The sequence below is a fragment of the Arvicanthis niloticus genome, chromosome X (genome assembly GCF_011762505.2).
Source record: "Arvicanthis niloticus isolate mArvNil1 chromosome X, mArvNil1.pat.X, whole genome shotgun sequence".
NCBI lineage: Eukaryota > Metazoa > Chordata > Mammalia > Rodentia > Muridae > Arvicanthis > Arvicanthis niloticus.
In genome coordinates, this window is record NC_047679.1 from 48,625,122 (window position 1) to 48,690,914 (window position 65,793).

At 42.1% G+C, this 65,793-nt stretch overlaps 1 protein-coding gene, 1 long non-coding RNA gene and 1 pseudogene across 2 annotated transcripts in view; 2 read left to right on the plus strand and 1 right to left on the minus strand.

The window, feature by feature from the left end:
• The first annotated feature begins 1,100 nt into the window (after positions 1-1,100).
• Positions 1,101-12,837, plus strand: LOC117694319 (uncharacterized). The gene is made up of 3 exons (XR_004604538.2): positions 1,101-1,324; positions 9,470-9,615; positions 12,246-12,837. It is a non-coding gene; the product is annotated as an uncharacterized LOC117694319 (long non-coding RNA).
• Positions 12,838-52,376: 39,539 nt separating this feature from the next.
• On the plus strand, positions 52,377-58,748 carry LOC117694948 (CDKN2AIP N-terminal-like protein pseudogene; annotated as a pseudogene).
• A 3,087-nt stretch (positions 58,749-61,835) lies between these two features.
• Positions 61,836-65,793, minus strand: part of Eif2s3 (eukaryotic translation initiation factor 2 subunit gamma) — a 28,539-nt gene continuing 24,581 nt past the window's right edge. The window contains exon 12 of the mRNA XM_034485091.2: positions 61,836-64,234. Coding sequence (XP_034340982.1) covers positions 64,171-64,234 — 64 coding nt within the window. The 3' untranslated portion in view covers positions 61,836-64,170. The remainder of the gene's footprint in view (positions 64,235-65,793) is intronic.

Below are 65,793 nucleotides of genomic sequence, written 5' to 3' on the forward strand. Positions count from 1 at the left end.
ATAGAGAGGAAAGGGAAGAGATCCCTAAATTAAATCAGGAGTCAGAAAGGAGTGACATCATCATTAGACTACTTCCTGCTGATAGGGGCATCGAGTTCCTTGAGGTAAGTTTGATCACCATCAGAATATCAAATCTTTTGTTGTTGTTGTTGCTTCTTTGAGCATACTACCTTAACAAATTGTGACCAACAGTAAGGAACAACAACCAGTAACCACCCACCTCTCAGGACCCCTAGCATTTATATACCCTCTGAAAAAATCCCCAGAATTCCAAATATCACACAACTGCAGAAACTATCTGCAGCTGGCAAAAATCACACCTCTGCTAGAGCACAAGGTAAATTACAACTGCTGTGCACGATCTGAAGCAGCCCCATATCCCACACCTGGGATTAAAACAAAAACATATACGTGAGTTTTTTTTTTTTTTTTTTTTTTTTTTTTTTTTTTTTTTGTTAGAAACCAAAATTACAAAATTGCCGCTACACTGGGAGCGATGCAGATTATGATGGCCCAGCTCAAGAGATTTCAGAGGAGAAGAGTATTAGTGAATGGCCTAGAGACCATTCTTGTGATATTCTGGCAGAAAATACGGCTGCTTTTTGCCCTTGTCCTAAAAGTCTGTCTGAGGCTAAATTGAAGAGTTTTGGACTAATATTGCTGGCAGGGATTTCAAGACAGGCTAATATTGACTGTGTCATGTGGTTATTAGTGATTGCTTTTATGCAGATCTATAATGAAAAGAAGTGAGCTGAACAAGGAAAAAAATATACAAAATGGACAGTTTGGAGGAGAAAAAGGAAATGTAATGGAGCTATGTCCAGTACTCAAGAGATGAAAAATTTAAGGAAAAGCTGGATGTTAAATAGAATGAAGGGAGTAGTGACACCAGGCCAAGAGCCCACCCAGCTAAGGAAATTCTTTATATTCCCTTTAATTCCTTGTTAGAAAGAACTTGAGGGAAGCTTAAACACTGAAGGAAAGCATCAACAGCAGAAAGCTGTGCAGATGGAATTGAAGGAAGGGGCCAAGTTCCACCCCAGCAAGCAGAACTTGGAAGGTTTGGCCTTGTGGTTTTGGCTTTAGAATCAAGGATTCGAGCAAGGAGTTATGAAATCTCCCTCCATGACTAAGGAAGGTCCCTGAGGCCAGGTATGCGTCGGGAGTATCCTTTCATAAAGTTTAGAGAGCCATCTGCATGAAGTTGTAAAAGTGAAGCCTGGATTTTGCCTTGGAGACCCCAAGATGTTGGAGATGCCAGAGTTGTGGGCTATCTGCTGAGAAAAGCTGCTAACAAGGAGTGGAACCAGCCCCTGAGAGAGAGGTATGTCGCAGTCAGCAAAGCTGAAAGGCTTTGAAGATCTGAAGAGAGCTTTGACATCACACAAGGAGTTTGCCCTGCTGGTTTTTGGTCTTGCTTTGGTTCAGTATTTTTGCACTATGTTCCCTTTGTCTTTCCTCCCTTTCAAAATGGTAATGTGTATTCTGTGCCAGGGTGTGTTTAAAGTATGTGACGTCCCATTGATTTTTACATACTGTATAGAGAATATCTTGAGTCTCAGAAGAGACTCTGAACTTCTAAACAATGTTGAGACTGTGATAGACTGAGTACTTATGAACTTGAATTGAATGCACTTCTATGTTATGTCATGGCTACAAGCCTATGGGAGGGAGGGAGAAGAATGTGGTGGTTTGAGTAAGAATGATCCACATAGGCTCATATATTTGAATTCTTAGTTTCTACATAGCAAAACAACAGTGACTAAGACACCTAGTCTCAAAGATAGGTGGATGGATGAATAGATAGATAGATAGATAGATAGACTCCAATCTAAACTGTGTTTGATATATCATGCCTGTAATCTCAGGAGGCTGAGGTAGAAGTATAGCAAGTTCTTGGTCAGTCTTGTCTTAAAAAGCAAAAGCCCAATAATCTACTATACACTATTTGTATAAAATAGAATAAACTTTTGGGAAAGTTATCATGTAGGTACTTTTTAAGATATTTGTTTCATTTTTGTGTGTATGAGTGTTTTTGCCTGAATGTGTGTATGTATGCCATATATGTGACTGGTATGGAGATTAGAAGAAGGTGGCAGATCCTCTAGAACAGGAGGTATAGATGGTTGTGAGCCACCCAGTGGTTGCCAGGAACTGAACCTGGGTTCCCTGCAAGAGCAATAAGTGTTCTTAACTGCTGAGCCATCTCCCCAGCCTCAAGATGAATTATTTTTGACCAGAGTGCAAATACTTTCTTATTTATTTTTCATTTGTTTAAATTCTTGAGAAATAATATTTTATAAAGTATTTTATAATGATCTATTTGTTTTTATTTTATGTGTATTTGTGTTTTGCCTGCATATATGTCTGTGTGAGGGAGTCAGATTCACTGGAACTAGAGTTACAGACAGTTGTGAGCTACCATGTGGTTGTTGGGAATCTGGAAGAGCAGCCAGTGCTCTTAGCCCCTGAACCATCTCTCCAGCCCCAAAATGTAATATTTTCAAATGACATTTTTTAAAAATTAAGTTGGCTTGATTCTAGGGATTCCATTTGTTATGTTATATGAGGTTCTCCCAAAGAATTCACCACCCAGGAGTTTAAGTGCTTTTCTGGAGGGGAGAAGTGCTAAGCACCCTTGATATGTATAACTGAAAAGACAGACAGTAAACCAGTAACTTCAATTTGGGGGGGGGGGTCAAATAGTTTACTATTAGAGGGCAGTATAAAATATTTATCAAATTCTATAGAACAGTATTGGGGAGGCCAAGTAGCCCCTGAACATAATATCACTCCAGAGGATTCTGAGTTTGAGTTCAGTGGGGATGCTTTATCTCTTAAAAAAAAAATAGGTTTTTAAAGACATTCCCTTCCCTCGCTTTCTGTTTTTATCTTGTCACATGCTAGTAACAAGGAATCCACTGACTGGGACCGCTGCAGAAACTACTCAGGTAATAGTATTTTTCTGCACAGCGTACAGAACAGCATAATGTTTAACTAACTTACATAACAGCCCTTCGGTTAACAACCTTGGCCCAATCAGGTCTTGAAAATTGAACTGGGCTTTAAACAAAGACTCCTCCATCCCTGCATCAGATATATTCAATAAATATGTTAAAATAAAGTCCAGCATGTAAAGCACTGCTGGATGACACATACCTTTCATCCCAGAAACAGAGACAGGCAGATGAACCTCTGTGAATTTGAGGTTAGCCTGGTCTACATACAGATCATATTCCAAGACAGCTAGGGTTACATACACCCGGGTATTTTTTAAAGGCTAAAATAAGTGATAATTTAACATTACACTTTAAGACCAAAAAAAGTTAGTAATTACAAGACATAGGAATTCTTAGACACTATCATATGGAACAAATTTGGATGGTGTCCTGGTCTTGAATGAACCACAAATGTTTTCTGCTTATTTATTTCTTTTAGCATACAGACATCAAGCAAAAGAAATAAACACCCCAAAATTGAGAACAAAACAGGAAGAAGCAGCTGGCAGGACTGTGGAAAGTTTTGTAATTCTAGCAAAGGTGAGGCAAGCCAAGGACACAGCAGGAGTCTGACAGAGCAAAATTAAAATTTCAATGAAGTCTGAACCACATACAAGAGTCCTAGGTGCCTGGCAACCGAGCGTTTTGATAGTACCACTATGTTGGGGCACATGGGGGGGGGGCAGTTCACATGAAAATCAAGAGAGACAGAGCAGTCTATGATTTGGTCTGTGGAGGCACTTGGAAGTTTTACTGTGGGATAACTGTCTGGGAGAAAAGCAAGGATTCGGAACAGAACGTCAAGCGGAGCCTGGGCTCTGGAGCAGAGCTTCACACACTTATATGCTCACACAGTGGTGGGCTGCTATAAACATGCTTCCTTCAACGCAGAGAGGGTCCAGATCTGGGCCTAAGGGTGGGTCTGCCCTTGTAGCCAGCTCCCACAGAGAGGCCCCAGCTTGCGGCAGCTGCTTCGAGCAGCACCTGGTTCTGGGATCCACAGTTGGCTTCTCTCCCACCCCACCCAAGCATGGAGTCCTGTCACTGGTGAGTCACACATTGCACTTACCTGCCGGCAGCTGCTGCTACAGAGAGCCAGAAAATTGGCCAGAACCCCTTCCCTCAGGTAGCTCAGGGCAGCTTATCTTCCTCCCCTAAGCCACAGAGACTCCGGAATGTTGGAGCCAGCACACTGAGTCCACCAATCCAGTGACGATTACTCACTTTCGCCCAAGGCCAGGCAGGCCCTGAGGACCCGCAGCCTTCCCAGGCAGAAGAGAGAGAATTATGAAAGAGATGAGCGATGCTGAGAACACAGAGCCGGCGCCAGCATAGATAGGGGCACTTGCTGTTCCAGTTCAGAGCAGGAAAGATGGCAGTTACAAAGAAGGGAGCCCTGAGCTTCAAAAAATGGTATCTGCAGAATGAAAGGCTTGACACTCCAGGAAGATCTAATTACCTGCACATAGTTACATTTGCTGACTTTTTTTTTTTATTATTATTACAAGGGGAGAATACTCTGTAAGACAGGAACAAAGCGGGGGGGGGGGGGGAGGGTGCCTTGCCAATGTGCTTCTGTCCTGGAAATTTAATGCCCAAATACATGATCTGGAAGTAAATCACCATTACCTAAAGTCATTAGGGGTAGGCCTTCTGTAAGAGTTAGAATACCTTGAGCTGATACCTATGTCTATCTTGTCATGTGAGGCTCTCTGCCACCTGATTTGACAGCAAGAAGGTTCCCAAAAGATGGTCTTGAACCCTCTACCTTCCATAAGTAGGAGCCACATAACCTTTTGCCCTTTGTAACTTATCTCCTTTTTAGTTTTTCATTATAAGAAAAGAAAACAGAGGAAGGCAACCCTCAAAGGCTATTTTCTAATGCTTGTGTTATTTTCCTGTCTAAGGGTCCCATTGTGTGTGCCTGTGGATGTGCATGTGTGTATGCATGCGTGCTTGTGCTTTGTTGTTTTGCATATTTTGTTCTTTGTTGTAGACAACTGAATGTTTTAGAGACACTGGAGCAAATCTGGATACTGACTCTCCCTTCCCTCCCAGGGCCAGTTGTTTAGTCATTTGACTTAGTTCAATGAATCTCAAATTCCTGCCCAGTGCAGAGCCTTTGATGTCTTTCTAAGAGGCACACATCCCAGTCTTCAGAAGCACCAGCTAGCTAGCTGCTCTACCAGAAACGTATCACACCCAGCTGGCACACTACTAACTCGAGGCTGATTACTGTGGTTTTAATAGCTCGTGAAGCATATAAATTATGCCACAATCTGATCCGTTCCCCTTTTAGGGATAACATAGTGCCCTCCCTTGAAGCTTGCTCCTACCTCAGAGCGTTCTTAGCTGTCTCTCCTTCATTATCTATTTTAACCTTCTGGCAGGTATATCATTTCACTAGGCACTACAAATTCCATGGTCTTCTTTTAACTGCTCACCACCAAGATTGCCATTTTCCTGTGTTGTCCCAGGCAAAAACTGTCCAAGCTCTGTTTCAAAATATCACCCTCATTGAAAGAGTGGTAAAGTTTTGTGCTCCCTTGGGCTATCTCTCACCTCCTGGGAAAGATCTCTGTGTCACCATACTTGAACTGAGTGAGGGGCAGAGGAATAGTACCCTGCTTCTCCTTGGGAGTGATTAGTAGGCCCTGTTCTTCCTGGCATGGCTTGTCCTTCCTGGTATGGAACCTCCACCTTGTTAGCAGACTTGAATGGGAATGTTCAGGGCTGAGCGCCATTGCCTGCCATGCACATAGTAGGACTTCTATTCAAAAGTAGAGAAGGAAGGAAAGGACCTCCCATCCTCTGCCTTGTAGTTGCCTAGAACTCAACTTCTACAATGTAGAGCTGAGAAGGATGAAAGATGCTGAGGGCCTTCCCTTCCTCAGAATAAGACCAGAGCCTGGCCTGGTGATATTATAAATTTGAACATTCAAACTTACCTGATTATTTCAAACCACTTCCGGTTTTTAAAATTAATGTTAACGTTATCTCAAGTTTTTAAGGAAGAACTAGTGCCCCTAGGTTTTGGACTTGTATTCCCAGAATAAAACTTCTATCGCAAAGAGCAGGTGGAGCAGAGTGTGGGAAGGAGTTTGTGGCCCAAATGTCACAGGTTACTATTGTTCAAACTAAAGTTTAATAGATTTTCTTTGGTATGTCTCCACTTTCTCATCATATTTAAAAACAAACCAAAGACATAAAATGACTGGGGGCTTTTTTTCTCCTCATCTATTTTATTTTATTTTATGACAGGGTCTTGTTACATAACCCAAAGTTGTCTGAAATTTATGATCCTCCTGCCTCAGTCTCCTGAGTAAACATACCACCTACCAAGCTTCTTTGTCTTTTTTGAGTCATGGTGGCCTCGAACTCACCACCCTCAAATTTAATAATCTCTTGCCTCAGCCTCTCAAAGTGCAAGGATTATAGGCATGTGATAGCACACTCAGCAATAGTGAGGGGTGTGTGTGTGTGTGTGTGTGTGTGTGTGTGTGTGTGTGCACGCGCGCGTGCGTGTGTGTGCGCAGAAAAAGAAGGTCTCGCTATGTAGCTCAGGCTTGCCTCTAACTCACTGTCATACTCCAAAACAATTTTCCCCAGTTAAGTGGCTGGTTCCTTGAGACATTTATTTAGCAATTTATTTATCTCACTAATTTCTAAGTTTTCTACATCAATCGTATTTTCTTTAGAGGTGAAAAACTGAAGTTTGTTTGGTGATAATATAAAGTCATGTTCTCACCCTTACTTGATTGTTTCAATCCACTGCATTATTTTTTTAAGATTTGAAAGCTTAAAAATCTACTCTTCCTTTTATCCTTCCCTGGGCTCTCCCTCCTTTCCTTCCTTTCTGTTATCTTTCTTTTTTGACTAGATGACAAGGTCTCCTGTAGCCCAAGCTGGCATCAAACTTGCTATGTAGGTGAGGATGCCCTTAAATAGCTAATCCCCTTGGTTCCACTTCTCCAGTACTAGAATTACAGGTGTGTACCTCCACGCCAGCTTTACTTTAAGCTGGGGATAGATTCTAAGGCCTTCTTGCAAGAAGCTGAGCTAGATCCCCAGCCATCTCTCCAATAATAATAACACTTATTTATTGGGTTCACCACATTGTACACCACATCTGCTGAACTTATTCCTCGTACAATAGTTTTCCTGTTCCTTTGTTGGTCTCTGCATCCCATCCTGGGATCATCGATAACCAGGTTGGGTCTTTCATTGTTGTTTTGTTTTTGAAATTTCAGGCAGTAATATTTACTTTTCCTAGCTTTCTGGTGTACCCTTCTCGGAGTTTTGACAGTTGTATTGTCTCAGCCACCACTCTTGTGAAGCCCACACCTCTTCCTCATTTCCCAAGCCCTGCCTGGTAACCATTGGTCTGTTTCATTCCTGTTTTCAGCTGAATGATGGCCCACAGAAATATCCACATTCTACTATTATAAACCTGGGAGTGTTGCTTTATATGGCAAAAGAACTTTACAGGATGTGATTAGATCTTGAGAAGAAACCATCGGGTGTTATCAATCCATGCAGGTTCATGAAGGCCCTAAAAGTAATGACAAGAATCCTTAAAAACAAGACTGAGAAGGAGAAGGAGGAAGTAAGATGTGGGGCTGAATACCAGAGCGTGTTGTAATGTGAGGAAGGACTGAGCTAAGGAATGCAGATGACCTCAGAGCTAGAAAAGACAAGCCCCTGCCAATACCTTGCCTTAAGCCTAATAAAACAGATTCTGGACTTCTATCCTCCAGAAGTACAATAAAATCTTTAAAAAAAAAAAAAAACAGTTGTTAAAAGCTGCTCAGTTTGTGGTGGTACTTGGTTACGGAGCAATAGGAAATGAACATACATTCCTATAGTATAGTCTCTTCTTTTTCAAAATGTCATGTATAAGGAAACTTGCAATTATTTTAACTCTTTCATTTCTGACTTCCTACCCTGACACAGTGCATTTAAAATGTACACAGGTTGCCTGACACGGTGGCTCAAGCCTTTAATCTCAGCACTCAAAAGGCAGAGGCAGAAGGCCAGCCTGTAAGTTGGAGGCTAGCCTGGTCTACACAGAGTTTCAAGCCAACTAGGGCTACATAGTAAGACTAAATTCCTCTATAGTTATATTCCATGTATTTTACCACTACAAAAAGAGAGCTTCATCCTAATCCATAAATGATTCAATAGGCCTCCCCTTGAAAGTGTGGACTAGAATTCCACTGGATATGGTGTCATAGATTGTTTATCAATTCACCAATTGAAGGACATCTTAGTTGTTCTTAATTTTGTTGTTGTTATTTTTTAAACAGATGGTTTTAAAGCCAAGGTATGTAGCTCAGGATAGCTTCAAACTCATTATGTAGATCAGGTTAGCTGTGACCATTTAGCCCTGGCCTCCCTAAAACTGAGATTACAGGCATTTGCCACCACAATTGGCTTTGATTCTAATTTTTATGAATAAAGTTGCTTTAAATACTTGCATTTAGGTTTCTGTGTCATGTCAATTTTCAATTCACTTTGCTATTTGAGAAAACTCATAACTATTCATAGTTTTTAGGAGGTGGAAACAATTTAAATACCATTACCAGAGAAACAGATTATTAAATGATACAAACCAAAGGGAATTACAGGCTTTTTAAAGCCAAAGTTATATTTATAAAACAAGTCACAAGTTCTGAGTTCCAGACCTATTTTCTGGAAATCAGTTCAAAGATATTTAAGACACACACAAAAAATCATCTTTTATCTGATGCTCTGTGTGTGTGTGTGTATGCATGAGTGTGTGTGTATATGTATGTATGTATGTATGCATGCATGCATGCCTGCGCATGAACACATGCTTGCGTGCTATGGAAAGTGCTTATTTTCATAGCAGACAAAGAACACTGGCTCTAAGAAACTCACATCTTTTAGCAACCCTGCTCTTTGACCCCGAATGAGATCAGGCAGCCCCTTGCAATGCAATTCAGGTATAGCCACCTTCCTCCTGGCTTTGCGTTCTTAGCATACCCCCAAAACAAAAACAGGGCCAGCCCAGCTTACACACAATTACATCTCCCAGCAATATACCCTGAGAGAAATTAGGCTGTCTCCCCTTCTACATGAAGCAGACAAGATGTACTCTGCCTAATGTCTTGCCCCTAGGACTATCTTCCTCCTCCTCTGTCCTGTAGGGGCTAGAATGCAGCTGCTGTGATCTTTTAATGGTGGTAAGTCTGTACCTTTTCTCTGTTGGCTGGTCATGGGGAACTTCCAGAAAACCATAAATGTGGGTAAAAGAGAAAATACCTTAGTGCAATGGGCGTCTGAACCACCTACCTACCTTCATGTCCCACAGTTGACTTGTGCTTCTTAACTACCTAGGACCCAAACCAAGGCAACATGATCACGTTGAGGTGGAAAAGTGCTGGGCATGTTTAGCCCAACTCATGCTCATGCCAAGAGCCCTAACTTGTCCTCCTTCCATCTTCCAGATCTCCTACCTGTCCACTCCTCCCCGAAGTTGGAGGGCAAGGAACCTGTCAGTCACAGCCCCTTCCTGGGACACAGAAGGGTAGAAGAGTCTGGAAGGGACAGCAAAAAGATTCAACACAGCCCATAAATGGCACTGATGTCATTGGTATGGTTTTTTTTAAATTGTTAAGCCATTATTGGGAAAGTTCCAAACAAAACACCACTATACACTCCTTTCAATTTACATAGTAGTTCCATTCCTGGAAAATTCCGTGTACATTCAAGCCATACAAAAACTACTTTTGAGTTAGGCAGCAATATGCTAAAACTGGAATTGTACAGAGAAGAAACCTATGGTATAGCCTCTAGGCTAGAATGACATGTGAACATACCCCCTAGTTTTCTTTAAAGCAATTTTAGAAATAGAAAACAAGGACTTCAGGGAGATAATTACAGGTAGGTCTTTCAAACACATGAATGTCAGGAATATTTGAAAAATAAGATGTGGGAAAAATCTTTCAAGAATGTCACATGCAGAGACATGTGACATTCTTGGCTCCTGCCCACTACTCCTTAGGAGACCCTTGTCAGTAGATTCCTGTTAATCATTATAATAACCAAAATATTCCCCAAGTTTGTAAAGCACACCTTTGGAGGATGCTACCTGTTCTCCTAAGGTAAAACATTCAACATGGCAGAATTTCTATTTGGAACTTTAAATACTTAGTGTTTGGGGCCACACTAAATGAAAGACATGACTTCTCAGTTTATAGGTTCCCATTCAATATAGCATACAGGTGAAGTTTCTGACCCCAAAACTTTCCTGTCTTTTGTGTTTATTTAATATATAACTCTGCATCAGAATTTTCTGATTTAATACAAAGAAAAAGTAAGAAATCACTAACTAAATGGGACAATTATACTTTACACTGAGCTAAAAATGTTAATAATTACCCATACTTCATGAAAATATATTAAGCTATGACATAGCTTAATATATTTTTCCCTTTGATTTAAGATGTAACTACATACCCCTGGCTGGCCTGGAACTAACTATGTAGATCAAGTTGGGTTTGAATTCACAAAGATCTGTCTGCCTCTGCCTCCCACATGCTCAGATTAAATATGCCACCATACCTGGCAAATTTCCTTCTTTCTGACTGAGTAAAGAAACTCCATTGTTTGTATATGCCACCTTTTCTTTATTTGTCTGCTGCTAGGCATCTAGGCTGATTCCTACCCTGGAACTCACTGGTTTGTTTGTTTATTTGTTTGTTTTTTTTTTTCCTGGCCTCAAATTCAGAGAGATCTGCCTCTGCCTCCGAATACTGGGATTAAAGGCATGCGCCACCGTGTCTAGCTTGAACATTAAATGTTACTGATTTCTAACATTGTAAAAAACATCCCTGGCTCTTTGTGTACTTTCCCAGAGCCTTATCTGGAATAAGCTACTCCTGCGAATGACCCAACTCCCTGTTAATGGGGAATGAGTTAAAAGACAACAAGTAAGCACTGGTGGCACTCATTATGAAGCTGAAGTCGTCCTGGCAGTCTACAGCAGCCGCATAATCCCTGTCTCTCAGTTTCTGTACAAGCTGATCCTCTTGAAATTAGAAGGAGCTTTTGCTTTCATATAATCAGCACTGTATGGCAAAGGTAACAGGCTGTACAAGATTTATATATGTATTTATTTATTAATTGAAAATTTGAGACAGGAGCTCATTGTAGCCTGGTTTAGCTGAATATGGCCCTGAATTCTTAAACTTCCTGCTTCAACATCCAGAGAGCTGGGATTCCAGGGAAGTACCAATACACTCAGTTTATGAGGTGGTGGAGACTGAACCCAGGCCCCTGTGGATGCTGGACAGCCAGCCCTCTATCAACTGCTGTATTCCCCAGTCCTGGTTTGGGTTTTTTATCTCTCAAGTGCTAGGATTAGGCTTGTACCACTGAGGCCAGCGTGTGTTGTTTTGAGGTTTGTTTGTTTAACTTGTTTGTGTGAGTATGTGGTTTTGTGGGTGAGCATGCCATGGTGGATAGACGTGAAGGTCGCAGGACAACTCCTGGGAATTGGATCCCAGAACTGAACACAGGTCACTAGGTTTAGAGAAAAGTGCCTTTACTCACTGAGCCATCTTGCCAGACCCTCTCTCTCTTCTCTCTCTTTCTCTCTCTCTTTCCTTTTAAGACATTATCTCATACTGTAGCCTAGGCTGGCCTCAAATTCTTGGCCACTTTCCTGCCTCAGGTAGACATGATTTTATTATGTGCAAAATGATTACATGGTGTTATATCCCTCTTGTAGGGAGCCATCCCCGCTTCCTAGCTTTACAGAAGCAGACTGGCTATCAAGACGGCCGTGTGGCAAGGAACTGGGGACGGGCTCTGGCTGACTGCCCACAGAAAACTGAGGCTAAATGTGCCAGTTTGTGTTGGGAAGCAAACCACATCCCAAACCAACTGACTTTTTATTTCACCTTTAGTGAAGAAGAAGAAGAGACTGGACATTGAACTGAGGGCTTCAGGCACGTGCTCTCTCTCTGTGTGTTAAGATTTGTGAGGCTCTGAAACAGACCACACAGATACTACTTAACTCAGCATCTTAGCTTAGCCATGCCCAGACTCCTGACTCCTAGGAAGTATGAAAAGGTAATAATGTACCTTAAGCCTCTCACGTTGTGGTAAGACTATTGAACAGGAATAGATAACTGATATTTATTTTTAAACGATTTAAACTATTAAAAAATTTTAGGTTTGTTTCATTTTTTTAAATGTGCATGAATGTTTTGCCTGCAGATATGCCTGTGTCAGAACACTTAAGTGTTTGGCGTGTGGAAGTCAGAAGAAGGTATCAGACCCTCTGAAACTGGACTACTACAGAACCTGGGTACTCAGCAAGAGCATCAAGTCCTCTTAACTGTTGAGCCAACTCTCTAGCCCTGTTATTCTCAGTCGTGTGCTTACAGAAACGTTTTCAATTCATTCTCACCAAATAGCGTTTCCTTTAATTTCTTGGAGGAGCATACCTCACTTTAAATTGTGAACAACGATGAAAATAAAGGATTGTATTTTTCCCTTTCTCCTTCATTAAGGGAAACAATTGTTCATTATTTTTAATTCTTACTCTTGCTTATTTCAGTAACCTGTATCTGTGAAAGCACTCAGCAAGAATGTAGACCTAAGATTCTTTAAATTGTTCACACAAAAAATATAATCACCCTGATTAATGTAGCATTTTACAGCTTAAAATATTTGTTTGAGACTGGGTTTCTCTGTGTATTGCTGGCTCTCTTGGAACTCCTTCTGTAGACCAGGCTGGGCTCAGCCACCCAGTTCAAATATTTTTTTATTCATAAATTTCTCTAATAAATTTTGGAGTAACACTCAACTCAGAAATTTGACTGAAGCAAAATGATCATACAAATCATCTGCTTGCCAATAAGTACTTATTCTCCCAAACAAGGCACCTCAATGCTTTTGAAATGATTAAAAAAAAAAAGTTAAGGTCCAGTGAGATAGTTCAGTGGGTAAAAGCGCTCGCTGCCAAGCCTATCATCTGAGTTTGATCCCTGGAATCCATGTGTTGGAAGGAGAGAACTGATTCATGCAAGTTGTCCTCATGCTGTGGCACGCACATGTCCACAACCCTCCCCAAAGAATGAGTAAATGAAAAAAGAGAGGAAAACCACGCAATTTATATTTTAATATTTATGCTTTAAAATCAGATATTTCAGGGGTAGGCATGGTGGCACCACATACCTTTCATCCTAACACTCAACAGGCAAAGGCAGGTGGATCTCTGTGAATTCAAGGCCAGCATGGTCTACGGAGTAAGTTCCAGGACAGCCTGGGTTACGGCAAGGCTACATAGAGAGACCTTGTCTCAAACAAATATAAATTAGATCTTTTTAAATGTTCACTTGAAATGTTGTTATCCTGACCGAAAAAAAATTACTCAGATTCATTTTAATACGCTTCTGCTAGTTCAAGCATACCATGTAACACAAGCCATTATAAAATAGCCCAGCCTGGCCGGCCACGTGGCACGATAGTAGTAGCACTTCTGGCTCCAGAATAGCTCGGCCTGACAAAAAGCATTCATAACGTGAGGATCTGAGTTTGAATCCCAGCTCTTTTAACCAGAATACTGTAGAGGATGAAGACAGGAGGGTTTCAGGAGCTCGGTGGCCGGCCAGTCTGGCTGAGTCAGTATTCCAGGTCCTGTGAGAGACCTTCTCAAAAGATAAAATGGAAGCCCAGCTTGTTGCGGCTCAAGTCTTAAACTCAGCACTCACAGGGCAGAGAAAGGTGGATTGGAATCTATGAATTCCAGGCCCTCGTGGTCTACACAGTGAGTTCCAAGAAACCAAGGCTACATGGTGAGACCTTGTCTCACCAGACTAATAGTAATAATGTGGAGATCAACAGAGGAAGGCCCTCAGCGCCTCCACATGATCACGCACACAGGAGACATGCATGTGTCACACGTGTACACACACACACACACACACAATTAATTATTAAAAATAATTAAATATCTGAAAAGGAATAAAGAAATTCAAAGTAATGAAACAGCCATCCAGAATCTTTGTGAAGGCTACAGATTTTTCCAAGAATCAATAAAAAAGGGGGGAGGGGTTAGTGTGCACATCCTATATTTTAAAACTTCAAAATGTACATTTTGTCTATAAAAAACAGATTCGTCAGGCTTTTGAGCTTATGAAAAACTGGAGATCTACAGTCTGAATTTTATAAACCACAGTCTCTGGCCGAAAGCATCCTCAGGGTAAAGGGACAGTAATTAAAGTCATCATGGCGTCACACGTCTGCTATCTTAGCACTCCAGAGGTGGGGGTGGGAAGGTCTGGAGTTCCAGGCCAGGCCAGCCTAAAGCACAAAGCAGGACCCTGTCTGGAAAGAGAGAGAAAGGGGTGGGGGGAACAGACAGAGACAGAGATACAGAGGGATTTTTCTCCAAAGGATATATAAATACACGAGGATGATAGTGCCCTCTGAGGACCATTTCAAACTTTATGTTTGTTTGCTTAATACAATAAAATAAAGCTGCAAAGCATAAATGCTAAGAGAATCTTTAAAACCACTAGAAGCCAAGCATGGAGGGCCATAGCTTTAACACTGGCACGTGGGACGCAGAAGCCCTGGCTGATTTGGAACTTGCTGTGTAGACCAGGCAGGCCTTGAACTCACAGAGATCCACTTGCCTCTGCCTCAAAAAACAACAAAATAGCAATCCCACAGGAGAGAAAAGGCCTTTCTAGTAAGAAATGAAAATTAGATCATCAGCGGCCAACCACTGGGAAGAGCGTGGAAATTTTTAAAGTGAAAAGGAGAAGTTATTCATCATCTCCGATTGTACACCTAGGTAAATACACTTTCCGGAAGCCAAGGCAAAATTTACAAGCATGCAAAGACACAATATACTGCCAAACTCACCAAAAGAAACGTAATAATTTCTAGTGTCAACCAAGATGGAGTAAATCCACAAAAATCGCTCTCCCCTACTTCTATCAACTATATATGTACGTAGAAAACAAAAAGAATTACCTGAGGTGTCTGGAACGGAAGCAAGAAGAAGCTGGTCCGGAGAACAGAACAAATGTCCTTCTGGCTCCATCAGCGCCTCTGCGTCTGGTGAGCCGGGAGCTGTGCGTAGATAAAGGCTGTCGCCCCGCCCCTCTGGACACCAGGGTTTGGTCCCCGGAACTCTGGGATGAAGTAAACTGACTCCACGAAGTTGGCCTCTGACCTTCACAGAAGCGCTGAGACGTGCAAAAACGCACAAACAACTTTAATTTAAAAAAAAAAAAAAAACTTGAAGAGCTAAGCGAGATGGTGCATGCCTTCAATTCCAACACGCAGGCAGAGGCAGGCCGATCTTTTAAGAGTTTGAAGGCAGCCTGGTTTACGAAAGGCGTTCCAGGCCAGCCAGAATATAATGCTCAAGGCCCCTAAATTCAATCTCCACAAACAAACCAAAAACCTTGAAAAATTGCCTTACTTGTAATTCCAGAACTTGGGAGACTGAATCAGGAGGACCTGGAGTTCAAGACAAAAGCTCAGCCGCAAAGCAAATTCGAGGTCAGCCTGGGTTACAGGAGACTCTCCTGTCTCAAAACAACAGAATGTATAAGAAAAAATTATATATATATATGAATTGTTTTCAACCAAAAAGAAGAATAATTTATGTCATTTTAGGGAAAATAGATGCAATTCGAGATAATCACATTAAGCAAATTTAGCCACTCTCAAAAAAATATGAATATTATTATTTTTCCCTCATTTGTGGTTCCTACATAAAATGATGTGTATCGATTAAATGAGGGCTGGGGAGATGGCTCAGCGGCTAAGAGTACTGACTGCTCTTCCAGATGTCCTGAGTTCAGTTCCCAGCAACCACATGGTGGCTCACAACCATCTGTAATGGGATCCGATGAAAGTAGAAATGAAATTGTCTACAGGGGCTGGAGAGAGGGCTCAGAGATTGAGAGAACTTGCTGCTCTTGCATTTGGTAACCACATGGTTTACAAACATTCATAACTCTCCTTCCTCCTTTCTTTCCTTCCTTCTTTATTTTCTTTTTGAGACAGGATCTCTCTATATATCCCCGGATTTTCTAGAATTTATTGTATAGAGGAGGCTGGCCTAGAACTCACAAAGATCTGCCTGCCTCTGCCTCCTGGGTGCTGGAATTAAAGGCATGCGCCACTACACCTGGCAAGCACCCACAACTCCAGTTTCTGACGATCTGATGCTCTTTTCTGGCCTCCATGGGCCACATATGCAGCGCACACACATGCAGTGCATTAATATACATGCGGGCCAAATACTCATATACATAAAATAAAAATAAATAGTGTTTTTTTAAGGAAGAAATTTTCTAGAGAAAAAAGGGGATAACGGGGGTGGTAAGTGGGGAGAAAAGAGGGATCAGAGAGTATATTGAGGGAAGATATTCTCAAATACAATATATACCTGTAAAATATTTTAAATTCCACTTTATTTACTGGGGAGCTTATAGCACATTGCACAAGTAGAGATCAGAGGACAGAGTTCTGGCCCTCCTCCATATGGGTCCTTAAGGACAGAACTTTGGTTGTCATGCTTGGCAGCAAGCACATCTCTCCAGACCAGACCATACAAAAGTTTTTTTTTTTTCTTTCAACTTTTAAAGGAAGTTATTCTAAAGGAGTGAATCACCTACAACTGCCCACCCTACTTTCTCTTCCAACATTGACCTGAGGCACTGAAAGCAGTGTAGAAGAAGAGCAATCCCTTCCTTAGAGACCTCCAGAAAGGGCATAGCAGGCCTCTGAAAAGTGCACAGTGGGAAATCGCAAAGAGAACTTGAGGAGGCAACTTTTTGTCTTGCGTAAACACAGTGTGAATTCCGGCTTACCTTTAAACTGGACAAACATTTGTCAGCCTCAAAGCAATATCACAGGGACCTTGAGGACTGAACTATGATATCACACAGCACCCAGACTAAACCTTGAGTAAACTATAGATTAAATAAGCCCAAAGGCGTTGGAAACTGAGCTGAGAGTGGAGCAACGGCACATGGAACATGAAATATAATTTAAATCTGGGCCTAACCAGACAAATACCCTGACTTCAAGAAGAAAGTACCTTGAGACTCACAGTGCAAATATTCAAAATGTCCACTATGAGAAAAATTATACGACACGACTGGGATATGACTCAGGAGTAGAGCACCTGACTAGTGTTTCACTGGCTTCAATCCCTAGTACCACAGCAAACAAAAACAGCAACAAAACTTGGTGCTTAGGGAACCAAGAAAGCCTCTCTCTGCGCGCGTGTGCGCACGTGTGCTCTCTGTGTCTGTGTCTGTGTCTGGTGTCTGGTGTCTGGTGTCTGTGTCTGTCTCTCTCTCTCTCGCTCTCTCTCTCTCTCTCTCTCTCTCTCTCTCTCTCCGCGCATGCTCTCTCTGTGTGTCTGTGTCTGTCTCTCTGTCTGTCTCTCTGTCTCTCTCTCTCTCTCTCTCTCTCTCTCTCTCTCTCTCTGCGCGCATGCTCTCTGTGTGTCTGTCTGTGTCTGTCTCTCTTTGTCTGTTTCTCTCTGTCTCTGTCTCTCTCTCTCTCTCTGTCTCTCTCTCTGTCTCTCTGTCTCTCTCTCTCTGTCTCTCTCTCTCTCTGTCTCTCTCTCTCTCTCTCTCTCTGTCTCTCTCTCTCTCTGTCTCTTCTCCTCTTCTCTCCCTAACCTCTTTCTCCCTCTTTCCCCTTCCCCCTCCCCCCTCCACGTGTTCCCGGCCAGTCTCTCTCTTCTCTCTTCCTCTCCACCTGCCGTCTCCTCTCTCCCTTGTCTTTCTCTGCCTCTACTCCCTTCTCAATTCCCCGTCCCATGCCCCCAAATATTTAAAAAAAAAAGGAACCAAGAAAGCATCACTAATTCCTGAGAAAAAAAGACATCCAATAAATATCCAAATCAAGGTGACTCAGATGTTGAAATTAGTAATGCCTTTATTTTTTAAGTTTTGTTTATTTTGTGTCCATGATTCTTTTGCCTGCACCACGTGCTTGCCTGATGCCCTCCAAAGTCAGAAGACGAACCTCTAAAACTGGAGTTGCCATTAGTTGTGAGTTGCCACAAGGGTGCTGGGAATTGAACCTGGCTCCTCTGCAAGAGTAACAAGTACTATAAATCACTGAGCCATTTCTCCAACACCCCCCCCCCAGCACACACCCCTTAACAATGACTTTAAAGCCGTTATAATACTGCTCTGTGAAGTAAAGGTTAAAAAAAAACTTTTTAAAATTTTTACTTGGGATTATTGTAATTAACTAAATTTTACCAGTCCTTGGAATTGAACTTTGCAGTTGCTAAGCCTGGATAACCATGTTTTAAGTAAATGAAGATATTTAAGCCTTGGTGGATTTTAACAAAATTATAGCCAGGCATAGTGGCACACATCTTTAATCCCAGTACTTGGGAGGCAGAAGAAGGTTCGAGACTAGCCTGATCTGCATAGCAAGTTCTAGGGTAGTTAGGAGTACTTAGTGAGGCTCTGTCTCATAAATAAATAAACAAACAAAAATAAATCCATAATTCGGGTAGCTGAGACAGGAAGTTCAAAAAGTTTGAGGACAACTTGGGCTTTCTTCAGAGTTCCAGGCCAGCCTGGGCTATATGAGACCATGTCAAAAAAAAAAAAAAAAAAAAAAAAAAAAAAAAAAAAAAAAAAAGGAAGGGAAAGGGAAGAAAGAAGGAAGGAAGGAATTGATAATCAGTATTAATAATTCAGTAATTCAATATATGAAATTTTTTAAATTCACTAAGTGGTCTCATAAACACACACACACACACACACACACACATCAAGGTTCTGCAGAGAAGCAGAACCAATAGAATACAGACATATATGGGCAAGCCCCTAGTCTGTAGGGTATGGCAACAGGCTGGAGACCCAGGAAAAAGTTAATGCTGCAGGCTTGAGTCCAAAGGTAGTCAGTCTGGAGGCAGAATTCTTCCTCAGGGGAGGTCATTCTTTACCCCCCCCACCCCAAGAACCTTGGTGGGATAGGTGAGGCCTTCTGGCATTACAGAGGCTACTCTGCTTTACTCAAAGTCTACAAGCTTAAACATTAATCCAATCTAAAAACTAGACTCAAAGCAACAACTACACTAGTGTTTGAACAAACAAGAGGTACCATGACCTAGCTAAATTAGACTAAAGGGAAGGCCCCAATGGGTAAAAGCACTTGCTGTCAAACCTAAAACCCGAGTTCAATTTGTCATGATTACTAGACTAAAATATTCAACATGAATGAACCTTGAAAAAAATCATATGAAATGAAAGAAGGTCATATGTCATATGATTCCATGTATGTAAATATCTAAAACAGGCAAATTCATAAAGAACAGAAATGGGTTCATCCTTACCAGGTCCTGGGTAGTAATGGGTTGGGAATGGTTGCCCAATGCAGAGAAACTCTGTCTCAGAAAAAAAATTATGAGTTTGATGCCAAATTGGCACTAGCTTATAGGTGGACTTAGTAACATATCTACTCACCTACCTCTGTTTTCTAAAATATATTGTAGTTCCACATTTTTGGAATTAGGTAGGAGCTGGGCTAGGGTTCAGTAGGCAGAGTGCTTGCAAGTTCAGTTCCCCAGTGCCACATAAAACTAGACATGGTGGCACACATCTGTAATCCCAGCATGACTCAGGAACCAACTGTGTAGCCCTGGCTATCCTGGAACTTGCTTGAGCAAAATCAGGAGTCCAAGGCTATTCTCTGATCTTTGAGACACTCAAACTGCAAGGGGTCGTGTATAGCAGGGATGATTGCACAACTTTGTAAATATATTTTAAAAACCATTGAGTTCTGTGGTCTATGAATTCTATAAAAATAAAAGAGAAAACAAAAAACAACCCAAGGGTTTGGGGTCAGAGCTATAGCTCACTGGTAGATCACCTGTCGTCTATTGTGGAAGGCTATGTACTGGTTTTGATCTCCAGCACAAGTGAAAGGGGTTGCAGCAGGGTTGGGGGCCAGGAAGAACAGAAGAGCAGAAATCTAATGACAGAAAACAAAGTTTTAAAGTCAAGAGTGGTGGTACATACTTACAATCACAGGACTTAGGAGGCTGAGGCAGAAGATGTACCATAATTGCAAGGCCAGACTGGGCTACATAGTGAATTTCAAGCCAGCATAGTCTGCAATGTGAAACTCTGTCTCAAAAAATGAAATAACAGAAGCCAGGGGTAGTGGTACATGCCTTTAATTCCAGCAAAAGGCAAGGGCAGGAAGTTTCTGTGAATTCAAGAGCAGCCTGGTCTACATAGCAGAGGTCCAGGACAACCAGAGCTACTCTGTCAAAAGAAATAATAAAATGTCTCTAAATATAAGAATTAGCAAGGCCGTTCAGTATTACTCAAAAGTCTTACTATACTTTCAAAGAGAAAATCTCTTTATATTCTACATTCTGTATGTTTAGAAAACAGAACTAGGTAAATTACTTAGTCCATTCTGTAAGCTAGTGCTAATTTGTCATCAAACCCATAGATTTTTGTTGGTGGTGAGGTTTTTGTTTGTTTGTTTGTTTGTTTTTTGAGACAGGGTTTCTTTCTCTGTGTAGCCCTGGCTGTCCTGGAACTTGCTCTATGGACAAGGCTGGCCTCGAACTCACAAAGATCCTCCTGTCTTTGCCTCCGAGTGCAAGGATTAAAGGTGTGTGCCACCACCGCCTGGCCCACAAGCTCCACTTCTTTTTTTTTTTTTTTTTTTTTTTAGATTTATTGATTTCATTTATATGAGTACACTGTTGCTATCTTCAGACACACCAGAAGAGGGCATCGGATCCCATTACAGATGGTTGTGAGCCACAATGTGGTTGCTGGGAATTGAACTCAGGACCTCTGGAAGAGCAAGCAGCCAGTGTTCTTAACCTCTGAGCCATCTCTCCAGCCCACAAGCTCCACTTCTAAAAGGTCTGCCCTTACACTCTCAACATCACTGAGGACCAAGCTTACAACACTGGAAACTTTGCAGGACAACTTCAAACCATGTGCAGAGAGACAGGTTAGAGGGAGAGACTACATTCAAACTATACGACTTCCCTAGAGCCAGTAGTAAAGAAAATGCAGCCTTGCCAGTATCTTCACCATCACCCAGTGAAAGCTGTTTCAGACTTTTGGCCTCCATGACTACACAACAGTAAATTCCTGTTATTGTAAACAACTACATTTGTGGCAATTTATTACACCAACAATAAAAACTAACATAACTATCAACAAAGCTCTGACATTTTTAGATCATTCTATCCAACCACTTCAGAAGACACATTCTTCTTAAGCACACAAGGAAGTTTCTCTAGGATAAACTATGCCATAGGCAGTAAAACAAGCCTCTTTAAATTGAAAGGAACAGAAACAATATCGCACATTCTAGGACTACGATTCAATAAAGGTAGAAATCAAAATGTCTCAATCCATGTGAACAAACACGCTTCTAAATACTGAATAGGTCAAAGAGGAAGTCTCAAGGAAACTACAATCCAGCATATTTAAAAACATAAATACTATATGGATACTTATATGAGAAACCTAAATCATTCAAATTCATAAAAACAGAAATCAGAATGGTGATTAGCAAGAGATCAGAGGAAGTTATAAAGAGTACTATTTAGCTGGGCAGAGTAGCATATGCCAACTACAACTCAGGAGACAAAGGCAGGGAATTTGAGCCTAGCCTACTCTACACAGCAAGTGTCAGGCCAACCAGAGCTACATGGTAAGACCTGCCTCCAAAAAAATGAAATAAAAAATAAAAATTAAAAAAAGCTATTCCATGAGTGCTGTATTCCACCACCACCCTTTTATTTTAATATATACTCAATCTGGCCAAGAATTCACTATATAGCTCAGGCTGACCTTGAACTCATAATTCTCCTGCTTCAGACTCCATAGTGCTGGAATTAGAGGCATATGCTACCGTACACCTGTTTTAAAATTTTTATTTATTTATCTATTTATTTATTTTACAGTGCTGATGATCCAACTTACAGATTTACACATGTCAAGCAAACTAGTGTTCTCCCCTGGGCTACATCAATTTTTGATTGTTTAGACAGGGTCTTACTATGTAGACCAGGCTAACCTCCAACAGGAGACCCTTCCTCCTTCCACCTTAGCCTACATACTGCTGTGATTACAGGTGAATGTTACCACATACAGCTCTGGGAGTATGTGTGTATGGTATGTGTGTGTGTGTGTGCACAGTATGTGTGTGTGTGCGTGCGCATGTGTGCATGTGTGTGTGGTGTGTGTGTGCATGTGTGTAGTGTGTGTGTTTGCATGCATGTGTGTGCGCATGTGGTGTGTGTGCACGTGTGTGGTGTGTGTGCCTGTGTGTGAAATGTGTGTGTGCGCGTGTGTGTGTACATGTGTATGGTGTGTGTATCTGTGTGCACGCATGTGTGTGGTGTGTGTGTGGTGTGTGTGTGTGGTGTGTGTGTGTCATTGTGTGTCGTGTGTGATATGTATGTGGTGTGTGTATGTCATGTATGTGGGGGGGTGTCTGTGTGTGCGTGTGTGTGGTATGTGTGCGGTGTGTGTGCGCGCGTGTGTGCGCGCATGTGGTGTGTGTGCATGTGTGTGGTATATGTGCCTGTGTGTGAAATGTGTGTGTGCGTGTGGGTGTACATGTGTGTGGTGTATCTGTGTGTGCGCATGTGTGTGATGTGTGTGTGTCATTGTGTGTGTGTCATGTGTGTGGTATGTGAGCGGTGTGTGCATGTCATGTATGTGGGGGGTGTGTCTGTGTGTGTGGTGTGTGTGCGTTGTGTGTGTGTATGTGTGTGCATGTGTGTGGTGTGTGTGTTTGTGTGCATGTGTGTGTGCATGTGGTGTGTGTGCGTTGTGTGTGTGTATGTGTGTGCATGTGTGTGGTGTGTGTGTTTGTGTGCATGTGTGTGTGCATGTGGTGTGTGTGCACGTGTGTGGTGTGTGTCATTGTGTGTGTGTCGTGTGTGTGTGTCGTGTGTGTGTGTCTGTGTGTGCGTGTGTGTGTGGTATATGTGCCGTGTGTGCGTGTCATGTATGTGGGGGGGGGGTGTCTGTGTGTGTGGTGTGTATGTGGTGTGTGTGCTGTGGCTCACAGTCTGAGTACACGGTTTTAAGCTAGCAAGTTTCATACCTGGGAATCTGGTTCATTAAAATAAGAAAATATTTATTAATACTGAACTGTACACTTCAAATGGTTAAGATGGGGCTGGAAACTGGCTTAGTGGGTAAAGGTGCTGCTGGCAAGCCTGATAACCTGAATTTGACCCCTAGACCCCATACTGTGGAGGGAGAGAACAGACTTCTGCAAGTTGTCTTCCGGCCTCCATGCACAAGCAGTGCTATCTTTACTATCCACCCCCAACACACACCATAAATAAATAGATGAGAAATCGTTTTTAAGAGGGTAAGACAGGTGGCTGGAGAGATGGCTCAGTGGTTAAGAGCACTGGCTGCTCTTCCAGAGGATCCTGGTTCAATTCCTAGTAACCATGTGGCAGCTCACACCAATCTCTAACTCCAGTTCCTGGGGATCTGGCACCCTCACACACATATATATGTGGAGCAAAACACCAATGCACATAAAGTAAAATAGAAGTAGTTTTAAAAAGACATTAAGATAGTAAAATGTGTTATGTGTTTTTTAAAATCCTAATTTAAAATGTAAAAATATTACATATTTGGGAGAAATTCTAAAGGAAAATAAATTACCTATTACCAAAGACAGTGGACGGAAGGAAAACAGATGTTTAAACATTTGCCAGACACAGCTAAGGTAGTGCTGAAAGGACAAAGGCTCCAGGCATTTATCTAAGCTTCCATCAGAAAAGTCTGGAAAACGAAACATCAAACAAACTCAAAAGAAGCAGAAAAAGAGAACACCTGGAACTGGAGAGACAGCTCAGTGAGTGACGCGCATGATCTCTGGCCCCTGTGTAAAAGCCACGTGAAGGCCTATGTCTGTAACACTAATGCTTGAGGTCTTAGACTTCCTGGCCTTCCAGCCTAGCCAACAAAGAAAATTCCACAGAGAGTGATTAATGAAGACCCCAATGTGCACATGCACAGAGGAACATCTCTACCATCACACAAACATTACACACACAGATACCATCAGAAATTAATGCGAAGACAGGACAATAACTAAAAATTAAAGGAGTAGAAAACAATCATAAAATAAACAGATGTCACTATAGATTCTGAGGATGCCAATGGATAGTAACAGTTCAACACACAAGAACTTGACAAGATGAAACGTGCCGCCAATTCCTTTTAAGTACCACAATGAACCCAATAGAGTTTTAGTGGTCCTATACTTTTTTTTTTTTTTTTTTTTTTTTTACTTTTTCAAAATAAATTTAAGGAAAGAAACATTGAAATTTAATTTTGTTGTTTGGTGTTAGGAGATGGGATCTCTCTAAATTGTCCAGGTGTCCCTTGAACATGCTTTGTAGCCTGTGCTACAAACTTTCAATCCTCCTGCCTCAGCCTCCCAAGTAGCTAGGATTAAGAAAGTGAGACCTCCAGTGCTTGGTTAGTCCTGAGTTTAAGGAACCTGCATTCCTTTTCTTTTTAGTGGTTCAGAGTATGCCTAGGGCCTCACGAATCTTAGGCAGCCACTCTAACACAGGACCACATCCCCCACCCACAGACACTGAATTCTTAAACTTAAAAATTCCATGTGAAATGGTCCAGCCACTTTGGAAAAATAGTTTGGCGGTTCCTCAAAATGTTATAATATATAATTACCTTGGCCCAGAAATTCCACTTCTAGGTATGTACCTAAAAGAATTGAAAGCAGGTGTTCAAACAAAGACCCGAACATGAATGTTCCAACCCAGATGTCCATCAACAGATGAACAGATAAACAAAATATGGTATGTTATGCACTTACAGAAAGAATAAAGTACTGTCACAGGATGCAGCATGGAGGAACTCTGAAAACATTGTGCTACTTGAAAGAAACCAGACACAGAGGAACACAAAATATGTGGCTTCATTTATGTGAGCCACATTTATGTGAGAACTGGCAGATCCATACAAACAGGAGACACGTTAGTGGTTGTCAGCAGCAAGGGGGATTGGGAAGGGGAAGTATGTGCTTCAGGGGTATAGGGTTTCCTTCTGGGGTGTTGACAATGCTCTGGATTTAGCAGGAGTGGTTGCACAACATTGTGAGCGTACTTGATGTCAGTTGTGCATTTTTAAAATGGCTAAAGTGAGACATATTATATTTTGTGTCCTTTGTACTAGAGTTTAAAAAAATTAAATCAGTAACACAAGCAAGTTAGGTTCATTTCATGGGCGCAAATCTGGTTCAATATTCAACATTAATGTATTCACTAGCTAAAAAAGAAAGATCATAAAAATATTATCAGTTTTTAAATTTTACTTTTATGTATATATAAAACTTCTGGAAGTTAGTTTTGTTTCTTTAAAAAAAAACACAGAAATATTATATGGATATGTTTTCATTTTAGTCCCAGGTATGGGATATGGGGCTGCTTCAGATTGTCCACAGCAGCTGACTATGATTTGCCTCATGCTCTAGCAGAGGCTTGATTTTACCAGCTACAGATAGTTTCTGCAGTTGTGTGACATTTGGAATCCTGGCGACTTTTCACAGGGTATTTGAATGCCAGGGTCCTGAGAGACCAGAGTTGTTGGTTGGTTGTTGGATGTTGGTTGTTGTTGGTTGCTGTTTGTTAAGTAGTCTTGCCCAAAGAAGAAACAAGAAGAAGAATAAATTAGATATCCTGACCTGCCGGTGAAGATCAAACCTGCCCCAAGGGACTCCACGCCCCTAACCAGCAGGAAGTAGTCTAATTATACGGCTCCTCCCTTTCACACCCCGGACTTTATTGAGGGATTGCTCTCCTTTCCTCTTTATCCTTTTTCCTCTCTTATCTAGTGTTAGGAGGTTGAAAGGGTGGAAGAATGGGGTAGAGAAGAATGGAAAATAGAACCCACAGAGTAGCCAAAGGCAAGCTACGTGAGTATGAGTGTCTTGCCTGCATGTGTGTCTTACGTGTCACCTCCAGGCCTGGTGCCGGTAAAGGCCACAAGAGGGACTGGAAATCTAGAGGTTTTTGAGCTTCCATGTGGGTACTGAGAATTGAACCCAGGTCCCCGGGAAGAGCAGCAGGTGCCCTTAATTGTTGAGGCATCTCTCACTTTTCTGTTTGTTTTCGAGGGGGTTATATATAGCCCAGGGTGGCCTTGAACTCAGGATGTACCCAAAGTTTTCCTTGAAGTCCTGACCCGCCTCCGCCTCCGCCTCCTCCGCCTCCTCCGCCTCCTCTGCCTCCTCTGCCTCCTCCACCTCCTCCGCCTCCTCCACCTCTGCCTCTGCCTCTCCAGTGCTGGGATTACAGGTATATGCCACCATGCCTGGAGTAAATCATATCAACTGATAAAGGGAAAACATCCATAATTTCAGCCATGATTCCTGTTAAAAATTACTCTGCAACAAGCTTGAGAGATGGCTCAGGGGTTAAGAGCACTGACTGGCTTCTCTTGCAGAGCACCTAGATTTGATTCCCAGCACTCACATGATGGCTTACAACCTTGTGTAGCTCTAGTTACAGGAACTACCTGGACACCCTCTTCTGGCCTTGACAAGCATACATGTATGCAAAACACTCACACATAAAAATAAAACTTGGAAAAAAAATTCTTAGAAGCTAGAAACTGAGTATTTATTTCTTCATATTGATAAAGAAAAGAACCAAAAAATTTTTATAGCTAACATTATATACACTGGGGAAAGGAAGGATGTCCCCTTTTGTCACCTTATTCAATATAATACTGGAAATTCTAGCGAGTGCAACTAAGTAGGGAGAATTTTTTAATTGACCAGAAATTGACTAGACAGCTATGTGCTTTAAATGATATTATTTTCTTTATACAAAATCTATAAAAGGAGGCTGGAGGGATATCGCATCCATTAAGAGTATTTCCATTTCTTGCTGTTCCAAAAGACCTGAGTTCAGTTTATTTAAAAAGTAAAGTGAAAAAGAAATTTAATGGAGAAAGAACAACTTTCAAAAAAAGGTGCTGAAATGGAAACTGAAGGGTTCTTTGTAAAGTTGGCTGGATGGTTTTTGCTGGGACAAACACATGAAGGAACGTTTCGTTTTGTTAAAGTAGACACGGGTGTGAAAGGCTAAGGCGGACTCGTGAAGGAACGTTTCTCTGAAGCAGACACAGGAGAGAGGATGTTCTACTAAAGCAAGCATGTGAAAGGACACATGATGAAGGATTCTTTGCTAACGACATGCATGTATTGGTCTGCCTTCCATGGCATAGTTGAGTTGCATTTGTCGGAACTCCATAGAGAGAAATGCACCAAAAAACTTCTGGTGGTGTGCTGCAGTTTCTTGCTGCGTTCACGGACTTGGGCTGGTTGGATGCATGAGGCAAGGCACATGGAGGACACGTGGTGTTTGGGGAGTATAAATAGGACTCCACCGAGGGACAGAGCTGGCTGTGCAATGCTTGTGGGTCTCCAGTCTTTGCTGATCTTTGCTTCCCTGAGAGGGGTACAGCAGAGAACTTCTGGTGTCCCTCTGGGTCCCTCCTGCTGGAACCAAGGCTGAGGCCTGGCTGTCTCTGCTAGGTCATGTCACCCGCTGTTGCTAACTCGACTCTACTGAACTGAACTGCTGGTATATCTGTGAGGCGTTTGTGAGTGGATCGACTGCCAGTGCCTGCTGACCTGTGAACTGAACTGCTGATTTCCAGACAACACAGATGGAAACTGCTCCGAAGAACCATTTCTAAACAGGTCCACTTCCCCCTTACCCTTTCTTTTCCACTACCTCTGGTGAGTGGTGGGCTAAAAGGGAGGTTTAAAGCATTTAAGAACCATCATTTAAAATAAGGTTTGAAAAAGTTAAAGTTACAAGGTGCTGTAGCAATTATGCATCATGGGCAAAAACTATAACTCAGCCTAACCACATATAACTCATAAAAAAATATAGGTCAAAACACACTGTAGTCTTACATGGAAGAAAAATGGAGAAAATCCTTAGGATCTGGGGCCCAAGTATTCTGAGAGTTGACATCCAAAGTATCATACCATGAAAGGACCCATTTGGAGGATAAAACAGCATGCTACAGATCTGGGGATATATTTTTGAACCACACATTAAACAAAGAATGGGTGTCTCAAAACTTAACAAAAGCAAATAATGCACTACAAAATGAGAAAAATACACAAACCTTTTGCCAAAAGAGATCTACAGAAGGCAAATAAGCCTGTGGAAAGGCATCTGATACCATTGGCTGCTAGAAGACTTGCTACATGCCCCTCAGAATAGTTCAAATGAAATGTAGCCAGAGCAGTTCCTGGTGAGGATTCAGGAAAACTGAACACATTGCTGAAGAAAATGTGAACTGGTATATCCACTCTGTCTGGGAAACAGGTTGATAGATTTTTTTTAAACCTAAGCATGTTAAATGTTCCTATTGGGAAACACCTGGAAAGGGTACAGATTCTAGATGTAAGCCTTATATTCACTGAGATTTATGCCAAGAGCACAGGTTGATGTAAAACCCCAAAATTAATGAACAGGGTTAGGGATGTTACTTGATGGTAGAGTGCTTGCTCAGCATGTGGGGTTCTTAGTTCTATTTTCAGAAAGAAAGAAAAAATAAGACCAGGAACAAAATAAATACACTGTTGCTGCTTAGATTGGACACTGGGTGATAAGTGCTTACCAGCTTGGACAAGGCTGGGGTTTGACCTTCACCACCATTAAAATGTATTTGTGTATTCTGGAGGTTCTGGCTAGTGAACTAAATCAGTAGGAAAACATTAAAAGCATCCAGATTGGAAGGGAATGAAATTGTCTTTACTTGCAGAAGACATGGTCCTCTATGACAAAAATCTCATCCCAGGACAACCAAGGCTACATAGAGAAACCCTGTCTCCAAAAACAAAAAACAAACAAGCAAAAAAAAAAAAAAAAACCAACAACAACAACAACAACAAAAAAAAAAAAAAAAACAAAAAGAAAAGAAAATCCAGGGAATGCATGCAAGTGACACAAACAAGGAAAAGTATCTCGACTTGAAGGTCACATGAAAAATCAACTGTACTTTTTGTTGCTTTGTTTGAGACAGGGTTTCTCTGTTTATCTCTGGTTGTCCTGGAACTCAACTGTACTTTTGTTGTTTTGTTTGAGACAAGGTTTCTCTGTTTATCTCTGGTTGTCCTGGAACTCACTCTGTAGACCAGGCTGGCCTTGAACTCAGAAATCCGCCTGCCTCTGCCCCCTCACCCCAATGCTGGGATTAAAAGTAGTACCACCACCACCCAGCTTCAACTGTACTTTTATATACAATTCAAAAGTGAAAATTAAAGAAAAAAAAAAACATCAAAAATGTCTAGTTAGAATTAATTTAATGAAAGAAGTTGAAGACATGTACACTGAAAATGAACAAACTATTAAAGAGAAGTGAAAGAATGTGAGTTATGGAGAGATATTCCACACTTAGGACTTGGAATTATCAATATTGTCAAGACGGTAGTTCCCTCCAAACTGGGTCTAGAAATGCATCACAATCCTCATAAAAAGTCTAGCAGACTGTTTTAGAGAAATTACCAGGTTGGGCCTGAAAATATATGAAAAATCAAGGCAAAACAGTTTTAAATATAAAAGAGTCAGAGATGTTGCTTAGTTGGAGGGCTTCTTGCCTACCATGTGGGAGGTCCTGGGTTTCATCCTCCACACTGCTAAACAAAACAAAACCTATAAAGCTTCTAGAAGAAAACACAGAAACTATCTGTGACATTGAAGGAGGCAACGAAATCTTAGCTATGATACTAAAAACATTCCACAAAGGGAAAACATTCTGTACTTCATGAAAATGAAGTTTATGAACTTCAAAGGATACCTTTTAAAAAATGAATGATAAGGCTGGGAGTGTAGCTCGTTGGTAGATGGTGCTTGGTGTGGGCTAGGCCCTGGGTTCTATTTCTAGCACCAAAAGCAAAAAAGCAAAAGGTCTGAGAATGTAGACTGATGGTGCTGTGCTTGGTTAGCACATGTAATACTATTGGTCTGATAGCCATCACACAAAGATAAGCAAGAGAGAGACAGAGACAGAGAGACACACACAGAGAGAAACAGAGAGAGACAGAGACAGACACAGATCTACAAAATGAAAGATAAACTTAATATTTTTCCAAACAAACAAAAAACTGGGAATATAGCTCAGTGGTTCACTGTTTGCCTAGCATGCCCAGGGAAGCCGTGGTCCTGGTTTAGCTCAACCCCATGTACCACAGATGGCTAAGAGTTGAACACAAACGTTTAATCCCAGCACTCAGAAGGGAGAAAACAAGTGGGTCTCTATGAGTTCAAGGCCAGCCTGGTTTACATACAGCATTCCAGTCAAACCAGATTATATAAAGAGAACTTGTCTCAAAAGAAAACAAAAAGAAAAACCAAAAACAGGTATGGTAGTACAGGCCTGTAACCCCAGCACTCTGGAAATGAAGGCAGAATGATCAGAATTTTAAGGTCATTATAGGATATATATTGACTTTGAGGCCATCTTGGGCTATATCAGGAGCTGTCTTTTAAAAATAAGACAAGGATTGGGCAGTGGTGGTGCATGCCTTTAATCGCAGCACTGGGAAGGTAGAGGCAGGCAGATTGTCCGTCAGGTTCCAGAACAGCCTGGTCTACATGGTGAGCTCCAGGACAGCCAGAGCTACACAGAGAAAGCCAGTCTTAAACGAACAGACAGACAACTGGAAGTAAAGACAAGTTGGAGGACTGGAGGTGTAGCTCAGTGGTAGAGCATTTGCTTACCAAGTTCAATTCTCAGACACACACACACACACGAGAGGGGGGCATGTAAAAAGGTTTTACCAAATATGAATCACTATTAAGCACATAAAAGATGTTCCTTATCATTAGGTAAGAAGATATTAGCTGAAATGACAAGCACTGCACACCCACTAAAACAAACATGGAACAAATAGTACAAAGCATTAGAGAAGATTCAGGGAACCTGAGACCCTTCTGAATTGGTGATGGGAATATAGAATAAAGTAGCTAATTTCAAAGCCACTGGGCTGGTGAGATGGCTCAGTGGTTAAGAGCACTGACTGCTCTTCCAGAGGTCATGAGTTCAAATCCCAGCAACCACATGGTGGCTCACAACCATCCATAATGAGATCTGATGCACTCATATGGGTGTCTGAAGACAGCTACAGTGTACTTACATAAAATAAATAAATTATTAAAAAAAAACAAAAAAAAAACAAGAAATCAAAACCACTATAATAGCTTCTTTAAAAAGGTGAACACAGACTCATCACACAAGCCAACATTACACTCCTAGGAATCTGCTGTAAAGAAATCAAAACTTATCCCTACACAAAGACTTACCATTAACTGACCCACAAGTAAACAGTATATGCAGTATCTTTTAAAAATTGTTTTTCAAAAAAAATTGGTTTTTCTTGTTTTTTTTTTCACTTTGCATCTAGGCCTCAGCCCCCTCCCTCCTCTCCACCTAGTCCCACCCTCACAAATCCCTCCCTTCATTATCCACTCCCTTTCTGCCCAGAGAAGGGCAAGCTATCCTTGGGTATCGCCTGCCCTGGGACATCAAGTCCCAGCAGGACTAAGCACATCCTCTCCCACTGAGGCCTGACCAAGCAGTCCAGCTAAGGGAAGGGGATCCAATGGCAGACAACTGAGTCAGAGACAGGGATGTGGCATAACTTTATAGTAGAATATTATTCTGCAATGAAAAGGTTAAAATTGACACTCACTACAACATAGATGGATCTAAAAAAAAAAAAAAACTGAAATGAAAAAAATGCAGATGGTTCAGCAAGATAGCTCAATAAGAAAAAAAAGCATGTGTTGTCAAGCCTGATTACCTGAATTTGATTCCCTGGACACACACAGTAGAAGGGGAGAACCAACTCCTGCAAGTTTTCCTGTGACTTCCACACACACGCTGTAACACATGGCACCCTCTTGAATAAATAAATAAATACAAAATACAAAACAACTCAGATCAATAAAAAGGTAAAAAAAAAAAAAAAAAGAAAGAAAGAAAGAAAAGAAAAAACAACTCAGATGCCAAAACATTACATATGGTGGGATGATGCCACTATTTTTGGAGTGTGAGAATATTCTGGATCTGGTTTGGCCTGACAGATACATGGATATATAAACGAGTCAAACTTGTCAAAATAAATTCTTGAATTTGTACATTTTCCCGACTATAAGATATCCAAATAAGTAAACAAAACCTTATTTGATTTAGTCATGCAAATCTCTAGTGAGAAGCAACTCACTTTTGAATGTTTATATTAGAAGAAAGTAAGATGGAAGTTGAATACCTATACACACACACACACACAAATGGAGTACAATAGAAAAAAATTAACAACGTCAAAGGCTGTTTTTTTTTTTTTTTTAAAGAGTAGTAAAGCTGGACTGTGGCGCACGCCTTTAAACATAGTACTTGGGAGGCAGAGGAAGATGGATCTCTAAGTTCGAGGCCAGCCTGGTCTACAGAGTCAGTTGCAGAACAGCCAAGATGACACAGAGAAATCCTGTCTTGAAAAAAACAAACCAGTCATGTGGCTAAGAAACTTGGGACAAACAAGATTATTGGATTAGTGCTTTTGACGCTGCTACAAGGCTATTAGGTTTTGTTGGTTTTCACAATCCTTTGGAGAAGGTTGATGATTACAAATTATGAGGCCTCTAGTACGTAAAGAGAATCCACAAGGGAGCAGAGTTCTTGTTTAAGTTTGAAGTACACACATTATCTATCTTACTGACCCTAAAATGCATTCCTGGTTAGTTGAAGTTTTACTGTGACATTTTACACACACACACACACACACACACACACACACTGCTTATCACTTTTGGAACATAGCACTTAAAATTATTATCTTCTACTGTCTGTTTCCATATTCATTACAGAGAATATGTGATTAACTGTAATTGGAAATTATACATTTTTTTAAAAAACCCACTTATTTATTTAACTTTATGTGTAGGTGTGTGCCTGGATGTATGTATGTGTGCCACATGCATGAGGACCTCAGAGGTCCAAAGAGAAATTGAATCTACAGGAACTGGGGTTACAAATACTCGGGAGCCACTATGTGAGTGCCGGAAATCAAATCAAACCTGAGCTCCTGCAAGCACTGTTAAGAAGCAGTCTCTCCAAATGCTTTTTTTTTTTCTTGAGATAGGTTCTCACTCTGTAAACCAGGCTGGTTGTTAACTCAGAGGTCTGCTTTTCTCCTGAATGCTAGGCGTTCTTAACTAATGAGTCACCATCTCTCCAGTTCCTTTCCTTTCTTTTTTTTTCTTTTTAGTTTAGGGTCTCACTAAATAGACCAGGCACCAGGCTGTCTGTGAGCTCCTCATGGGTGCTGGGCGCTCTTAACTGATGAGTCATCTCTCCAGCTCCTGTGTATTATTTTATTTTACTTTTGAGAAAAGGTCTCACTATGTAGAGCAGGCTGGTTGTGAACTCATAGAGATCTGTGTGCCTTTGTCTCCTGGGTGCTGGGATTGACAGTGTGCCAGCACACCCAGCTAGGAAATTATATTTGATAGGAAATACTTGTAGGAAAATATATTGCATTGGATACCTCAGCCAAGTAGTGACTAACTTCAATGTATTACTTCACTAATATGACCATGGCATAGCTTGGCATGGTGGGGCAGACCTATAGTATTAGCACTCGGGATACTAAGGCAGGAGGACTGCAAATTTAAGGTCAGCTTGGGCTACACAATGATGCCCTGTTTCAAGGAAAATCATGGCTTTCTCCCTATACAGCTGTGCTTCTAATAGACTCGATAAGACTCATGTGGTCTTTGTATAAGACTGATGTGACATTTGTTCCTTTGACCATCTTCTTTCTTTGTGTTGAGGTTGAGTGAGCATCAATACTTCATGGTGAAGTCTCATGTCACTCTAAGTCAAAATGATTATGTCCTCTCAGGGATTTCCACAAAACACTTTCTAAATCAATATTTTCACCTTACATTTTAAACAGGGCAGAATAAATATACCACACAACATATTTAATCATCCCTTGACTAGCATTAAGGTGACTTACGACTGCTGCCATAATAAACAATGTTAAAATTAATATTTGTAGATGTATCCTTTGAACATGAACAGTTTTTCTCTTTTGCTTGTCTTTTTTTTTTTTTATGCAGGATGTGGGGAAGGGGATGACACAGGAGCATAGGTGTTCAGGGGGAGTACAGATATCTTTCAGAACAGTGTATCAACCGGGTGAAGGTTCAGGGGACAGGTCACTATGACTCTGCCTATGCTTTACTTGTCCTTATCTAAGTTGGTACTATCTGCCAAGGCTGCCTATTTACATGGTCTATGACTACTCAGGCTTGTATATTTCAACAAAAGCTGCCTGTTTACAATAGCTTATAGCCATCTGTTTCGGTGTTTTTTCCACAGAGACCCAAGACTTTGTTGTTAGCAGGCATGTATGTCAGGCCTATTGCTGATTTTAGGCTTATGGCTGATTTTAGGCCTTCAGTGTATAAGCATGGCTGCCCCTGACATCTCCTCCCTTCTCCAAGTATAGAAGGGCTGTGGAGATTCTAATCTTTCGAAGGCAGGGATAGAGGTCTGACCTCCAGTAATTAAAGGGGACCTTGTATTGGCTCCGATCCTCCTGTCATTGTCCAGTGAGACATGAGGGCCATACCCATCCCAATGTCTTTTTCCTGAAGAGGGGATACTTTTGACATCAACCCCTAGGCAGCCATGCTTGTCCCTCAGGGAACCCAGAAACATATTTTTAACTTTTATTTATATTCCCTTGTAGTGCTTAGCCTCACAGCCTAAGCAAGAATTCAGATTGCCAGTCAGGGGGTTCTGGGTGGCCCCTCTCTGCTTGGTCTAGGGGCAGAAGTCCCCTCTTTTAGGGTGGGTGGAGATGGGATTTGGGAACACCCTGAATAGAGTAACAACCTCATCTAGAGTCTCGTGGTCCTCCATAGCTAACTTACGATAATGTATCTGAGTAGATTTTGCTATCAGATTATCTGTTGTTTCACAAAGTTAGTCAGCCTATTTAAGGCCCAGGGACCAAAAGAAATAAGCAAAAATAACCCAATTAATGGTCACAAAATGGAAGAAAGTAGGGCTGGCAACCATGGAGAGGTTGAACACCAATTCTTTTTTTTGGGGGGTGGGGGGTTCAAGACAAGGTTTCTCTGTGTAGCCCTGGCTGTCCTGGAACTCACTCTGTAGACCAGGCTGGCCTCGAACTCAGAAATCCGCCTGCCTCTGCCTCCCAAGTGCTGGGATTACAGGCGTGCGCCACCACTGCCCGGCTGAACACGAATTCTTGTACCAGCTCTCATTCTTTTTCTCTCTCTGTCTTTTCTCAAGGCCTTCTCTGACCCTTTTCATGCTCTCTTTAAGCATCCCTGTTTTGTCTATGTAAAAGCAGCATTCTTCTTTAAGGGCTGTACACAGTCTAGAACTGTACACAGTCTTTTCTATTGTAAAAGAGTAAATCAAGTCCAATAAAGTCCTTTGCAATTTTTGGAGATCACTTCAGACAGCCAAACGAGGGATTTCTTCAGGTTAGTAATGTCAATCTCTAGCTGTTTGATGTTCAATGGCCCATCGAAGGTCTGAGTAGTGTAAGTCTGGAGGCCAGCATCAGGATTAGAACTTCCAACAGCAGACACCCTGGGTGATTCATTTTTACCTGAGATACTGCCTGGGTTAGAGCTCCTGGGAGGCCCGCTTCCTCTGGGTTCTGTGAGGTTGGGTGCAGATCAGCTGCTCGGGCCCAGACCGGAAGTCCTCTGCTTGTCTTTTTAATTAATGAATTTATGTGTGAGGGTGTTTTGCCAGCATGAACATATCTAAGACAGTGTTTGATCCTCTGGAAATGGAATATCAGTTGTGAGCTGCCATGTGGGTGCTGGGAATTAAACCTGGGTGCTCTTAATTGGTAAACCATCTCTCCAGTCCTGTTTAAAAAAAAAAAATAGAAATTTAGTGTCTTTTCCATCATTAGAATGCTTCAACCATTTATGTATGTGTATATATATATATATATAATTTTCTTATTTAGAACTACATTTATTTATTATTTATTTTGTGGGGAAAGGGGCATGCCACTGTGTGTGTGTGTGTGTGTGTGTGTGTGTGTGTGTGTGTAGGTCAGAGGATCTCTTGAGGGATCTGGCTCTTTCCTTCCACTGTGTGGGTTCCCAGGATCAAACTCAGAATCTCAGCATGACAACAATTTACCTTTACCCACTGAGTCATCTCACCAGCCCTGTTTTGCTTGGTGGGTTTTTGTTGTTACTGCTGTATTTGCCTTTTTGTTGAGACAGAGTCTTTGGATTTCAAACTGGGTTGGTACATAACCCAATTTGGTTTGAACTTTGAAATCCTCCTGCCTCAGGGCTGGAGAGATGGCTTAGTGATTAAGAGCACAAACTGTTCTTTCAGAAGACTCAAAATTGATTCCCAGTGCTCCTGTCAGGCTGCTCACAGCCACCTGTAACTGCAGCTCCAGTGGATCTGATGCCTCTGGGCTCTGCAGACACCTGCTCTCTCACGCACACGTACCTCCTCTTTCTCCCCCACCCCCATATATGTATACATAACTAAAAATAATAAAAATAAATCTTTCAAAAAATCTGCTTCAGCCTCCAAAATGCTGGAAGCTGTCTCAGATAGCCCTCTTTTAAGAATGTTCCATTGGTTTGCATTTTCAGGGAGAAATATGTCCTGACACCACTGACAGTATTTCTTTTTCTTTTGTGGTGCTGAAGATTGAATCTATGGTCTCATAGATGCTAAACAAGCACTATAGAACTGAGCTACAACCCCTACCCTAGTATTATTTTAAGATCGGCTTTTTCTGTGTTCCATGTCTGGAACTCAGGGGATCAAGAGATTCCTCCTTAGTCACATGAATAACTGGGACTACAGGCACAGGGTGGGCCTAGGAAATACCACTTCATCGTTCGTTTTTCTGTTCCTCAGAACTAGTCTGAGCACTTCACAAATGTAATTTGGTGATTTCCAATTTGTCTCTTTTATAAATTGTTCATATATATGCATATGTATATTGCACAAGAGGTTTTCTGTGTTCTCATAAACCTAGAACCCGATGTACTGCTTGCTAATATTGCTTTATCCTGAACTGGGAATGTGGCTCTGTGGTAGAGAGCTTGCCTACCATGTGAGGCTCTAGCTAGATCTTCAACACCACAAGGTAACAATAGTAATTCTTTATTCCCTAGAACATAGTGTAATCAGCCTGATGCTCAATGTTTGCAAGCATTACCCTAAGTGGAAACACCAAGTCCAAGCCAGCCCTGATTGTGCACACTTGCACACTCAACACTCAGAAGGTAAAAACAGGGGGGATTGTAAGTTAAAGACCAGCCAGCCTGGACTACAAAATCAGCAAAACCTTGTCTCAGAAAATAAATATGGGATTGAAGAGATGTTTAATGTTTAAGATTGCTTGCTATTTTGTAGAGGACCTGGGTTTGGTTCCTTGAATCCACATCATAGCTCACAAGGGTCTGAAACTCCAGGTCCAGGGATTCTAATACTCTCTTCCAACATCCACAGGCACTGCACACATGTGGTGCACATACATACATACCAGCAAAACACTCATATGCACAAAATAAGAAGTTTTAAATTGTTTTTATTTAAATGTATGTATGTGTCTGTGAAAGTATGCCACATGTGTGTACCCACAGTGACCAGACAAGAATGTTCTCTCTCTGAAGTTGGAGTTAGAGATGGTTGTGAACTACTGTGCTGGGAATCGAACTTAGGTCTTTTGGAAGAGCACCAGTGCTCTTGACCACTAACTAAGCCATCTCTCTAACCCCTATGAAATAATTTACTTTTTTTTCCTTTTTTTTTCTTTTTTGTATGTGAATGTTTTCCCTGTTTATATACTATGTGCATACAAGCTGCCCTCAGAGGTCAGAGACATTGAGTTCTGTAGCTAGTCTTTGGCTACTCAGTGGGTTCCTCTCTCTCTTCCACCCTTTCAACCCCCTAACACTAGATAGGAGAGAAAAAAAAAGAGAGAGAAAGGAAAGAGATCCCTGAATAAAGTCAGGGGTCTGAAAGGAGGCAACATTGTTGAGTTCCTTGAGGCAAATTTGATCTAATTTTTTCTTGTTGTTTATTCTTTGCTCATGGCTACTTAACCAACCTCCACCAAAATAAACAAGTACAACCAACTACAACCAACAACAACCGACTACAACCAACAACAACCAACCAACAACCCACCCTGCCTTTCAGAGCCCTAGCATTTACATACGTTCTGAAAAGCCCCCAGAATTCCAAGCATCACACAATCACCAAAAAATATCAGTAGCTGGCAAAATCATGCCCCTGCTAGAGCACAAGGCAAATCATAGTCAGCTGCTGTGGACAATCTGAAGCAGCCCCATATCCCACACCTGGGATTAAAATGAAACCATATTCTTATAATATTTGTGTATTTTTCAAAGAAAAATTTCAGAATTCTCACTACAGGATTCTCTAGAACTGGCTTTACGATGGTTGTAAGCTACTACACGGTTGATGGGAATTGAACCCAATCCCTCTGCAAGAACAGTAAGTACTTTTAATTACTGAGCCATCTCTCCAGCCCCAAGAAATAAATCTTTAAATAAAAAAAAAAATGATTGTTTAATGTTTTCCTAAACAGTGATATCTAAGCATTAAAAAAAAGATCCATGAGACTCTGTTTTCTAACAATCATTGATAGTTCCACACCTCTTTCTCTTGTGCAGCCTGAGGCACAGAGAACACTCCATTGGGATCGTATACTCCATTAGCTCCTGTTCTGTGGGAACCACCTCCAGCCACTAACTCTAGTCACATTAAGCTACTGCAGTGTTCAGTCTTCATGTGAGTATACACAAGAACCTACCTCTTGCCAGTCTAGAGCTGTACTGGCTACATTTATTTGTCAATTTGACACAATCTATAGTCATCTGAGAGGAGAGAACCTCAATTAAGAAAATGCCTCCATGAAATGGGGCCATAGGCAAACTTATAAAGCATTTTCTTGATTAGTGACTGATGTGGGAGGTTCCAGACCATTGTGGATGGTGCCACTCCTAAGCTGGTGATTCTGGGTCTTTTAAGAAAGCAGGCAGGGGTCAGGGGAATAGCTCTGTGGGTAAGGGCACTGACTGCTCTTTCAGAGGTGTCCTGAGTTCAATTCCCAGCAACCACATGGTGGCTCACAAACATCTGTAATGGGATCTGATGCCCTCTTCTGCTGTGTCTAAAGACAGTGACAGTGTACTCACATACATAAAATAAATCTCGGGGGGGGGGGGGGGGTGGCAAAATTTGAAGCAGGATTTATTAAATACTAAATACTGACCAAGAGATTGATTCTGGTCAGGCCCATTCGTGAATTTCCCAGCTGAATAGATGGGAGACACATGTTACAGATATTTATAAAGACAAACCCATAGGCCACCATACTTTCCCACAAGGCTCTGTTATTTCCCAAGAACTACAACTCCCATCATTCCAGGAGGTCACCTGGTCCTTGGGCAGGTGGGCTTATAGGTTAATTTTGGGCATTACACACAACATTACAATTTGGAAGACATCATGAAAAAGATTATGTGAGGCTGAGTTTAATAAGCCAATCAGGGGGAAACAAAATAAAACAAAACAAGCAATGGCCTAATATGAAAATATGTCTAATCAAAATATAGTATATAATCAATGGAAATATTTTGTTTTCCATGCATAAAACAGTATTGAAGTGTCTGAAGAGAATGAGAAATATTTTCTTTTCATAGAAATGTTTAGAATTCTACCAAGAATGCATTGGGACTTAAACTGAGGACAATAACTTGTCCCAGCCTCTTATTCACCTGTCTTTTGTGGCTTACCACCTTCAAAGTAGCTTAGCACTTAAAATTTTCCTGGAGCCTTGGTAGCAGGCATTAATCAACAGCTGATGACACATTTAAATAAATAAATCTCATTTAAAAAAGAAAGAAAGGAAGGAAGGAAGGAGAAGAGAAAAGAAAAGAAAAAAGAAAAGCAGGCTGAGCAAGCCATGAGGACCAAGCCAGTAACTAGCACCCCTCCATGCCCATCAGCTCCTGCCTCCAGGTTCCCGCCCTGCTTGAGTTCCTGTCCTGAAGTGCTTCAATAATAGACTATGATGTGGGAGTGTAAGCTACATAAAGCCCTTTCCTCCCCAACTTGCTTTGTCATGGTATCTCATCTCCAAGACGGGCACTAAAGCAAGACAATGTTTGTCTCATGCTGTTTTTCCTTCTCAATCATGTGTACTATGTATAACCATCCTTCTCCTGTTATCAGTTTTCACCCAATCTATCTTTCTCTTTGTTTCTTCTGGTGCTGTGCATGGAACCCAAGCTTCATGTCAGGCAAGTTCTCCATCATTGAATTTCAGTGTCTACTCTGCCCTCAACTTATCATCATTTGTATATATCTCCAGCCATAAATTTTGCACCTTTTTTTTTAAACAGGGTTTCTCTGTGTAGCCCTGGCTGTTCTGGAATTCATTCTGCAGACTTTGAACAAGAGACCTGCCTGCCTCTCTGCCTCTAGAGTGCTGGAATTAAAGATGTGTGCCACCACTGCCTGGCAAATTTTGTACTTTTGTATGTTAGCTCTCTCAATTCTTCTCTTAAGGCTTTTGGTTTTCTTATTGTGCCTGAACTTTGATTATTAAAAGAATCATTTATAACCCTGTCTCGAAAAACCAAAAAAAAAAAAAAAATTTATGTTTTGTCTCAAAATTGAATCTTAAAAGTCCAAAGCCAGTGCAAAACATGTTTATTGCAATAATTCAAAATTCATATGAGGGGTGCTGGGAGGACAAAGCAACACTTTCTGTCACTAAATCATCACACAGAACAGCAACGGGTAAGATGGGTTTGAGATGGGAAATAGCAGAAACAGCAGCAGAGACAGTCAGGCACCAAAACCCAGGAGATACTGAAGCCACAGAAACGATGGCTTCTTAGAGAATACTCAAGGCTTTGTTGTGATGGCTGGCCTTTCACTGAATTAGTAGGACCACAGACACCACCTTGAATTTATTTTTTTTTAAAAAGATGAATTTATTTAGTATATAGTATTCTACATGCATTATACCTGCACACCAAAAGAGGGCACACGATTTCATCATGGGTGGTTATGAGCCACCATGTGGTTGCTGGGAATTGAACTCAGGACCTCTGGAAGAGCAGCCAGTGCTCTTAACCTCTGAGCCATCTCTCCAGCCTGAGTTTAAACTTTTAATTAAAGTTTTTAAACTTTTCTGTGTGTGTGGACATTTTGTCTGTGTACCATGCGCATGTGGTGCCTGTGGGGCAGGTTTTGAATCCCCTGAACTATATAGAGTAACAGACAGTTCTGACTGCTGGGAATGGAAACTGAGTACTACATCCAGTACTTTTAACCACTGAGGCCAAAAGTTCTTTTTTTTTTTTTTTTTTTTTAAAATGGAAACGATTATTAGTGTGTTGAGAGATGTGAGTGTGAGCACATGTGGAGTCCAGAAAACAACCTTGGGTAATCTTGTTTTCTCGGTTCACTATGGACTCCCAGGGTTCCTAGGCCAACAGGCAAGCGTTTGAAACTGTTGAGCCATCTTGCCAGCCAGCCCTCAGTTTAAGTTCTTAAAATTTAGGAAACGGAGCTTGGATAGCTATGAAATTGCAAAATGTCCATAAAATCCATTAGAAAAACCACAGAATGAAAAAAAAAAAAAAAAAAAAAAACCTAAGTCAGGTCACGAAGAAGGCTTCAAAGGTCCCGGCGACAAACAGCGCTAATGTCCATCACCACAGTAAAATGATGTGCTTTAGAAGGCAAGGGGTTAGCAGGGTATGGTGGCTCACGCCTATAATCCCAATAGTTGGTAAGGTAAATCAGGATTGCTATCGGCTCCATAGAGAATTCCTGATCATGGAATATAGAGTAAAATCCTGCACTAACCAAACAAACTAATTGAAGGCTTCAGGAGAGGAAGTGAGGAATCTGGTAGAAGCAAAGACTCTCCTTTCCACTTGAGTTTGGGTTTTTAATTTAACCGACAGGCATCTATTGCTTTGAAGATTAATTCAGGCCTTCACAGCATTTCAAATTCACTATGGCTTTCCAGGGTTGAAACCGGGATATTTTAATACATGATTAAAAAAAAAAAACTTCATCCTAAAGCAAAATACAACAAGCATTCTTGCAAACATCACCCCCGATTTCTATTCTAAAATTACTCGTCATGTGTCGTCATATGTGCTGTTGGCGATATACTTAATTGAAAACGTAGATCTAAAAACCTGAAAAAAAAATCAATCTTCATTTCCAAATAGAATTAAAAGAAAATGTGTAACTTAAGGCTTACGGAACATAGTTTAGGGGAACAAGTAAAAAATGGGAAGAAAAGAAGAAAAAAAATGGGAAGAAGACATGGAGGCTTCCCAAGTAGAGCAGCGTGATGGAACACGCTCAGGGAGGCGGATGTTTGCTCAAGGTTGGAGTGCATAGCAGGAAAAGCAGCGCACGCATTCATGCGCACGCGTCCGGAGGTACTGAATTCCTCCATGGCGGATGAACGAGCAGGGAACTTAAGCAGGCCACTCCTCGTTCACTTTAGACGTTCCACGTGGAGGAAGAGCGTGGCGTGAGGTGGAGCGAGATTGTAGCCTAATGGCTCGGCGGGTAAAGACAAGAGCGCCGTCAGCTCCGCTCTCAAACTGACGACCTGGACCCACCCCTTTTCCCAGCCTCATCACTTCCTGTTGGGCCGGAAGGAGTCAACCTTCTTTCCGCGCTCGATCGCCCAGGTGTAGCGCACTACGCAGGCTCGGCAGCGCTTCGGTAATCGGCGGACGACTAGGAAGGAGTTGGTCTCCACCTATACTCCCACGGTGGGGGCGGTGACACGGCGACGGTGGGGGGAAGAGGAGGGGCAGCGGGAGCGTACAGGAAGTGAACTCAGCGGCGGAATCGGATCTGGCTGTCTTCCGTGTGTCGACTGCGCACGCGCGCGCCGCGGCGCGGGCGCCCCGGGCACCGCGGCTGCCGGAGCTGTCTGCTCGAATGCCCCGCCCTTATTACAAGGATGAGAGTGTGTGTGGGGGGAAACCCCAAAACTGGTTCCTAAACAACTAAGCACTTTTATTTCAAAATTGCCTATCAAAATTGTCTATTCCAGGGCCTAATACTGCCATGTCTATAGGCGTGGCTTTTTGTTAAATTTTTTTTCCCTCATTGATAGCATATGCTGCCTATAAAATATATTACTATAATTTATGTGTAATTGTAGTTTGGTGGAATGGTTGATCTATCTCTGCAGCAGTAACACATTTTATATTATGATTTTAGGTTTGGTGCGATAAGTCAGCCAGCAAAGATGCTTGCTGCCTAGACTTACTGCCGAGTTCGATCCTGAGTCTCCCCGACCCTAATGGAAGTCCTCCGACCTCCACATGGGCTGTGACAATGCTCATCCCCCCATAAATAAAATAAATGTAATTTTAAAAATTGAATACGCAATTGAATGATCTAAAAAAAAAAAAGATGCTCTAAAATGTTGCCTGTCAGGACTGGAGAATGGCTCAGCGGTTAAAAGTATTCACTGCACTTTCAGAGGATCAGAATCCGGCTTTTAACAGTTCTAGAGGAATCCGAAGCGGTGTCTCTGGTTTCTGCGGCCACTCGAACACGTGCATATACCCAGACAATACGTATATACTCATAATTAAAAGTAATAAAAATAAATCTTAAAAATGTATTAAACCGGACGGTGGTGGCGCACGCCTTTAGTCCCAGCACTCAGGAGGCAGAGGCAGGTGAATCTCTTGAGTTCAAGGCTAGCCTGGTCTACAGAGCCAGTTCCAGGGCAGCCAGGACTACATACAGAAACCCTGTCTTGATCCTATCCCCCCCCCCAAAAAAAAGTACTATTATTTTATGAGTATTTTTTGTCTTCATTCATGAGTGTGTGGTGCACCACGTGTGTGTCTGGTGTCTGCTGAGGGCAGAAAATGCCCTTGGATTGTCTGGAACTGGAGTTACAAATGGCTCTGTGCCGCCATGGGTACTGAGAATTTAACCAGGGCCCTTTGCAAGAGCAGCCAGAGAGCTCTTAACTGCTAATTCATCACTTTCCCAGCCCCTAAAAAGAAAATCATATTCATATATATATATATATATATATATATATATATATATATATATACACACACACACACACATACACACACACACACACTCTGGAGGCAGAGGCCAGTGATCTCTATGAGTTTGAGGCCAGACTGTTCCACATAGAGAGTTTGAGGCCAGCCAGGACTATGTAGAGAGAGGCCTTGTCTCAAAAAACAAGCAAATGAACAGTGTTAGCCCTCCATTTGCTTTTATTATTTTTAAGTGTGTGTGTGTGTGTGTGTGTGTGTGTGTGTGTGTGTGTGTGTGTGTGTGTGTACATATGAGAGATGGTGCCCAGAGTAGCCAGGGGTATTGGATCCCACTGGAGCTTGAACTATTGGTGGTTCTGAACCACCTGAAAGCTACTGCACAAGGGTTACTGCTCTCAACTGCTGAGCCATCTCTCCAGTCCCCGGATAAGCTCTTTAAAAATCTTACTGAAATTTCGAGTCTGGGGAGTGAGATGGGTTAGCAGATAAAGGTGCCCTGCTGACAAGCCCTGTGACTTGAGGTCAATGTCCAAGACTCACATGGTGGAAGGAGAGAACTGGCTCCTTTCAGGTGTCCTCCACATGGACCATGACATCCATACATGCATGCATGCTGGCATGCATATGTGGACATGTTCACTTATATACACAAAAGAAACTAATTTTTTTTTTCAAAATTTCCTGGAGTTTTGACTGAGATTACATGGAATGGAATGAAAAATTTGTAAGCATTGACACCTCTAGAATAGAGTTGTCCCAACCAAGAAGATTATTGTCTATTTTCTAATTGTTTGTGCCCTTTGGATATTTAGCAAAATGCTAGATTTATTCACATACGTCTTTTTGTTTTGTGTTTATCTGTTTGTTTTAGTTTTTTGTTTTGTTTTTCAAGACAGGGTTTCTCTGCATAGCCCTGGCTGTCCTGGAACTCACTCTATAGACCAGGCTGGCCTCGAACTCAGAAATCTGCCTGCCTCTGCCTCCCAAGTGCTGGGATTAAAGACATGTGCCACATATCTTATTCCATGAGAATGTATGCCTAATAGTTTATATCTTTTGCATTTTTATTGTATATATATGATAGATAAGGAATAATTTTGTATGTTTGTCTTTAATTTTGTCACTTTATTCTCTTAGCCATCCCAAGGTATGTTTTCTGGGTTGATAACTGATATCTTATAAATAATGTTCCATCTTTTCTATTACTAATATGTATACCTCATTTGTTAAGTGTCAGAGAGCAATGCTGCAGAGCTGAACTGGACAGTGGCAGTCCTGGACTGATCTAAACACCAGCATGAATTTAAATCTGATAAAATTGCATCCCTGAATTTCAGTTCAGTTGCTTCATTAACCCACAATTCTTCCTCCTTCCCTTTTGAGACTGTCTTATTGTGTAGCTCAGAGTAGCTCCAATTTTACAATCGTGCCTCAGCCTCCTGAGTGTTCAAATTACAGATGTGAGTGAATATACTTGTCTTTCCAGGTTTTATGCATGTTAAAACTTTCCCTATCTATGGCATTACAAGACATCACAAAGTTTGAATGTTTTAGTAAGGTTTCTTTATAAGTGCTAGAGGGTGGAAACTGGAGCTTTGGACATACAGACAAGTGTTCTATGAGCTATAACCTAGACCACTGTTTCATTAAATATGCTGGTTCTGATAGTTCTTTGTTTAGTATGCTACATTTCCTTTTCTACATTTACTTAGGTTTTTTTTGTTTGTTTGTTTTTGTTTTGTTTTTGGAGACAGGATTTCTCCGTGTAATAAATCTGGCTGTCCTGGAACTCACTAAACTGGCTATTCTGGTGAGAGTTTAAAAGACCACAATGCTTAGAGAAATGCAAAAGTGGAGGCCCACCTTGTGAGGTTTCAGAAGGGATGTGGACTCTAGAGGTCGTTCCTGTTATATTCTCGTAAAGAATCTGACTGTTTTCTACCTCCATCCTAAGAACCTGAGTGAGGCTGAATTAAAAAGTAATGGACTAATTTATTTGGAGGAGGGAATCTCAAGATAGGAGGCTGTTCAGTTTTAACTTGTTGTTGTTGGTGGTGGTGTTTTGTTTTTTATAGAATAGTTTATTCAGTGCACGGGGAGCTGAGAGGGTAATAGAGGAAGGGAGGGAGAGAGAGAGGGGGAGACAGAGAGAGGGAGACAGAGAGAGACACAGAGAGAGAGAGAGAGAGAGAGAGAGAGAGGAAGAAGAAGAAGAGGAGGAGGAGGAGGAGGAGGAGGAGGAGGAGGAGGAGGAGGAGGAGGAGGAGGAGGAGGCCGGCCATGAGCACGTGGAGAGAGGGGGGAAGGGGATGAGGAGAGCAGGGGCAGGAAGGCAGAGCAGGAGCAGGAGAGGAGGAAGAGACTGAGGCTGTCCAGTTTTATGTCACTGCCTTTGTTCAGACCCACAGTAAAAAAACAAAGGGAATAAAATATGAAAATCATAGTTTGGCAAGGGTTGGGGATTTTTAATTTGTAAACAAGTCTGGCTCTAAAACAGCAGTTGTAATTGTGAAAGGTCTTAGTGCCATTAAAGAAGCCCCTTCTTTCCGGCACAATAAAGGTTTTCCCTAGGGCTTACTCATCAAAGGCCCCAACTTGTGAAAATACAAATGAATTGAAGCCTAACCAGAAAACAGGGGTTCCCTGCTCTCAACCCACCATCTAGCCACAAGAGCCCACTACAGTTTTGATTTATGGAGGCTGCCTAAAACCCAGAGAGATTGAGCTGACTAAAAACAGAACTGGCAGCACTGCCCATGTGTTTCTGGTTTTACAGGCATGTAAGATGCAAGAGTATGAAGGGGTAAAGTGGTATCATAAAATCTGCCAAGATCCGATGAGGTCAAGACCTGTGTAGCAGGGTAGGAATCCTGAGGAGGCCCTGAAAGGCCATTGTGTGATGCTCTGGAAATGAAGCCTAAATTGCTATGGAGACCACAGACCTGTGAGGTTGTCAGGACTGTGGGGATATGGTGCTGCTGGCCTAAGAGTGCACTACTGGCTGGCAGGGAGCTTGATGGTTTGACTACCCAAGATTTCTGAAGCTGGGATGATTCCTGGGATGGGTACCTGACAAGGATTTGAGGTTTGACCTGCTGGGTTTTGGTCTTGCTCTGGCCAGATCTTTTGTTCCTATACCCTCATTCCTCTCTTTGGAAATGGGAATATTTATCTTCACAAAGTGTATAATTTATATTCTGATTTTACATGGGCTTACAGTTAACAGTGCCTTAGGTCCCAGATAGAGACTTTTAGAGATTGACTTGATGCATTTTGTATTGAGATGAAAATGAGACTTTAGGGTAGATTGTTATGATTTACAATGATGTAGTGGTCTGGCTGAGGTAACAAAGGGTGGAGTTGTGAAAATTAATCTTATCAACTTGACTGAATAATTTGCAGTCACCTTGGAAACACACCTTTCTGGGTTTGCATATGAGCATATTCCCAGAAAGTGTGAGACCAAGGCCAAAACAAGTACCTGGCAGATTGAAATAAGACCAAAACAAAGAACCTATCTTATAGGATGAGAGTTTTGTTTATAGTTAAAGCCTAAAGCCGTTTGCTTGGTGCTAAAATCCAGCTAAGAGATAAGTCTGTTTGTCCTACGTCAAGTCCCTGTTAATTAAGACCTCTATTTGCAATCAAGAGTAAGTTCCTGGTGTGATTCAGACTGCCTGCCTGCAACCCCCATTCATCCTTGTGTTTCTTTGCTTTTGTTACTGCCTGCAACTCCATTCACTTGATGCATATCCTTGCCTTTGTTCCTCACCTTTTCATTGGTATCCTTTTAACAATGAATAGCCACCAACTCTCTCACCCACTGTGAAATCCTTATCTCCCCTATGGGGAAAAAAAACTTGAAGAAGCCAGTGGGGGCTGCTCTTATGGGAGACAGGAGACAGTCAGCTGGCCAACCTAGAGTGCACTTGAGTACAGCTTGCTTTAGTTTGGACATTGCTGGACTCAGTTCCCCCACCTTTTTTTTCCTTCGAATCTCAGGATTAACAAAAGATTTAAGCATGGAAAACCCACTCTGAACAGGAGTGGTACAATCTCATGGGCTGGGGTTCTAGACTGAAAGAAAGCGAGTGAACTGAGGTGCCTGGAGAGATGGCTCAACAATAAAAGGTGCCTACTGCTCTTGTTAAAGCGTCCAGATTCAGTTCCCAGCACCCATATGACAGCTCACAACTCAGCTCCAGGGGACCTGACATCTTATTCTGACATCTGTGGTTTCCTGCATACATGTAATGCACATATATGCACTCAGGCACTAAGACATACACAAAAATAATTGACTCACTAAATGTTAATGTGGACTTTATATCTACATGAAAATAGTCACTCATTTTTTGTTAGTTATGTTGGAGATTGACTCAGAGCCTCATCTAGACAGGCCTGAACTCTACCTCCTAACCATTTTTTATGACTTTTTTTAAAGATTTATTTATTATGTATACAGTGTTCTGCCTGCATGTATCCTGCAGGCCAGAAGAGGGCACCAGATCTCATCATAGATGGCTATGAGCCACCATGTGGTTGCTGGGATTGAACTCTGGAAGACCTGCCAGTGCACTTAACCTCTGAACCATCTCTCCCGCCCCCACAAACCATGTTTCATAGGATTCTTCCCAGTTTTAGGTAGCAGAAAAAAATTTAAATAATTACTTTTATTTTTCATGCATTGGTGTTTTGCCTGCAAGTATGTCTATGTGAGGGTGTTAGATTCTATGGAATTGGAGTTGCAGATGAAAAACCCCAAAGGGAGATTTCCACTCAAGTCTCAGGACAGCGTGCACCCAAGGACTCACAAGAGACAGGCTTCATGCAATCACATGAGGTAGTTTAATGGCAGACCACTCCGGGCCTACATGTAACTCATGCAGGAGACAGAGGAGTCGACCCAGAAGCTCAAAGGTTTGTGGGTTTTATAGACAAAGGATGGGGGGAACAGGAAATCTTTGTGCAGTTACACACTATTGGTTGCTATAGATATATTTAAAAAACATTAGCAGGCTGTGTAAGTGGGTGCTTATCTAAGTCAGCACATCCGGTTAAACTGGTTAAATTTACTATTTCATGGAACGCCGAGCAGGCCCAGAGGGGGGAGGTTGGAGAATACCAGGTGGCCCATCACTCATTTGGACATGCTCAAGGTTTATCTCTGTACTTTCAAGGGTGTCCTTGTATACTTTTTATCTTTCATGGCCAGCAAGTTCCTGGGATGATTCAACAGGCCTTTGTCCAGTAACTCCACATCCTCTGTGGCTGATTAACTGGGCCCAAATCTGCTGACATGCATTTTTAACTATTTAGGTTAGGGAAAAGGATTCGTAGGGCCCTGCTATTCTTATTAGTTTGGGCCTATTTCAAAATTTTCTTTCACAGACAGTTGTGAGCTGCTGCCATGTGGGTGCTGGGAATTGAACCCTGGTCCTCTGGAAGAGTAGCCAGTGTTCTTAACTGCTGAGCCACCTCTCCAGCCCTGGTAGCAGAAATTTTTAATAATTAGCATATGAAATTATAAGTTTCATCATGGCATTTTCGTACATACTTTTATTTGACCCTTCCCTTTCCCTGTACCCCTCTCCTGCTTGTATCTTCTTTCTCTCAATAGATACAGTCCACTTTCATGTTACATGTATTGCCTTTAAAAACTTTTTCTCTGAGTGTGTGTAGTGGCACATGCCTTCATTCCCAGCACTTGAGAGGCAGAGGCCCAGTTCACCACCCTGCTGGACAGGGCAGAGGCAGGCAGATTTCTGAGTTTGAGGCCAGCCAGGTCTACAGAGTGAGTTTCAGGACAGCCAGGGCTATACAGAGAAACACTGTCTCAAAAAACAAAAAAATCAAACCATACCAAACCTACTTCCGCTTTTTTGAGACATCCAGCCTCCCCAGTGATGGGGAATTAACACAAAGCTGGACTAAGGATATAATTATTCTGAACAAGTAGCTAGGGTATCTGCTATCTTCTGCTTTTTTTGTTTTGTTTTGTTGTTTTTTGTTTGTTTGTTTTTTTGAGACAGGGTTTCTCTGTGTAGCTCTGGCTGTCCTGGAACTCACTCTGTAGACCAGGCTGGCCTCGAACTCAGAAATCCTGCCTCTGCCTCCAAAGTGCTGGGATTAAATGCATGTACTCTAAGGACCCCACGAAGGGAGGACCTCACCCAAGCCCCAGGAATTCAAGGCCACCCAGTAACTCACGAGACACCGAACTTGACGCAATCAGCAAGAGGTATATTTCGATCAACATGTTGAGGTCAAGACCTGTAGCCCACGCAGGGGCAATGGGGTCTGACCCTGGGGCTTTGGAGACAGAGAAAATGTAAAGTCAAAAACTACAACTCAGAGGGGAAACCACAACCCAGGGGGAGTAAAGGAGGGTTATTAGAGAGTACCTGTGTAAAGTCCCAGCCCATTATTCAGTTTGTGACAGGGTCCAAGGAACAGTCATGGGGAATGTTTTGTATGGGCTATCCTCTAAGAGCCTATTCATAACCAACCATCTATCTTATGGTCAGCCAAGTTCCTGAAACACAGAGCTCAAGACCAAGCTGACCTGCACTCTTGGTTCTGCTCTGCCTGCAACCCTTTCAGTGCCACCACTGCCCAGCTCTGCTTTTCTTTTATCTTCAGCAATATTCAATTAGTATAAGAATTTAGTTATTGAAAATTGGTGGGGGCAGAAGAGATGGCTCAGTGGTTAAGAGCACTGACTGCTCTTCCAGAGGTCCTGAGTTCAAGTCCAAGCACCCACAATGGTGGCTCACAGCCATCTGTAATGGGATCAGATGTTCTTCTGGTATGTCTGAAGACAGCTACAGTGTACTCATATACATAAAATAAATCTTTAAAACAAACAAAAACAACAACAAACGAAATTTGGCAAAATATATACTCAGGGCCAGAGCACTGAGCAGATCTTGGGTGGCAGCTCTGCCCCAAATCTCAAAGAACCCAAAGGAAGCGGGATCCCAGGTGCTCTAACTCAGGCAGTATCTTAGGTAAGCAGACAGCAAGGTCTGCTCCAAACAGGGAGTAACTGGGACCCACAAGGACCCAGGAAGTCACTCCCGGCCCAGAGCACTGGTTCCTTCCAGTCTGGGCCCAGGAACTGAGCAGATCCAAGACAGCAGCTCTGCCCCCAATCACACAGAACCCAGAGGAATTGGGGATCCCAGGTGCTCTAACTCGGGCAGTATCTTAGGTAAGTAGACAGCAAGGCCCGCCCTGTGAGGACAAAATTTGAAAGCAACATTGTAACAATAACAAAAATTCATGGTCAGCAAAGACCACCAACAATTTGTTAAATATAGTCATAATAAAAATATTAAGTAAGCCCCTGCAGTGGCAGGGTGACCCAAATGAAAAGGCATGCAAAGACGTGCCCAGACAAGTCCAAACAAGCCCAAGTGAGTAGTGGGCTATCTGGTGTTTACTTTTTCTCTCCCCCTTTTCCAGAAGTCCAAGGTTTCATGGTCAAAAGTAACTAGTCATTCTGCCAGCTCACTGTCTTTGTCTCTGTGTTTTGGTTTCTGTTGTGTCTTGGTTTCCGTTTCAGGGCAGCTGTCACCATAGGCCGTAAGGACTTGGTGACATGGGGGAGCAGACTTGCTTATTGGACCCGCAGGCTGCAACCCTGGGGGACACCCTGGGGATCTGGGGGGAAGGTGCGAGGCCTTTCCCCATCAGAAGGTCAGGGGATCTGACCATCAGGTTTCAGGAGACGTAGTGCTCCTACTTGGGGAGAAGACGTGGAATCATTCTCCATCTGGGGTCTCGACCAAATGTGGTTAAGTGTTGTTTGTGCCACCCGTGGCAGGGGTGAGCTGTCTGTGTTTTCTGTGCCACCCATGGCAGGGGTGAGCTATCTGGGTTATTTGGTTTATATGTTCTTGGACTCTGACTGACGATCGTTGTTTCTTTTCTTTTTTTCTGGACTTGAAACTACTGTGTAAAACATCTTGAGTTAAAAATAGGTAACATGATCGCTGGCAGAGAAAGAAAGCCGCCGGTACAAGAGTACTGCTACACAGGGGCAGGCAGGTCCTTTAATAAAAGTCAGCCACCGCGGTTCGTGTTCGGACAGCCCGCCTACAGCATGTAGGGTATCCTCCAGGTAACACCACATGGAGGGCGCTCTTGCCCAGCCCGCAATTGGCAGGCGACAACTCGTGGTTCCCCAGCACAGCGACAGCGTGCGACAGCTACCTAGTTTGGTGTACGTGGCTGTACTGGGTACCTAGGGGTCACTGCTGTAACAAATCGGCGGTTTTCCACCTGCAGCCTATGAAGATAGATGAGAGCCCAGGTGATAAAAAAAAAAAAAAAAACCTGGCAGTGGAGCCAGGGCAGCTAGACAAACAGCCCCAATAAGATTATTCACCTGAGAGTTATAATTATATATATATATATTTTAAAAAATATATAGTGAGTGAATAGCGCTGAGCTTTTTAGAAAGGAAAAGTGAATAAGTAGCCGAGACAAGTCACATGACGTGACTCCAGCTTAGAAACGCTGAACCAACAAACCTGCCTGCAGACAGGTCAGACAGGTCAGACTGGTTGCCTGCTACAAGAAGTTAAGACTGTCCTGTGTCAGAGAGCCAAAAGAATAGGCCTCCATTTTGATACAGATACAAATTTATAGTAAAAAGTAAGTTAGTTATCAAAGCAATAGATAGGCCAGGATCCCTCAGACACCTAGATCTAGTGCCCAATATAGTCACCTAGATAAATCTAGTGGAGGAATACACTCTACACTCCCCCCCCCTCCCCCACATAAAAGCCTTTCTTGCACAAGACCCTTGCAGGTTCTGGTCTTCAGGAGTGAAGAACAAGAGAACAAGAGAGGACACTGGAAAAAGAATGTTCCCTCAGACATGGAGACATGGGGACCCCATCAATTGATCAGGCCGTGGCCAGCAGCGGGTTACAGAAGGTAAGGGACACCCAAAGGCCCACGCCAGATCCCGCTGATAGATCTTGAGAGAGAGAGAGCTACATGAGAGCCCACTAATTTCGCCAAGGCACATGAGGTTAAGCAGGGATCAGATGAGCTGCCCACAGCCTTTCTAGACATTCTGTCAGTACAGACAAGGCTTCAGACACTAGAGGAGAGAAATAGAGAAGATTAAAAGATTTAGTGTAAGTTACTAAGAAAGTCTAGAGGAAAAGAGTGGAGAAGAGGAGTAGAGAAGAGAAAGATTTAGTGTAAGTTGCTAAGAAAATCTAGAAGAGCAGAAGAGAGGAGTAGGAAAGGTTTAGTGTAAGTCTGGAGAAGAAAAGGGGGAGAGAAAAAGTAAACACCAGATAGCTACTCACTTGGGCTTGTTTGGACTTGTCTGGGCACTTCTTTGCATGCCTTTTCATTTGGGTCACCCTGCCACTGCAGGGGCTTACTTAATATTTTTATTATGACTATATTTAACAAATTGTTGGTGGTCTTTGCTGACCATGAATTTTTGTTATTGTTACAATGTTGCTTTCAAATTTTGTCCTCACAGCCCCAAACAGGGAGTAACTGGGACCCACAAGGACCCAGGAAGTCACTCCCGGCCTGGCGCACTGGTTTCCTTTGGTCTGGGACAGAGCACTGAGCAGATCTTGGGCGGCAGCTCTGCCCCCAATCTCTAAGAACCCAGAGGAAACGGGGCTCCCAGAGCTCTAACCTGGGCAGCATCCTGTCTGTGCTTGAGCACTGAGCAGATTTTGGGCCCCAGCGCTTACCCCAGTAGTTACACCCACCCCACAGAGTTCTGATACAACCAAGATAATAGAAAAGACAGGCTCCAGTCAGGGACAGGGCAGGTAGCACTAAGGAGATACAGATGGCAAAAGGCAAGCACAAAAACATAAGCATCAGTAACCCAGGGTACTTGGCATCATTAGAACCTAGTTCTCCCACACTAGAAAGTCCTGAATTCCCCATATCACCAGCAAAGCAAGATTCAGATTTAAAATCACTTCTAATGATGATGATAAGGACTTTAAGAAGGACATAAATAACACTCTCAAAGAATTTGAGGAGAACACAGGTAAACAGGTAGAAGCCCTAAAAGAGGAAACACAAAAATCCCTTAAAGAATTACAAAAGAACACAACCAAACAGGTGAAGGAATTGAACAAAACCATCCAGGACATAAAAATGGAAGTAGAAACAATAAAGAAATCACAAAGGGAGACTACCCTGGAAATAGAAAACCTAGGAAAGAAATCAGGAGTCATAGACACAAGCATCATGAACAGAATACAAGAGATAGAAGAGAGAATCTCAGGTGCAGAAGATATCATAGAAAATATCAATACAACTGTGAAAGAAAATGCAAAATGCAAAAAGTTCTTAACACAAAACATCCAGGAAATTCAGGACACAATGAGAAGAACAAACCTAAGGATAATAGGTATAGATGAGAGTGAAGATTCCCAACTTAAAGGGCCAATAAATATCTTCAACAAAATTATAGAAGAAAACTTCCCTAATCTAAAGAATGAGATGCCCATAAACATACAAGAAGCCTATAGAACGCCAAATAGACTAGACCAGAAAAGAAATACCTCCCTTCACATAATAATCAAAACACCAAATGCACAAAACAAAGAAAGAATATTAAATGCAGTAAGGGAGAAAGGCCAAGTAACATATAAAGGCAGACCTATCAGAATTACACCAGACTTCTCACCAGCTACTATAAAAGCTAGAAGATGCTGGACAGATGTCATACAGATCCTAAGAGAACACAAATGCCAGCCCAGGCTACTACACCCAGCAAAACTCTCAATTACCATAGATGGAGAAACCAAGATATTCCATGACAAAACCAAATTTACACAATATCTTTCCACAAACCCAGCATTACAAAGGATAATAGCAGGAAAGCTCCAATACAAGGAGGGAAATTATACCCTAGAAAGAGCAAGAAAGTAACCCTCTTCCAACAAACCCAAAAGAAGATAGCCACACAAAGATAACTTCACCTCTAATAACAAAAATAACAGGAGACAACAATCACTGTTCCTTAATATCCCTTAACATCAATGGACTCAATTCCCCAATTAAAAGACATAGGCTAATAGACTGGATACATAAACAGGACCCAGCATTTTGCTGCATACAGGAAATCCACCTCATTAACAAAGACAGACTCTACCTTAGAGTAAAAGTCTGGAAAACAATTTTTCAAGCCAACTGTCCTAAGAAACAAGCTGGAGTAGCCATTCTAAAATCTCCAGCCTGAGAACACAAAGTGGGGGACTCATGGCTCCACCTGTATAGGTAGTTGAGGGTGGCCTTGCCCGGCATCAATGGAAGTGGACAGCCTTGGTACCTGAAAGTTTGGATTCCCTAGTGTTGGGGAATTGCAAGAGCAGGGAGGCAGGAATGAGAGGATGGTGGGAGCACACCCTCATAGTAATTGGAGGAGGGGGGATGGAGTAAGGGGTTAGGCATCAGTGGAAGTGGAGGGCCTAGGTGCCCGAAAGTTTGGATTCTCTGATATTGGGAAATTTGTGAGCAGGAAGGCAAAAATGGGAGGATGGTGGGAGCACACCCTCATAGAAACTCCCAGAATTATATCGATTAGACATGACAGAGGCAGGCCGCCAGAAGACAAGATTCCAGAATTCAAACAAACAGTTATCTTGATACTAAAATTTGTTTTGAGAATTATATATTGCAGAATACATAGCCTTGGTGTATCTACTCATCAGGCAAGCTGAGCAGACCTGCTTGAACCTCTGATGTCCTGGAATTCCATCTGGTTGCAGTGAAGACACAGTGTCAGAGGCTTATCAATTTACTCTTCCCCCACTCCCTCTTCTAATATCTCAACACCCATAATCAGCTTGAACAAGTTAATGAAGAGTCGGCGCCCCTATTCCCTGGGCTTGGGGACTGAGGTGGTTAATATTGGGCTGTCTTTCTAGGGAAAAATAGTGGTTTTGGTGGAACAGGGAGGATTAGCTAGGATTTATTGCATAGCCATAACCTATTGGTAGAAATATGTATAATTGTTATTAAGATGAAGTTATAATTTCTTAAACGGTACAAAATTTACTTTGATTTCAAATTTAAGGTTTTTATTGGTACGAGCTTCTTATTACTATAAAAGTGAGATGAATATTGTTACTATCATAGGCATTGCGCCTGTATAACACATTTAGGAATACAAGGCTTAGACCCAGTCCTTCTTTAACTTTTTTAACTTATTTGAGATGGTTAGCCTGTGAGTTAAGGGCCTATAGCAAATTCATGGCTTTGAGTTTATTGTTAGGGTGTTTTCTATATTTTCTTTAGAAATAGCTGAGAGGAGTTAACAGACAACAGTCCAGATTACCTTACTGGTTTTCAAAACGTCAGAAACCCACAGAACTGATATTACAAACATTTCTGTATTAATGTTCATTTTGATTAGAGACCTGTCTGCTCCTGACAGCTTCCTGTCTTGGATTCTAAGAAGAAATTGAGCATCTTTGGAGTTATTCCAATTGTGGTGAGTCAGCCACTAGGCAAAAATGGCCTCTTTCCATCTACAGACAAATCACTGTCCAGAAAAGGACACACTTGCAGAATAGTCGACTGATTATATCTGCCAAGACAGAGTAATCAGCCCTTAATAATTCTGTATCACTAGGTCTGTCAGATGATCCTGGGCCAGAAGGCTGAAGATGGGATGCTCCAACGTTCTGTAGTATAGGGACTGTCCAGGTGTTCAGCAGTCTCTATAAATTGACTATGTTTTAGAAGCTATGCTTTGTGCTTCCCATAATTTCAGTTAACTCAGTCATTCTGGATTTCTGACTGGGCTGAAGACTTATAGTCTCATAGCCAATCCTGGCTATTTACTTTGAGAGAAAAGATTTGAGAGGACGGTTTTCAGCTGACATTCATTCTAAAGCCAAGGAAAAAGCCAGGTTCAAAACTAAGTCTTTTATTTAGGAGAGATGACAGAGGTTCTGCTTAGTCAACAAAATGGTGGACTGGGTATTAGGTCTATCTTGCACCTTACTGACATAAATTGGTATAATTATGCTCTAACTGTATTTTGAGAGAAAAGTTTTATTTTAACAGCAAGGCTGATATGTAGGAGGAGCTAAGGTGGGAGGAGTACAGAGAGGAGGAGTAAGGAGAGGAGGAGGAGGAGAGGAGGAGCTAGGTGATGAGAGAGAAAGAGAGAGGTGGCCAGACAGGGAGGCAGATAATCACATGTCTCCACCAGTCAAAGATAGTTGATATATCTAGGTTGGGTATTAGGTTACACTTCTGATTGATATTGAGCATTACCAAATTTATAAAGCCATTGGTTAACATTAAAAAAATTGTATAAAAGCAAAAAGGAGAAGGGGGTATGGGATAGGGGTTTTCTAGGGACAGGAAATGGGGAAAGGGGATGGCATCTGAAATTTAAATAAAATATCCAGTAAAAGAAAAAAAATATATACTCAGATTAAGATTTTTGCCGAAGCCAATTTTTTAAAGAAATGTGTACAGGTATTTATTTTGCTAGCATGAATATATCTGGGTACTGCATGCATATCTGGTGCCTACTGAAGCCAGATAAAGGTGCTGGATTTTGTAAAACTGGAGCTACAGTTGTGAGGAGACATGTGGATCTAGGAATTGAACGCAGGTCCTCTGGAAGAGCATCCAGTGCTCTTAACCATGAATCTCTCTCTCCCACCCCAGAAACTAGTTTTCAATAAACCAGTCTCATGAGTATCTTTTTTTCTTTTAAAGTGATTTATTTTTATTTTATGTGCATTGATTGGTGTTTTGCCTACGTGTATGTCTGTGTGAAGGTGTCAGATCCCCTGGAACTAGAGTTATAGACAGTTGTAAGATGCCATATGGGTACTGGGAATCGAACCTGGGTCTTGTGGTAGAGCATCTAGTGCTCTTAACTGCTGAACCACCTCTCCAGTCTATGTCTTTTCCCTTTAGACAGGGTTTGACTTCAGGCTGGCCTTGAATTTAGTCCTTCAGCATCAATGTTCTGAGTGTTAGGATTATAGGCTTGTGCCACTATGCTTGGCTGAGCATCAATCTTTATACTTGTTTTAGAAGGAAGGCCCAGGGCTGGTGCGATCCTTGGTGGTGGCAGCAGCTGCGGGAGCCGTGGTGGGTGGCGAGCCTACCTCCGTGGTGAAGGTAGTTTCCTAAGTGCTGCAGGACTCCGACTTGATGCCGACTTTGACTTTGCTGAGTCGTTCAGTTCCTACTCGGAGAGCCAGAACAATGGAAAGCGAGCATGGAGTTCATCTTGCGCCACCTGCCTGACTACCGAGACCCACCGGACAGCCGTGGTCTGGGCCAACCACCTCTTCTTGGGTTGCGGTTACAACAAAGACCTTCTGGACAAGGTGATGGAAATGGCTGATGGGATCGAAGTGGAAGACCTGCCACAGTTTACAAGAGAAAGTGAACTAATGAAAAAAAGCATCAAAGCTAAGACAGATCCCCACATTTCCACCCTGGGGACAGACTTAGAAAGAAGGCCATGGTGAAGGTGACTGAACATTGGCAATTCTCAAGATTCCTGGTATTTGCAGCATAGAGGCAGCTGGAATGGAAGGGGACGGGGCCCAAGGGCTTCAAAGAAGTCTTTGTTCTTCCAGGACTGCTGTAAAAATACATGCATATTTATGTATTTATACATGGCCGACCCTCAGAAATTTCATCAGAATTGTCAAAGCCAAACTTTGTTTGAAATGCCTTTTATGTTGATATGACAGGTGATAAATTTTATAATTTGATTTTTTTAGCAGAGTATCTGTAAATATAATTGTTTTTGCCATACCCCCACCCATTTTTGTCCTGAGGCAAGGCAGATCCTCTGTGTCCTCATCTCTACCTGAACCCACTCTATACTTGTGATGGCCACCAAAGGACTATGAAATGTGTCACTGGAGCACCCCCACTGGTGGGCTCAGGGACCTTTGTGCAGGAAATGGGAATCATGTTGCAGGCCTGAAGTAGCAGAGCTAGCTTATAGGTAGGAGGCGAGGTACCAAAAAAGCATCCAGCTTCATTTTAAAACTCACTGAAGGCTAGAGAATTAGCTCAGTTGTAGAGTACTTGCTTACCATGCTTGAGGGGTCCTAGCTTTGGACCCTAGTATTTCAAAGAGATTTTAAAAAAAGCTACTTCAATTAAAAATTGCTGGAAGTATATATTTGTTCAGCAAACCAGATGATTTCTAGGTACTAGATGCCTATGTGCTTGCATTTTTTTTTTTTTCTAGAGGCTTTAAAAAAATTACATGAGTACACTGTCACTGTCTTCAGGCACACTACAAGAGGGCATCAGATCGCATCACAGATGGTTGTGAGCCACCATGTGGGTGCTGGGAATTGAACACAGGACCTCTGGAAGAACAGTCAGTGCTTTTAACTGCTGAGCCATCTCTCTAGCTCCTCTAGAAGGCTTTCACACTTGAAGGACTGCCTTTGTATATCACCTCTGGATTGCAGTGCAATACTGCTTTGCTCTGTCAAGTGGTATTGGCATTCCACTTGACAGCTGACATGTGTTCTGATCCCCCTTCCAGTTCCCTGTATTTAGTCACCATTAGATAACTGAGCAGCGGGCAACCATGAAGCAGTGTACCACAGCAGGACTCATCAATGGCAGGCCCGTTATGGCCAGAGAGACAATGGGGTCTGCCTTAGCTTCATCTACTGGATACAGGAAACTGGATACCCAGACACTGGTGTCAGAGCAGTGGGAAACATTGTTTGTGGCTTGAGATAAAGGCCACATCTTTATGTGGCTTTAGCTCCAGTCCCCAGTGACCACTGATTTGATACCTTAGACAAGTTTCTCCAGGCAATGAAAGACCACCTGTCACAGAGGGTAATGACAAGGTGGTGACTGTTGGAGGGCAGATCTCTGTGCTCACTGAGCTGAAACCGCATTTTCTCAGATGCAGAAGGCTTCATTCTAATCGTCTGTGCAGATTTGTGAGGCTTAAAAACAAAATGCACTTTCCATAGATTGTTATTTTCTGTCTACAACCCCGATTAAAACAGCTTTTCCACTGGGGAGGGAAAAAAAAAATGAAGGCCCAAGCAAGGAAGCTTGTATCTCACTTAGAAGGGGAATAAAATAGAAGAGGCAGACGGAGGGAGGAACTGGGAAGGAGAAGGAATGGCAGGTTCAGGATCAGGTGTGGCCCAGATTTCATGAATTGAAATCTGCAACTGGGGTAAGGAGGGGGGGTGTCTCTAGGATGAAAGAGACCTGGGATAAGGGAGGCGCCCAACAATCAATGGTGGTGACCTTAGGTGTACCAGCAGCAGGGATATGGAACCTGAAGAGGCCACCTCCTATAGCTAGGCAGGAACACCAGTGGAGTGACAAGAACACCAACCCAACCACAAAACTTTCAAACCAAAACTTATCCTGTTTACAAGAAACAGGGGTAGGGTAGGGTGTGGAGCAGAGACTGAGGGAATGACCAACCAATAACAGGCCCAAGTTGAGGTCCATCCCATGGGCAAGTACTAGTCCCTGATACTATTAAGGATACTGTTATGCTAGCAGACAGAAGCAAGCTGTTCTCTGAGAGGCTCCACCCAGCAGCTTACTCAGATGGATGCAGATAACCACAGCCAAACAGTGGATGGAGCTTGGGGTCTCTTATAGGAGAAAGGATTTTGCACCCCAAAGGGGATAAGAACTCCACAGGAAGAACAAGAGAGTCAACTAACCTGGACCCTTGGGGTTCTCAGAGACTGAGCCTCCAACCAAACACCATACTGGAGCTGGGGCTATCTCAAAAGCTGCTGCCTGTCTATGAGATATGTTCTTCTAGCTGGGATGCCTTGTGTACAAGAGTGGGAGAAGCACCTAACCTTGCAGAGACTTTACACCTGCCTAGAGGAGCAGAGAGGATGGGGGAAGGATTGTGGGAGGGGTGACCAAGATGGGGTCCGTGAGTGGGATATAAAGTGAATAAGTAAAAAATAAGATTTAAAAATATATATTTGTTTTTAGGAAAAACAAAAAAGCCCCAAACCCAAAGTATCTATTTCATGAAAAGCATCAGCAAACGAAGACTTTTTCAAGAAATGAGATGAATCCAGTTATTTGCACACTTATTAGTTCTACCCCTCGGTACACAAACAGCCCACACATCTCATTGGAGGACACATACAAAATATACAAATAGGCTTTGGGTGACATTGATGCCCCTTATTTTTTTGACTAACTTTAAATCAGTACTATTTGCTGAGAATCACTGCATTGACTTGAAGTGACTTTTCAGACAAGGAGGCACAATTCACACAGGTGCTTGAAATTAATAACAAGAGATTCTGGTTTATGGGTTTTTTGTTTGTTTGTTTGTTTGTTTTTTCCCAGACAGGGTTTCTCTGTGTAGCCCTGGCTGTCCTGGAACTCACTCTGTAGACCAGGCTGGCCTCGAACTCAGAAATCCGCCTGCCTCTGTCTCCCAAGTGCTGGGATTAAAGGTGTGCGCCACCACTGCCCGGCTCTGGTTTCTGTTTTGACATGAGAAGCCCACACATATTTTTAGTCTCATAACAGAATTTCTAGAGTAAGTATACACAAAACACATGGGCAAATAGATATAAACTTAATGCTTGATTCAGAACCTTGTTTTATTTGTTTTCTTCATGCTACAATACAACCTTTCAGAGTCAAACACATGATGTCGATAGGTTTCCTCAAACTCAAGACTAGCAGCCACAGATGTAAACCTCTTTAAGGCAGCTGCAGTATCCCAAAGAGCACAGCATAGTAATTGCGGCACTAAATCCCATTTGTATGTCAACCAAAAGAGAAGCAAACGAAAGAACCAAAAATCAGTGACGTCATTACTTGGGATGCATATTTCTAAACTCACTTCTTTCTCAACACTGGCAAGTTTTAAAAACTATTAAAGCCTGGACTCCACCCCAGGGCTCTTTTCCCCCACCCTTGAAACTTCCCCAGCAATTCTTATGTCAGCCAGAGTTGGAAATCATTGCTCTAAGACAGTATCTAATTAAGCAAAAACATGATTAATTTAAAAAGCACAGTATAAGAAAGTTGCAGACACGTGGGGAATAGATTTAGAAACCAGAGGACATAGTTTTTGAACAATTTTTACCTCTTTCAAGGCTCAAAGATTACCAATAACACAATTTCCACCATAACCCTACCAACTAAGGAAAGGTACTACTGCCAGGGGCAGTGGAGTCAATGATAAGAGTGTTTATTCATCATGCAAGAGACTGTTCCATCCATAGCTTACTAAAACTAAGACCTCAAAAAGAGCAACCCAGACAGAACCTTGTCAATTATCACTTGATTCCTAAGGTCCCATCCAGGAAACGAATAATAAAGATCCACCTGTGTTAAGGGAATGAATGGGCATGCAATTTCTTAAGAGCAATGCTCATCTGAGCCCATTGGTAGTCTTCCTTCAAATTTCAGACAACAGAATCACAAATAGAAAGACAAATAAAAGGGTAGGTCTTTATCTTTTACTAGTTGCCCTTCACACTATGGAGCTACTCACAGATGAACCACGAGATCATTTCAATTTAGGTAAGTTCATGATACACGTGCTAAAGGCTAGTTGCAGCAAAGTTTCACTTCAAACTTTCATTGATTGATAAATTAGACATTATTTTGGAATGCTTTACTTTTGCTAAAATGTAGATTTGATCCAATGTAGTATACAGTATACCACTTTTCACATTTACTTTTAGGCCCCATAGTACAAGTAGGTTACAACTCCAGCAATGGGCACAGAAACACCTTGTTGGTGTTATTGCTCTATATCAGGGGCAGAGGAGATGGCAGCCCTTTGTTCATCCTAGCTGATAGCCAAAACTTGTCTTATGCCAAGGGCTCATAAAAGTCAAATTAAATCAAGGCAGCATGGGAAGAGAAATACAAGGTCTTGTAGGCCTCCATGCCACCCACAGACCTGCCCTCCAGTACATGGCCATAGATAGCTGCTTGTTACCATGACAGATGGGAGAGAAAAAAGGAATTGAAGGCTTAAGAGTGGAAAGAAGTAGCCTCTTATGAGTGGACATCCCTGCCATTGGGGTCATGTTTGAGTCTGTGGCTCCACAGTGGTGGGTCAGTGTCCATGGTTCATTATTACCACTAGAGAACACTGGGATGTCTGAAGCTGTGCAGATCTGGCCCCACCCCTCATTGGATACAGCACTCTGGGCAGCTGGCCCTGCCACTTGTCTGTTATGAAGTGGCGTGGATGGGATGCCCTCCCTCATTGCCACCTTCTATAGGGAGAGCATGAACAGTCCCTGCACCTCACCTGGGCACACTGTGAAATTGGCCCTGAGGGTACAGACACACTGGGAGAGCTGGCCCAGCCCCTCACAAGCTGTAGCACTTGAAGTGTAGCACTTGGAAGAGTGGGCCGGCTGACCAGCTAAGCTACCACCCCAGCCCAGATCCAGGGCTCTGAATTGACCTACCCTAAAATCTCTATCATCTTCCAATGGTTGGGACCATGAAAGGGCCAGCCCTTCTATTCTAAAGTGGCAAGATCTCCACGACACAGCACAGCAACAGGGTAACTGAAGGGAGCCCTAACCAGGCTCCAATATTGGTGCTGTCACAGAAGCTACAGCTTCCACGATGACATGTTTTCTATGCTTTGTCTTGTTATTGTTGTTTGTGTGTTACTTATTTTGTGGGAGGTTGCAAGGGCAAAGGTTGGTTATGAGGGGGTGAGTGGGATTGAGCTACATGATGTAAAACAAGGAATCAAAAAAAAAAAAAAATAGAGGTTACATTTTCATCGCCAAAATATAAGAATAAACTTATAGCTATTAGTAAGGTAATGAGCTATGAAATTCTCTCTAGTATTGATTTGAAAATATACCCCTAGGCTATTAAAAGAAATTCCAACTCCATCCCAAGGCATTGTTTAACTTGAAGTCTTCAGTCATCATCTACAGTCGGCTTAATGGTCACTCCTCTTCTTATCTGACCCCAACCAATTAAACTGCAAAATAAAAATAGAAGAAATTATGAGCTTCAAGCCCTCTGGAACAGGGACCCACACATGAATTCAACCCCACCATACTGGCACCACCATACTATCATATGACCGTGAGTTACTCGTCTATCTTCTAAATTCACCCGCTTCACCATAAAGAAAGCTTACACTATTTTCTTGGGCTTTAAAAAGCAGATGGGAGCTGGAGAGATAGCTCAGCAGTTAAGATCAATTCAAGCATTTGGGAGACAGGAAAATGAGGAGTTACTTCAAGGCTACATATTAAGTGTGTGGCTAGCCTGGGCAACAGGAAATCACATCTTAAAAAACAGAAACTTGCCAGTTGTGGTGGTGTATGCCAGAACCCAGGAAGTAGAGGAAGCAGATCTCTGTGTTCAAGAACTGCCTGGTCTACAAAGTAAGACCTTGTATCAAAGAGAACAAATAAGACCTAAGTTATTTGGAGAGATGGCTCAATAGTGAAGGGTACTTGCTGCTCTTGCAGAGGACCAGGGTTCAGTTCCTAGCACCCGTATGGTGGCTCACAATCACACAGATTCAGCAATTACAACCTCTTCGCACACTGGGCAAGCATGTAGTACACATATATACACTCAGGAAAACATCCATGCACATAAAATATAATTGTCTTTAATGGTCTTAATCAAAAAACCAAAACAGAACAAAACAAAAAACCACCTATGCATTCAGACAGCTCAGATCCACCTAAGGAACCTTCAGACCACTCAAATTACATCTCTAACATGTCGTGTGCACGCACCTGTCTGTCTGTATATGGGTTTTTTTTTTTTTTTTTTTTAAAGGACTTTTAGTATGTAGTTCTGGATGCCTGGAAGTTGCTTTGTAAACTAGGCTGGCCTGGAACTAGAGGTCCATCTGAGTCTGCTTCTCATATGCTGGGATTACAGGCCTGTGCCACTATACCAAGCTCAAATTTAAAAAACAAAACAAACTGTAATTATCTGTCTAGCTTCAGAAAATGCTTTCTTTCCATTGACAGTGCCTCATCAGATCACAATGTCTTTAAATAACATCAGTTGGGAAAAGAAAGAACCACAGGAACACTAAGCAGACTGCTTTCCACAGCAGGACTTTGCTAGCAGTGGTCTGACACCCCTTTAGTGCCAGCACTCAGGAGGCAGAAGCAGATGGATCACTGGGAGTTCCAGGCTAGCTTAGTCTATACAGCAACTCCCAGAGCAGCCAGAGCTACAAAGAGAGACCCTGTCTTTTTTGGGGGTGGAGGTTGTGGTAGAGATAACAAAAGGTTAATGTCTGCTACATCGAATGGTGACAATTCAGATAAATGTTTTTAGCAAGAATGCAATGAAAGACTGTTACCTGCAAAGTATCAAAGAAAGATGGACAAAGGAAATAGGTGGTGAGGAACACAGCCAAGGCACAGGGGAATAATTTTGGGGAAAATCCGGGCTGTGGAATAGTCTAAACCAACAGAAAAGACTAAACGGACCAAAATTGGTGTCCAGAAAGATCCCAAATATCCTCAAGCAGCAAGAAAATAATACAAATTTTTAGTGCAGCAT